At 37.4% G+C, this 72,089-nt stretch overlaps 1 long non-coding RNA gene across 2 annotated transcripts; it reads left to right on the top strand.

Moving 5' to 3' along the window:
- Window positions 1-24,931: 24,931 nt before the first annotated feature.
- LOC146406189 (uncharacterized) lies at window positions 24,932-45,418 on the top strand. Of its 2 annotated transcripts, none has more exons than XR_014831692.1 (3): window positions 24,932-25,382; window positions 26,285-26,375; window positions 33,282-35,211. It is a non-coding gene; the product is annotated as an uncharacterized LOC146406189 (long non-coding RNA). The 2 variants fall into 2 exon arrangements; XR_014831691.1 differs by lacking the exon at window positions 33,282-35,211 and adding an exon at window positions 45,154-45,418 and having other exon boundaries at window positions 25,165-25,382.
- Window positions 45,419-72,089: the final 26,671 nt, after the last annotated feature.

The raw sequence follows: 72,089 nt of genomic DNA, 5'->3' as shown, positions 1-72,089 counted from the left end.
AAAGCTTTACCAGTCAAGGTTTTTCTGGGCTCAGCTGGGCTGCAAGAAGAATGAGGACCCTGTGGATTCCAGATGCTGACTATTGTTAACAGTACTGTATTGCATATTTGGAAGTTGCTAAGAGAGTAGATCTTAAACATCCTCATCATAAGAAAAAAAAAATAGCTCTAATGTCATGGATGTTGCCTAGACTTGGGAAGATCATCTCTCAGTGTGTACATTCAGCAGTCCCTTGTCATCTGCAGTTTCACTCTCTGTGATTTCAATTACCCATGGTCACACTCACTCTGAAAATATTAGATAGGAATTTTTTTGATAAAAAAATCATGTTTTAAAAAATAAATAAAATTCATACATTCTAAGAAATAAATAAAATGAAAATATTAAATGGGAAATTCTGTAATAAAAATTCCTAAGTTTAAAAAATAAATAAATCATTGATTTTAAAACTATTTTATTTTAAATGAATTCAGCCTAGAAAAAAAAGCTTCCTTTGAAATTATGAAAAATACTTATAATTACACTATTACTCATTATTCACGTACTGTGAAGTGTTATGTCTCATATGGAATCAGTCATAAGTAGAGAGATGGAGTCCCGAGAGCAGCTGAGGAATTTGAAGAATACATGGCAGGAACAGGGTCCAGTGATGCCTGCTGCTGATTTCCTGAGAAGGGAAAGAACCCATTCACAGGAACACTCATGTGACTCAAAATGCCCAAGAGATCAGTTTATTCACAATTTCAGAATAGAGTCTGGACCTCAGTAAGTGGTTTTTAATAAGTGATAATGTTTTGATGAATGTTGTATTTTGTGAAACTTTGAACTATTAATTTTAAAAAGTAAGAGACTGAAGAAATATGGGCTGTGAATTATTTATCACAGATTTTTTTTTTTCCTCAGCCCCTATTAGCCAGTTTCCCCTTTTCAATCATAAATGCATAAGTGTCCATCATGGAAGTAAGTTTTCATGTGATTTCAGAAAAATGTTTAAATTCAATGCCTGTGGATTCATTCATTTAACATTCTGCACTAGAGTGGTGCAGTGGGTTAAGAATCTAACTGCATCGGTTTGGGTGGCTGTGGAGGAAGGGTGAACTCCCCCACTGGCACAGTGGGTTAAAGGATTAGCAGTGTTGCTGCCGCTGTGGTGTAGGTCACAGATGTGGCTTGCATTCAATCCCTAACCTTCTACATGCCATGGGTGCGGCCATTAAAAAAAAAAAGTCTGCACTGAGAGCCTATTTGGTGTCTGACCTTGAGTTTGGCATTGTGACAGAGAAGGAAGAAGCTGACATTATCTTTATCCCTGGAAACCCTGGTTGTTGAAACTTTCAGAGTTAGAGACCATTGTCCCCTAGGATGGACACACACACACACACAGATGATCAACTTCCATATCGATTGGCCAGTGCTCCATTTTGATTCGCTAGTGCTGTGCCATAAAGGGTGCCTAAATATTCTGAACATCTCCACTGATGATAATGTTATGGCAATATTCAGCTTAGATATTCAAATGATATTATTTCACTGATAGATGTGTTTGTGCATACTCTTGGTTTAAATTTACAGTAATATAAAAATGCTCAATATCATCTGACAGATTTCACAACTCCAAAGTAAACAAAATAAGCCAATATGAAGCCAACTGACCCTTTTGTGGGTTGCTTGTATGCCCTACAAAGAGTACTATCTCTTCACAGTACTTAACACACCTGCCTAATTTGAGCAGTATCATTATATATGAAGCAGCCAGTACAACACTAAAGGAGAAACTTAATGCAAGTCTCAGTTCTCAGAAATTCTTGGTGCAAATTACAACCCAAGTGCAAGTCTCCTAATCTCTAAAACTGAATCAAACAATATGATGTCATCATTTCCAAAATGCTACTGTGAGAAGCAGGCAAGAAGATAACACAAATGCAAGACTTAATTTATCTTTTTATTTCCACTGGCTTTAAAAACCCAATCCATGATCTGTCTAATTTTCAGGGACAATGACACTTAAAGCCAGTTCTCTTTGGTTCACCTGGATTCACTATTTACACTGAAAAGGAAGTACCTACAGCAGAATTCTGAAGACCTTGGGCCTGATAAGTTGCTCTTTCCTCATTTTTCTCCTATTAAGTTCAACTTCTGGGACTATCTTCTATATTTAAGAAACTTAGAGTCATTGTCCCTACCTCCACTTATACCTAAGTCTCTTTCAAATATCCTTTCCTCAGCATGTGACATGAAGTGGCTGGAGGCATATCACACTGATTTCATACAATAAAGCAAACATTGGATTTTTTTTTAATTATCACAATTGCTGCACATTTGAGGTAAACATAAAGTGGATCTTATTATAGTCTTTCTGTCAGAGATTTATTTTCCACTTAATTAAAAGCATAGGAGTTCCCATTGTGGCTGAATGGGTTGTCTCTGTGAGGATGTGGGTTCAATCCCTGGGCTTTCTTAATGGCTTAAGGACCCTGTGTTGCTGTGACTGTGGTGTAGGCCGGAAGCTCTAGCTCTGATTCAACTCCAGACCTGGGAATTTGCTGCAGGAAAAGCCATACATAAATACACAAATACATAAATACACAAATGTAGGGTAATCTCATGAGTAGTTTGTAATCTATGGACAGCATAGGTTAGAAACACAGTAGCCACATAAATCACAATTAACGTGAGACGTGGCTGAGTGTGGAAGAGCAGGTAGTGGAGACAAAGTGTAAGAATTCTATGTGATACAACCACTTTTCCTACCTTTAACCTGCATTATTGTAAATTTGTAATTTTTAAAATTAACTGTTTGTCGATCTTCAAAGACACCAAAGTTATCCTTGGTCATGATAAAAAGAGAAATTGATGTCCATCATGATGAATTGGGAATGATGGCCAGGAAAGGGGAATCCAGCTCAGCACTTGAGGATCAGGGGACTCTCGAATCCTGACAACATGGATAGGTGCCTCTAGTGTCCACTAGACAAGTGAGGGAGACAAAATTGTATTATCAGCATTATATTTGCTCATAGATCCAAAGAGGAACAAAGAGACTACACTGAAAATAATGACGTTCTAAAGTTACAGGTGGCTTCAGAAACTCAGAGCAAACTCTATAGTTAGAGCCTTTTGCCAAACTGTCAAGGCTGTGCTTTTATTAAGAGCCCTTCAGAACATCATGTTAGGCTCTAGCTGGTGAACTAGTGTGGGCGATAAAACAGAGAGAAAAACAATATTGAGAAAGCTGACCTAGAAGACACTCCCCCTTCCCCCCTTTCTGGCCACATTCCGTAGAGGACACTAGCGCACACATGCTGATTGCTGCATGGTGTGGGGGAGCGGGGGGGTGGAGACTGGGAAATTTGGTTGCTGGCTGGGCAGTTCTTCCTGGAGACAGCTCTGTAGGAACAAAGAATAAGTGCATGTGTGATGAGCACTGGCCATCTCTGCCACAGCTAAATCTCTGGCTTTCAAATGTTTAAGTAAATAATTTAGACACAGTTTTCAAATTGAGCTCTTTATGAAATTTTAAACAATCTTATTTCCTTGGGTGATTTTTATGATACATTTAAAGTTAATTCAAGATTTCTTTTTTTTTTCAATAATTACCTAGAATTTTAATAATGGTTTGGGTGATTTCCACTCTGTGTCCACGTAAAATATTTGGAGGTTAATTTTTTGAAGAGTTTTATTTTATTTTAATTATTTTTATTTTTAATAGTTATTTCCCCAATACAATTTTTTTCCTACTGTACAGCATGGTGACCCAATTACACATACATGTACATATTCTATTTTCACACATTATTATGCTCCATCATAAGTGACTAGACACAGTTCCCAGTGCTACACAGCAGGATCTCATTGCTAATCCATTCCAAAGGCAACAGTTTGTATCTATTAACCCCAAGCTCCTCAACCATCCCACTCCCTCCCCCTCCCCCTTGGCAACCACAAGTCTGTTCTGCAAGTCCATGATTCATTTTAAATGGTTGAATGGTATAGCCCAGATGCCAATGTAATCTTTGATTATGTAACTAATCAAAGTAAGATGATCAATTGAAGGAATGTGTTAAGAACAGTTTTTGAGGACAAGCTGTATTTGTAAGCCAGTCAAGATTGCTTCATCTTGGGCTTTTCCAGGCCATGTCTTAGGTTTCTGACACTTATTTTGTAGCCAATGAGTTCTCATGACAACCACTGATCTAATTTGTCCAATAATTTTTCTATGTTGAAGTATTTCCTTATGCTATTGAGAAAGATTAAGAAAAGAAGTCTGAGAAAACAAGTCTCCCAGTAGATGACAAATCATAAAATGTATAGAAACTGGGGGGAGTTGGTCGGGAAGGGGGACAGAATCAAGATATTTTAAAATAGTATGCCGGCTTTTGCATGCTTGGTTTAGTTACTATCACCACTAATACCCATATCATCAAACCATGTAAACCTACAAACGTCATTTGGTAAAGTCACTCAGTTTTCACTTAAATGACAAATGGAAGAGTTTATACGCACACTAAAAACCCACAAGTGGTATGGAAGGAGTAAGTCAGAGGAGGATACATACTCATTTTCCTATGCACCCCTTTTTTGGCTAAATAGAATTCTAAATATAAATATAATTTAAATAAGGATTAGAGGGTAAAGCTTATAACTTACTCTCAAGTTAGTCAAAGATCTTCTTTTTAAAAAGGGGTTAATAATCAAGTTTACCAGAAATTGACACAAGATTGTAAATCAATTTACTTTAATTTAAAAAATTGAAAAAAAAAATTCAAGGTTACCGAGGCCAGAGAATGAATATCTGAGTGAGAGCAAGGGCTGGCAGTGAAAAGACATGTTTTTCCTCTTCTATGCAAAGAAAAACACAAAATATTTCTTATCTTCATGATTATTAATGGTTACAAAAAGAAAAAGACATAGCATTTTGCTTATGATATGAATTCAGTTTGTGGGTTCTACTCTGAATGCAGAGGCATAAGCTATCAAACAATAGATTTACTAAGCCAAAAAAATGAGAAAAAAATTTTAAATACTTAATCTTTGTTCAATGTTTCAGATTATACTTCAGTAAAAACAATTATTTTAGTTAAGAACCTTTTGCTTCAACTTTCAATAAGTATCTTGTAATCCATAGATATATTGAATGATTAACTTGAAATTTATTTCATATTTTTTATTCAGTCAAGGAATATATTTTGGCATTTATAAAAATTTTTAATTCAAATTTAAATATTTTTATTGTCAGAAAGGTCAATAAATTTGCTAAATTAAAAAAAGCCTACTCTAATTTTATTAAACCTTCAGTGTTTGGTAAATTCCAAAAAAATCAGAATAAAAGTAGTGTTCACATTTCAGCATTCTACCTTATGACAATATAAAATACACCCCAGATCAAGATCTTTACATGAAAGGATATTTTTAAGGAGACAGCAAGTGGAAATTCAAAAGGATAAACAAATTGGCTTGAAAAATATTTTTATACACAATCACAATAAAATTTTAGAATAAAAATCATGTAAATTTTATTTAGAAAATGCAGTTATGGAAATAAAATTTTCTTATTATTTTCTCTAAGGATATTTTTTAAATTATCTTAAATGCCAGAATTTGTGTCTGATTAACAGCTTAGAAGTGCATATTTGTTTGCAACGATATAGTCATCTTCAACAGAAAATGACCACTAAATATAAAGAGCTATAAAATGAAAGGCATATTTTTTCCCTCAGTTTATTTTGGTGATTGGATTTATTCTGGTACCTGGTGAAACATCCTAAATCATTGCTAGGGAAATTTGTTTTCCAGAGTTGCTGTAACAAAACACTATAAACAGGTGGATGGAACACAAACATTGACTGTCTCTCGGTCTGGAGACTAGACGTCAAAGATGAAGGGGGGAAGTCTGTTCCAGGCACCCCCTCTTGGGCTTCAGATGGTGTTTCCCTGTATGTGAGTCCATCTCCAAATTTCTCTTCTTAAGGAAACCAGACATATAGGATTAGGGAACATAATTTCTTCATTTTAACTTGATAAAGACATTTTCTTCACAAAGAAATTCATTCTGAAGTCCTAGGGTTAGGATTTCAGGATGTGAATTTGGTGGGGACACAATTCAAACCACAACAACCATAAATCTCAGTCATCACGAGTGCAAGTGTTAAAACCCATATGATGGAGGCAGGTACATGGAGAGGCCCTCTTTCCAACATGTGTGGAAGCAAAGGGTCTTTCTATCCAGGGAGAACACTGGCACCCTTCTTGGGTTTCATTAGCACAAAGTAGCCCTACCTCCTGTTTCTCTGGCTTCCCAAAGTGAATGTATTGTTTATTAATAAGTGGTGTATAATATCTGCAATCCAGAACAAGTGCTTTTTGTACATTCGCTGAAGGATTCTAAGGCTACTCTTGAATCAAATGAGTCATTAGCGGTCTGAGAGCTCTCTGATGAATAAATACCTTGACTTTTGTTACATTAACTCCTTGAAAGGAGTTGATCACAAATTTACATTTATTTTTAGTCCTTGAAGTTTATCGAGGCAAATATTGGAAGCAAGCCTTTGAATTTTGATTCTACATTTACCGTGAAACTACTGAAACTACTGTTTTCCTTTTTTGTTTTTGCTGTTTGGTAATTAGAAACAGACCAATTGATTTTTTTCTCATGAATCTTTTTTTCTACTAAGATATGATTGACATATAACATATTAGTTTCAGATGTACAAAATAATAATTCCATATTTGTAATAATTCCATAACAAATAATTCCATAACAATAATAATTCCATAATTATTCCATAATAATTCCATAACAAAAATCTATCACCACACATAATTACCAATATTTTGTGTGTGTGATGAAAATGTTCATATTTACTCTTTTAGGAACTTTCAAATAAATATGCAATATGGTTATTGTCAATTATAGTCGCCATGCTATACATTTCACCCCAGGACTTGTTTTATTTTATAACTAGACAGACCACCTCTACCCATTTCACTCCTACCCTGCCTCTAGCAATCACAAATATACCCTGTGTATCTATCTGGTAGATTTTGTTTTGTTTTAGATTCAGACTCAAACTCATTTCACTCAGCATAATGTATTCAAGGTTTATACATGTCATTGGAAATGGCAAGCTTGCTTATTTTTAATGACAATAATATTGCATCATTTTTATCTATTCATCTGTTAATGGACACTTAGGTTGCTTCTATGTCTTGACTATTGTAAATATTGCTGCGATAAACATGGAGGTACAGATATCTTGTTAGTTATTGTTAATAGATATGCAGAAGTAGAATTTTTGGATAATGATAATTCTATTTTTAATTTTTAGAGGAACCTCCATGTGGTTTTCCTATAGTGGCTGCACCATTTTACATCCCTGTCCACAGATGTAAGAGTTCCCTTTTCTCCATATACTTTTTAGTATTTGTTATTCCTTGTCTTTTGGATAATGGCCATTCCAACAGTTGTTGAATATCTCATTGTGGCTTTAATTTGCATTTCCCTGATGATCAGTGATTTTGAGAACTTTTTTCATGTATCTGCTGGCTATCTTCATGTCTTCTCTAGAGAAATGTTTATTTAGATCCTCTGCTTCTTTTAAAATTGGACTGTTTGTCTTTTTCTTGTGTTTTGTGAGTTCATTATATGTTTGTGTTATTAACCCCTTGTTAGATATACAATTTTCAAATATTTCTCCCATTCAGTAGGTTGCTTTTTCATTTTATTAATGGTTTCCTTTTCTGTGCAGAAGCCTTTTAATTCAATGCAGCCACACTTATTATTGCTTTTATTGCTTTTGCTCTTGGTGTCAAGTAAAAAAAAAATCATAGCTACACTCAACATCAAAGAGCCTAGGAGTTTTAGGGTTTCAAGTCTTACATTCAAGCCCCTAATCCATAACACAAATAGAAATTGAAATTTTTTTTGGTTCCATAACAAACCATCCAGGAAAGGACAACAATAACTACTTTGCAGTAATTGATTTCTTTTGTGGAGCACTTTACTGTTTTCAAAGTATTTTTTCACCTGTTATCTAAACATAGTATATCCATGGACTCAGCGATTTGGATAATCATTTGTTTACAGAATTATTTATTCCTTGAGAAATTTGTAAGCTAGTATAAGGTATAGTAAATACATAAGCGAAATAAGATAAAAAACTTTACAGTGCAAGTCCAAAGCCTGCAAGGAAGTGAAGTGAAAGGCTGGGAAGTGCCTCAAAGAATTTATACTTAAGGTATATTCTTTATGAATGGGTAGTTGTTGCCCAAGCAGGTGGACATAGATAGATTAGAAGAGTGATTCTCAGCCAGCTGCAAACCTGGCATTTCAAAATATATTTGGTATTACGTACAGACGTTCTGGATACCAAGAGTGAATAGCTGTGTTTGTTACTCTCATCTACTGGGTAGAGGCCAGGGATGCTGCTAAATATCCTACAATCCTGAAAACTGTTCCATCTACCCCCCCACACCCAATACCGAAGAATTATTTGAGTTGATTTTTGGATATGGTATAAAGATAGTGGTCCAGTTTCATCCTTTTGCATGTGGCTGTCTAGTTTTCCTAGCACCATTCCTTATGTAGTCTTGGATCATTTTTCATAATTAATAATGTAGGCTTACTACTAGGCTCTGATTTCTCTGTTCATCAATTTAGTTTTTATGCTAGTACCATACGATTTTGACTATGATAGCTTTGTACTCTAGTTTGAAATCAGTAAGGATGAAGGATGATGCCTACTTTTTTCTTCTTTCTCAAGATTGCTTTGGCTGTGCAGGGTCTTTTGTGGTTCCATACAAATATTAGGATTGTTTGTTTCATTTTTGTGAAAAATGCCTTTGGAATTTTAATAAGGATTGCATTGAATCTAAAGATTGTTCTGGATAGTATGAACATTTCAAAAATATTAGTTCTTCTAATTCATAAGCATAAGATAATCTTTCATGTGTTTGTTTTTTCTTTAACTTCTTTTACCAATGTTGTATAGTTTTCAGCATAGAAGTCTGTATTAGTATGTAAAAATGAAAAAAAAATTAATGTGTTGATTTTGTATTCTGCAACTTTACTGAATTCATTTATTGTTCTAATAGTTTTTGGTAGAGTTTTTAGGATTTTCTATATATATTATGTCACCTACAAATAGTGATCATGTTACTTCTTCTTTTCTTATTTGGGTGGTTTTTAATTTCTTTTCGCACCTAATTGGATTTCCAGTACTATGTTGAATAAAAGTGGTGAGAGTGGACATTCCTGATCTCAAAGGAAAAGATTTCAGCTTTACCCACATTTACTGTGGTTACCAGTAGATTTCTTTTTCATAGACATTAAACACTACTGATTTTATGAGATATCTAGAATATTTTATGAAGAGCAGCTTGTTAAGCTTGAGTGAGAATCAATTCTTGCTTCACTCACCAAACATTGTCAATTCAGGGAGTGTTCATTTACTAAATAGATATATTTGATGATGGGGCAGCCCCATATTTGGGATCATTTTATTTTCAGTTTAACAGATCACAAGTTTTCATTAAGGCTAGGGAGTTTGAATAATATCAGTCTGAGAGGTTTGTTATTTAAAAGGCTCTGGAATAGATGATAATATTGCTATAAATCAAAAACGATTTCAGAATAGTATTAAATGAAAAACAAATAATGTCACATGTGCTGAAACAGGAACAACTCCTAATTCATACAAAGACTTCAAATAACATGAGAAATATGTAATTTGGTCCAAATAGAAAGATGATCTTGAAAATATGGTATAGTACAGTGGAAAGTAAAGTAAGAAGTGCCCCTGCTAATCTTCTACAGCATCAGAAAAAGCACTGGAGGTGATACAGATGAGAAAGGGCAGGGATTCCCTAAACCATCAGGGATGTGGAACTGGAGTGGAGAAAGAAGCCTATGCATTCAGTCTCCCTCTAAGCTCACTTCTTAACTGACAGGTGTTAGGTGTGGAGGTAAGAGTGGACTGTGTGAGATGGAAAAGAATATCTCCAAGCCAACTCTGCAATTTCAGCACAAAGGTAACTTTAGAAGAAAAAAAGATATGTGCTGACCTAAGAAACAATAATCCTAATTAAACATTTTTCTAAACTGTATTCTCATCAAAATGCTGGACACCCAGAAGCAAAGATGGAACAATTTGACAACACTGTACCCCAGCACAAGAGTCTCAAAGGATTTAAAGGAAAATCAGGCAAAGAAAGAAACAAAACAAAACTCAGATTGTGACTGCCTGTGGTGTCCTATTAACACTGCTGGCTGATGAAGAAAATATGAATTATCAATATGTCACTCTCAAGCATTAAAGAGAATGTTCATATGATGGGCAAGTAAACAAGCAAAGAAGTCAAGGAAATTACAACTATGTTCTTCTGAAAATAAACAATAAGTGGGGGAGGAAACCATCTGTTCCAAGACATACAGGTATAAAAATAATGTAGCCTAAAACTTTCTCAAAAAAGACTTCAGGTATACATTTTAAAAGGTACAGATGTCAAGAATGAGTGGAAAAAATCTATAAATTGCAGTACATAACAAAGAATTAAATAACATATGTCTGTACATTCAAGGAATATTGAGAATACACTAACTCTATGAAATATGCTTAATAAGACATTAGGATGATATTTATTTTCCAAAATCAAATAGGCACAAAGAAAAATTATGTATGAAAGTCGTATCAATGAGTAATTTACAATTTAATTGAAACTATTATTGTGCAGAAAACACTAATAATGGCATGGAAAAGTAACTTCAGAAAAATTACCCAAAATGAAGAAATTGACAGAGATAAAAATGATTATAGATCAGTACAAAAGCAGGTGTCAGGGATCCAAATATGGTGTTCTTTGAAAAATGACCAGGATAAATGGAACAGGAAGAAAACCCTCACAGATGTAATTGAGGGTTTCCACATAAAAATGACAGACTGGGACAGTTTGTTTCCATCCTCCATTATGTACCAAAATCACATCGCAATAGTGAGAAGTTGGAATGAAAGTCCACCTGAACAAAAGAATTTGAAAGGGGACCTCAGTAACAAAAGATTCCAACAAACGGTGGGAAGCAGGAAATCTGATGGCTTACAGTGTCTGAAAAGTGATGTTGAAAAGAGATTCAGAACTGGGGCAAACCATGAAGTTGGAAAGTGAGATCCTTATTTCAGGTATCTAACACCACCCACACTTTCAGTTACTCAGTAGAAGAAATCATAGGATAAAACTATACTTGCAGTGAAGATGCATTCAGTAATAAAGAGGGGTCATCAGGAAAGATACAGGTGGATCCTGGAGGTATCAATATGCAGAATTCTTACACATCCTCCTCTGTCACACAGAGCACAGGCCCTACCATCGAGGAAATGCAACAACATGCATGAACATTTATGCAATACATCAGACTAACTTGAGAGATATTTTGATGGTGATGTTGCTGCTCAGGGAAACCTGTTTGAGATAAACACTTTAGGGTTTTCACAAGAGCCTGGTCATGGAAGCACTTTTGCTTAGCAACTACCAAAATTTTATACTCCCAGGTGGAAAGCTGGTATTTACCATAAATTACAATGTTTGGAACAAAAAGATGAGGTCTAGCCAACTAATCTTATTGTTTAAGGACAAAGGGAATATTTTTGAAAGCCAAGAACCAGATGCCTGCCAAGGGCCAACCTTTCAAGAAGACCCTTCTAAAGTCAGGAGCCTCAGGAGATGGGATTAAGATGGTGGAATAGAAGGACTGGGGCTCCACTTCTCTCCTAAAAACAACAAAACTTACAATCGAATGCTAAGCAATCTTAAACCAAATGGACTGGAAACTGTCTAAAAGATTCTTACACCAGGAGACAAAGAGGAGGCCACATCAAGAGGTAGGAGGAGTGATTATGTGATATAAGAAAACAAATACGTCCCAGGTGGGAAGACCCACAGACTGGAAGGTAACTGGTTCACAGAGGCTCACCTACAGGAGTGAGAGTTCTGAGCCCCACATCAAACACCCACCCATGGAGAGCTGGCATTGGGAGAAAGAGCCCCTGGAGCATCTGTGATAGAAGGCCAGGGGAGCTTAAGCACAGGGGCTACATGGAACTGGGGGAAGCAGAGACCCCATTCTTGGAAGGCACACACAGACATTCACATGCACTGGGTCCCAGGGCAAAGCAGGTTCTCCATGGGAATATGCATCAGACCTGGCTGTGGTTCTTGGAGGACCTCCTGCAAAAGCAGGGGTGATGTGCCTTGTTGTGGGGGAAGACATTGGAAGCAAAGCTCTTGGGAATATTCATCAGCGTGCATTTCTCTGGAGGTAACCATTTTGGGAAAATCTGGCCCCATCCATCAGTGCTGAGAAGCCCCAGGCCAAACAACAATCCAGGTGGGATCCCAGCCCCATCCATCAATAAAAAGGCTGCCTCAAGACACGCCCAGGCACACAGCTGCCTCTAATCTCACTCAGAGACAAAGCCACACCCACCAGAGGGATAGGAATCAGCTCCACCTACCAGTGGGCAGGCATCAGTCCCTCCCATCAGGAAGCCTACAGCAAGCCCCCCATACCAACTTCAGTCACAAAGGGGGCAGACACCAGAATTAAGAGAGGCTACAACTTTATTATCTGTAAAAAGGTCACCACACCAAAAATCTATAAAAATGAAAAGATAGAGATCTGGAACCGAAAAGAGAAAAAAGATTGAAAACAAATGAAGAGAGTCTCAGAGAACTCTGGGACAATGTTAAATGCACCAACATCCGTATTATAGGGGTACCAGAAGGAGAAGAGAGAGAGAAAAGGACAGAAAAAATATTCCAAGAAATAATAGCCAAAAACTTCCCTAACATGGGAAAGGAACCACTCACTCAAGTCCAAGAAGTACAATGAGTACCATATAAAATAAACCCAAGGAGGAACACCCCAAGACAGATATTAATCGAACTGACCAAAATTAAAGACAAAGAGAAAATTTTGAAAGCAGCTAGGGAAAAGAAACAAATAACATAAAAGGGAATCCAGTATGATTATCAGCAGTTTTTTTAGCATAACCTCTGCAGAACATAAGGGAGTGGCAGGATATACTCTACATGATGAAAGGAAAAAAACTTCCAACCAAGGTTTACTTTACCCAGCAAGGCTCTTATTCATATCTGAAACAGAAATCAAAAGCTTCACAGATAAGCAAAAGCTAAGAGAATTCAGCAACACTAAACCAGCTTTACAACAAATACTAAAGGAACTTCTCTAGGACAAAAGAAAAGACCACAACCAGAAACAATACTACAAATGACAAGGCTCACCAGTAAAGGTAAAGATACAAAAATCATCCATGCACAATTATGCCACCAAAATCAGGAATTGTGACAAGAAGAGGGTACAAATGCAGGACATGGGAGGTACACGTGCAATTAAGAGACCAAGAACTTAAAACAATCTCGTATATATATAGACTCTTATATCAAAACTTCAGAATAATTGCAAACCAAAAATCTACAATTGATACACAAACAAATAAGAAAAATCAACTCAAATACAACACTAAAGATAGTCATCAAAACACAAGAGGAGAGAACAAGAGAAGAAGGGAAGGAAAAAGAGCAACAAAATCAAATACAAATCAATTAAGAAAATGTCAATAAGAACATACATATCAATTATTCCCTTAAATGTTAATGGACCAAACTCCCCAACCAAAAGACATAGACTGGCTGAATAGATACAGAAATAAGACCCATATGTATGCTGTCTTCAAGAGACCCATTTCACTTCTAGGGACACATAAAAACTGAAAGTGAGAGGATGGAAGAAAATATTCCATCCACACGGGAATCAAAAGAAAGCTGGAGTAGCAATACTCATATCAGACAAAATAGACTTTAAAATGAAGAATATTTTAAGGGACAAGGAAGGTCTACATCATGATCAAAGGATCAATCCAAGAAGATGATACAACAATTCTAAATATCTATGCACCCAACAAATGTTTACCACAATCTATAAGGCAACTGCTAACAACTTTTAAAGGACAAATTGACAATAACACAGTAATCATGGGGGACTTTAACACCCCACTTACAGCAATGGACAGATCATTCAGACAGAAGATGAATAAGGAAACACAGGCCCTGAATGAAGCATTGGACCAGATGGACTTAATAGATATTTATAGGACATGCCATTCAAAAGCAACAGAATACACATTCTTCTCAAGCACATGTGGAACATTCTCTAAAACTGATCACATCCCAGGCTACAAATCAATCCTCAGTATCTTTAAGAAAATTGAAATCATACCAAGCACCTTTTCCAACCCCATTGCTACACGACTAGAAATCAACAACAAGAAAAATACTGCAAAAAACAAACACATGCAGAATAAACAACATGATACTAAACCAATGGATCACTGAAGAAATCAAAGAGGAAATTAAAAAATACCTAGAAGCAAATCACAACAAAGATACAACACTCCAAAACCTATGCGATGCAGTAAAAGTCATTCTAAGAGGAAAATTTATAGCAATACAAGCCCACCTCAGGAAACAAGAAAAAGCTCAAATAAACAAGCTAACTTTACATCTAAAGCAGCTAGAGAGAGAACAGACAAGACCTAAAGTTAGTAGAAGGAAAAAAATCATAAACATGAGAGCAGAAATCAATGAAATAGAAACAAAGAAAACCATAAAAAAGATCAATGAAATGAAATGCTGGTTCTTCGAAAAGATCAACAAAATTAATAAACCCTTAGCCAGACTTATCAAGCAAAAAAGAGAGAGGACTAAAATCAATCAAATTAGAAATGCAAAAGGAGAAGTAACAACAGACATCACAGAAATACAAAGGATCATAAGAGACTACTATATGCAACTATATGCCAATAAAACAGAAAACCTAGAAGAAATGGACACATTCTTAGAAAAGTACAATCTTCAAAGACTAAACCAAGATGAAATAGAAAAGATGGGAACAGACCAATCACAAGTACTGAAATGGAAACTGTGATTAAAAACTTCCAACACATAAAAGTCCAGGACCAGATGGCTTCACAATCCAATTCTATCAAACATTTAGAGAAGAGCTAACACCTCTCCTTCTGAAACTATTCCAAAAACTCACAGGGGAAGTGATACTCCGAAACTGATTCTATGAGGCCACCATCACCATCATTCCAAAACCAGACAAAGATACCACAAAAAATGAAAACTACAGGCCAATCTCACTGATGAGCATAGACGCAAAAATCCTCAACAAAATACTAGCAAACCACATCCAACAATACATTAAAAGGATTATACATCATGATCAAGTGGGATTTATCCCAGGGATGCAAGGATTCTTCAGTATCTGCAAATCCATCAGTGTGATACACCACATTAAAAAACTGAAGAATAAAAACCATATGACCCTCTCAATAGATGCAGAAAGAGCCTTTGACAAAATCCAACACTCATTTCTAATAAAAACCCTTCAGAAAGTGGGCATAGAGGGATCCTACCTCAACACGATAAAGGCCATATATGACAAACCCAGAGCGAACATCATTCTCAATGGTGAAAAGCTGAAAGAATTCCTGCTGAGATCAGGAACAAGATAAGGAGGTCCACTCTCACCACTACAATTAAACATAGTCTTGGAAGTCCTAGCCACAGCAATCAAAGAAGAAAAAGAGACAAAAGGAATCCAAATTGGAAAGGAAGAAGTAAAACTACCACTATTTGTAGATGACATGATGACCTAGAAAAACTCTTAGAGCTCATCCATGAATTTGGCCAAGTCACAGGATACAAATTAACACACAGAAATCGATGGCATTTCTGTATACTAACAATGAAAGATCAGAAAGGGAAATTAGGGACACAGTCCCATTTACCATCACATCCAAAAGAATAAAATAGCTAGGAGTAAACCTACCTGAAGAGACAAAAGACCTGTACTCTGAAAACTACAAGACACTGATGAAAAAATTCAAGGATGACACAAATAGATGGAAAGACATACCATGCTCTTGGATTGGAAGAGTCAACATTATCACAATGACTATACTACCCAAGGCAATCTACAGATTCAATGCAATCCCTACCAAATTACCAAGGACATTTTTCACAGAACTCGAAAAAAGTATTTTAAAGTTTGCTTGCAAGTACAAAAGACCCAGAATAGCCAAAGACATCCTGAAAAAGAAAAGTGGAGTTGGAGGAATCAGGCTCCCGGACTTCAGACTCTACTACAAAGCAACAGTCATCAAAACCATATGGTACTGGCACAGAGACAGACATATAGATCAATGGAACAGGATAGAAAGCCCAGATTTAATCCAACACACCTAGAGCCAACTAATATATGACAAAGGAGGCAAGAATGTTCAATGAAGAAAAGACAGCCTGTTCCGTAAGTGGTGCTGGGAAAACTGGACAGCCACATGGAAAAGAATGAAATTAGAACACTCCCTCGCACCATACACAAAAATCAACTCCAAATGGATGAAAGACCCAGATATAAGACCCGACAGTATAAAACTCTTAGAAGAAAACATAAGCCAAACACTCTCTGACATAAACGACAGCAACATCTTCTCAGATCCACCTCCTAGAGTAATGACAGTAAGAACGAAAATAAACAAATGGGACTTCATTAAACTTAAAAGTTTCTGCCCAGCAAAGGAAACCCTCAACAAAACAAAAAGACAACCCACAGAATGGGAGGAAATCTTTGCAAATGAATCAACTGACAAGGGATTCATCTCCAAAATTTATAAATAACTCCTACTGCTCAGCACCAAAAAAAAAAAAAAACAATCCCATCAAATAATGGGCGGAAGATCTAAACAGACAGTTCTCCAAAGAAGACATACAGATGGCCAAAAAACAGAGGAAGAGACTTTCAACATCACTCATTGTTAGAGAAATGCAATCAAAAATCACTCTGAGGTACCACCTTACACCAGCCAGAATGGCCATCATCAAAAAACAATAAGTGCTGGAGAGGGTGTGGAGAAAAAGGAACCCTAGTACACTGTTGGTGGGATTGTAAATTGGTGCAACCACTGTGGAAAACAGTATGGAGATTCCTTAGAAAACTAGACATAGAACTACCATTTGATCCAGCGATCCCACTCCTGGGCATCTATCCAGTGAAAACCATGTCTCTAGGAGACGCATGTACTCCAGTGTTCATTGCAGCACTATTTTCAATAGTCAAGTCATGGAAATGACCTAAATGTCCATCGACAGAGGAGTGGATAAAGAAGATTTGGCACATGTGCACAATGGAATATTACTCAGCCATTAAAGGGAATGAAGTGACAGCATTTTTATCAACATGGATGGAACTAGAGATTATCTTGCTAAGTGAAGTCAGTCAGACAATGAGACACCAACATCAAATGCTTTCACTGACATGTGGAATCTGAAAAAAAGGACACAATGAACTTCTTGGCAGAACAGATACTGACTCGCAGACTTTGAAAAAAACTTATGGTTTCCACATGAGACAGGGTGGGGGGTGGGGGGGTGCACTGGGGGTATGGGATGGAAATCCTATAAAATTGGATTGTGGTGATCATTGTGCAACTATAAATGTAATCAATTCATTGAGAAAAAATAAAAATAAAGACGGGAGGCTCAGGCTGGCTTTGTTAATGTCTGCCCAGTTCCATCTTAGTTTTCACCAAAAGACTTCCTCCTCCTCCTCCTCCTCCACTCCTTTGCCAGGTGAGAGGGACTTATGCCATGGAGAAATTGAATGGGGATTATTTAAACTGGGGAGGCAGACCCCATGTAGCACAAAAATGAGGTACAGGACACTCAATGCAAGGAGAATAGGTCAAAGTCTGTGCACTGATCTATGGAATTCTTGGGCCACCATAGCAAATTCTGAAACTTTCTACTCTAGTGAGACTAAAAGTACCCCCCCCAATTATCTTGTATTTCTATGTAAAGGTTTTCCCATGAAAAAATTTAAAAATTTTTTAAATGCATTTCCCTAAATTAAATGATGGAATAAGTGCTTTTAGTAGGAACCTGAGCTGGTTTCCTAAGTATCTCTTTTCTAAAAACTGCCTCTCCCCCCATCAATACGGTTTGGATGGAAATGCTTCTTTCAGTACAATGTGATCTTGCCCCATAGTCCAATTTGATTTATGTTTTATGCCCAATTCAAGCTGAATCCTTTTCTAGGATATTTTAATTCAGCCCTAGGGAAATATCTGGAGGTCATTCTCTTCTTGGTGTCTTAAATGATGAGGTGTAAAGTTTGGAAATCACTGGCACCCACATGTTCTGCCATGTGGAGAAGTTTGCTCTGCAAGGGAAGAGAATAAAGTTCAACAACAGGAATGGTAGCCCTTGAATACCTGGCATGGAATGTGCTTCATACCCAGCTGCATCCTTGCCCTTCCCATGGTTTGGTCTCCACATTTTCCCAAATTCTATAAGCCACCCATTTGCCTTTATTCATTTGCTATTGGGGGTTGGCTTTCAGTCCTTTGCAAATAAAAGTGTTATTACTAAATATATTACAATAATAAATCATTCCTCTTAGGTGAATTTTTAAGTTTATTTTCAGTTTTATGCATTCCTCTGGAACACAAATGTCATTTTACCAGTATTTTCTCTCACTCAATTATTTCATCTGTAAAATAAAAGTGTTGGACACTGAATTTTCAACCCCAGCTGGGCACCTGGAGAGCTTATGTGTGTGAGAGTGTGTGTGTGTGTGTGTGTGTGTGGTGTGTGTTTAATATCCAGACCCCATTCTACATACTTTCCTTTTTTTCTTTGAATACTAAAATCTATTAGTCTATGATTCAACTTGAACATTTATGCAATATGTTGGACTAACCTGAAAGATATTTTTGTGCTGAAACTTTTATTTTTTTAATTTTTTTTACCTTTTTAGGGCCACACATGCAGCCATACACGTTCCCAGCTAAGAGGTCAAATCAAAGCTGTAGCTTCCAGCCTACACCACAGTCACAGCCACGTCAGATATGGCCACATCTGCAACCTACACTACAGATCATGGCAACGCTGGATCCTTAACCCACTGAGCAAGGCCAGGGATCCAACCTGCATCCTCATGGATGCTAGTCAGATTCGTTTCTGTTGAGCCATGACAGGAACTCCCATGGTGAAAGTTTTAAGAAAAACTCAATTGACAATATATATAGAATATACATCTAATCTAATTTATCCATAGTCCCACTGAAGCTAGTAAGTTAAATGTTAGATTTGTTGTTGTAATTGTTACCTTTTATTATAATAGCAGGAATGGAACAAAAATATTAGAGATGAAGAAAAAATTAATTAGTATATAAATAATGCCAGTGCAGAAATTTAAAAAAAAAAGGTGTTTAAGATTTAAGGAAAATCTCAATATATAAAAGCAAGAATCTTTTAAAGAAAATAATATTAAATCGGGTCATCTGCAAAGAATTCAAGAATTGCTTTCAAATGTCTATTTTGTCTTAGAAAACAGCTATAAAACAAAGATGAACAGCTCTTGCAGCAGGAACTTCCAGACCTCTAGCCTCATATAGATACTCTGCAAAGGTCCTCATAGCCATAGCTCACAGCCTTCTTCCTCCATCCCATGGAAAGTAACAGAAAGATGTCTCTTTCCCATTTTCATTCAAGTCTTAATCATAATCCAAAACCTTTATCATCCATTAGTTTTTTTCATTATTATTCAATATTAAGCCAATTAAATATTAACAAAGCATCTATCTAGACAAAACACAATGTCAACTCCACAGGAAAAATAAAATAATAAAATACAAATTCTACTATACTCTGAATTTGTGGAGATAAAGCAGGGCCATGATGAAAATATGGACACCACAAATCTATAAATGCCAGGTGAGCTATATGTATAATAAGATCAAACATGGGAGCCATTGTACAGTGAAAAGTCTACATTTTGAACCCAGGCTTGTCACTTTACTGTTTTGTGACTTTTAACAGGTTATTTAGTCTCAGATTTTTATTTTCAAAAGAAAGATAGTGATATCTATTTTTAAAATAATTTGTAAGAATTAAATTGGTTAGCATATGCACCACAAATATCACAGTACCAAGAGTAGGATAGTTATAAACCAAAAGAACTGTCTTAGTCAAGGATCTTTTGATGGCAAGTTTCAAAGAAAAAAGGAAACCTCCTTATCTTACACAGGATTATCTTAAGGAAAATTTTTTAAAAAATACTTTCTCAGAGGAGCAAAACGGCAGAAACCAAGAACTGGAAATTTCAGTAGCCATTCTCACAACTGTCTTTCTCTTTTCCTCTTTCTCTCTCATCACATAGCCACAACATAGACAAACACACACTTTATTACCTGCAAAAAACTCCTAGCCCCCTATGAAGGACCAGTTTAAACATGATTTGTCCTACAAGGTGTTCACAAATGCCCCAGAGCAGAATTACTCTCCCAATGGAGTTTGGGAGACACTTGTAAGCTAATGACCACTCAAGAAAAAAACCCAGTGAAGTTCCCATCATGGCTCAGCAGAAACGAATCTGACTAGAATCCATGAGGATGCGGGTTTGATCCCTCACCTTACTCAGTGGGTTAAGGATCTGGCTTTGCCATGAGCTGTGGTGTAAGATCACAAATGCGGCTTGGATCCTGCATTGCTGTGGCTTTGGTGTAGGCTGGCAGCTGCAGCTCCAATTGGACCCCTAGCCTGGGAACCTCCATATGCCATGGGTATGGTCCTAAAAAGCAAAAAGCAAAAAAAAAAAAAGAGGAACCCAGTAACCTGGCAACAATCTACTCTACCTTGAAAGAAGGCCAGGTGTATTCAAGTGCCAGGCACACTCCAGCCACCAAGTCCTGATAGTTAAAACACAAGAGTCTGAATCTTCTTACATGAGTTTTACATGGAGTCTTACATGGAGTCTGAATCTTAACAAGAACTCAGGCGTAATTGTCCTTGAAGAGCAGCTTTTCTATATGTAGCCAAGACAGGAATACAGGTGAAAAGGGAAAGAAACCAGGTGAAGGAGGACATTATACCAAAACCTGAGATGAATTACCATACTTCAGTATTATGTTATCATCCTTCGGCTGATATACCTATGATTTAAACAGCCCCATGACAGTCCCAGTTGGACCATATAGGGTCAAAGAAGGAACTAATGATATGAGCCTTGACATCTGCCCTAAAATGAGGAAGAAGGTGGTCTTCTCCCCTCCCCACTTTTTCTTTGATTGCAGAAATGTAGTCCTCTTTGTTCTGGAACTGCACTCCTTTGCCAGCCCCTTGTGTCTCTCACAGGCATCCTATGCTAATAATCCCACTCTCTTCCTGCCACTTTGCCACACATGCTGAATTCTTTCTTTGATGAGACAAAAGAACCTGGCCTTCAGTAAGTCCTGACACCAGGTGAGCAGTTTTAATTAGAAGACAAGGGGTTTGAGTTCCTTCCTAAATCATGGGTTTAAGTCCCAATCTGAGGTAGAGCTGGGTTCAAGTCCCAGCCCATGGGTACAAGTCCTATCTGAGCAGGAGTGTGGTTTCTTTCCCATACATACATACACACACGCATATATACACATTCATAACATACATGCATACATGCATATACGCCTACATACGCACATGCGTATATACAAACATAACACACATAATACACATACCTAACACATGTGTGTGCACACATGCATACATACACACATACATATATACACACACAGACATGCATATATACATCATACCCACATACACACACATGCACATACATATCACACACAGACATGCATACATATGTTCATGCATGCATACACACACACACACACACACACACACACACACACACACACACATTACAGAATACTCTGCAGGTCTCTTCTCCTTGAGAGTGATCACAGTGAAAGCCTCAGAATCATGACTAAGAGATCACTCAGAACCAGTCTGATCTTCTTTACAAATTGTTTTCACCCAGCTGCTCTCCCGTTTCTTAAGTCCATGGTTCTTCCTTTTGGTTTCTGTGTATCAGGAATTCTGAAAGAGTGAATGGGAGTCCACTCTGAGTCAGTCTCTCTTGTGGTTGCAGCCAAATGCTGGCTCCAGCTGGAACAGGTGAACAGCTGGTGTCTGTTTTTCTAAAGGCAATCTAAGAGCTTCTCCATTACTTCTCTCCTGGTGGCGTAGCTTGAGCTTCCCTGACACAAGGAACTGAACCGATAACAAAGTAGTTTAGGCCTGCATAAGGAACTACCCAAAATTTAGTGACTTAAAACAAAAAGCATTCATTTGCTCATGAATGATTTCAAATTTCATTAATCTGAAATCTGAGCAGGACTAAGCACAGTGTCAGCTAGCCAGTCAACTGGGGACTGGAGAGTTTCTTCAAGATGGTGTATTCACTCAGCTAACACTTTGATAGAGACTATTGGTTGATAACTCAGCTATGATTATGAATGAAGCCCCATGTCAGCCTTTTCATAGGTTTCTTGGCCTTCCTCACAATATGGTATTTGGATTCCATGAGCACAAGACCCCTAAGAACAAGGGCGTTTATGAAATTTTTTAATCCAACATTAGAAATCACATAGCATCAACACCACCACATTCTATTAGTTATTAGTTTGGCCACAAACATGCCAAAATTCAAAAGAAAAAATTAAGCACTGCCTCTTGATGAGCTCATGGGAAGTGTCTAAAAAAGACATGTGGAATAGATAATTTTTCTAAGGACATTTTTGGAAAATTATCTTCTCCAGAATATTCCTAAGAATAAGGAATACCTTATCTGAAAACTATGGGACTAGATACATTTAAAAATAAGAATTTTTATAACTTTTAGAAAGCTAATATGGTATATGTAATGTTTGCTATATAAAATCCCCAGTAGATCCAGGGAAGTAACTATAAATAAGAATATTAATACTTTTCCAATGCAAATTATTCTAAGTAACTACAGATTACCATGACACTATGTCAATTCAGATCATGTTTTGCCACCATATGTTTACACATGTTTACAAATCAAAACCAAACCCTTATTTTCAGAGTTTGTGGGGTTTGGTATTTCTAAATAAGTGATTATACAAAAAAATTATAATGTTTAGGAAAATATTAATATATAATATATATTTATTTAATATATATTTTTAGAAACTACATTTCTTTTTTTTAGTTATTTATTTTTAGGTCATGAATCCTTCAAAGAGTAGTACCAGTTCATAATTTTTATATCTTACTGTGTGATACACTGAAAGCAAAACACTAATTTAACATCTCAAGATTTCTAAGATGTGGGGGGGGGAGTGTCCAAAATCATGTTGACAACATCCACAAAAAAGTGTCTTCTATCTAGAAATAATAAAGAATATGAATAAAAAGCAATGGTGTTAGAGGAAAGTAGAGCTTTTCCATCATCACCAGTTGACTGTTTACTCAGCAACATGAATGCATTTTAGAGGAAGCTCTGAGCCATTTGTTATCAGCAATGCTGAGAGACCATTGTTCCTTCATGATTTAACACATTTGAATATTTACCATGAACAGTTATCAATGAAAATTTAATATTAATTAATTAATGGATAAAATTCCAGATTTCCTCTATTGCCCCAGAGGTTCATTCTCTAACAGTGATCTTCAGTCTTAGCTTAAACTAGGCATTGATGCTAATGCCCAAACTTCTAGCATCTGGCCAAAATGTATATTTGGTTACCTCTTTAAACAGTTCTAATCTATAAAAACTTCGACTCATCCATTAAAAAAAATCTTGACTACAAAAGCAAAATTAAGAATTAATTAAATACTGCTTTAACATTTTTATTTTTTCAAAAGCATGATATTATAGTATCCTTATGTTTTATGTTATCTTATTATTTTTATGTTTAACATGTTTATATCCTTTTATTATGTTTTATACGTGTATATGTTTCCTTTAGATAATTAAGAAGATAACAGAATGAATTTTTAAGGCCTGGAGTATTTTTATGTAGTTAATCCAAACTCATTTTATACATGAGGCAAGCAAAGCATAAAGCCACTTGCTGATTTGCCCACGCAAGTTTCTATCATTGTTATAAAAATTTTCTCTAGTATATTTTTCTCAATAAACCATTCAAAGTAAACTAAGTTAAATGTTTTCACAATAAAAGATAGTAAAAGCTTTGTCCTGTCTTCCACATTTCCAAAAACAAAAAAAAGAGAGAGAGAATTTCTTTCACAACTTTTCAACAAAAACTTTAACACTTTTTGATCAAATAATTAATAATATGCATAGTTTTCCTGAAAAAAAATAAGTTATTTCTCAGGTGATACTGTAATAACAAAGTGAAACTAAGAAAGAAGCATCTGAATAAAATATTGAATGTTTGAACTTTAAAGTGTATTGACTAAATAGTACATAAAAGACTTTTAGTTTCTGTTTTTTTCCCAAAAGGAACCTATAGGATTTGTGCAGTTTGGATCTGACATACAATTCAACAGAGTATGAGTACAAGCCAAATTACATTTATTCTTTCTTTTCTTGAAATCTAATTGTGAAAATTTGTACACACTTAACACCCTGGATGAAAGCTTTTTGGGTGGTGAATACTACTTGACTCTCATTTTGATTACATTTCTAATGTACCTGCTTTCAAAATTTATAATAACCCAATCCAGTTTCAACATTTTTTTCCAGAAAGGCTTTTATACTCTATATTTTTTTATAAACTATAAACTATAAGTCATGTACTCACCTTCCTAAACTTGATTTCCTCTTTTCCCACTACTTCATTTCTCAGAAAGAGAAAATAAAACTGATGTGACACTTTAATATTAACCTCAGCTATGTCGGCAAGAGTGTAGTAATGTGATTTTTGTTTTGAGGTTTCTTTTTTTTCCATTTGGAATGTGGAACGTTAGTTCATGCCTCAATTTTGTCCAGACTTAAATGCCCCTTCTCTATTTTATATGTCTTGTAAGGACCCACAGAGTCTGAGAATGTGACGGAGGAGGCTTCCACGTCTGAGAATGTGACAGGGAACAGATGATATCTATTTTTAAATCTTCAAAATGCTTATAGTAGCCAAAGCCTGGAAACTAGAAGTGAATTATATCATTGTTGGCCTTCACCTAACACCCACTTATCCTTTCCCACTTGTGGCCACTTGGATACTGTCTTGCCATTTCTGTGCTTCCTGCAATGTCGTCAGAGGCCACCATCACTTCCTCATTCATTCTCTGACCACTTGCTAGCACAATACTCTGACTAAATGATAACCTAGTGGCTGGAAAGAGTTATGATAGATTTCTAAAGGCCAAACTAAATTCCATTCAGTAAAGTCACTGAATGGTGTCTTTGTGAGTTAGAATAGTTATACAACAGCCATAGGAATGAAGACTAATGAAATCTAATAGAGTAGAAGACTGGAGCCTCACCCTTTGGAGAGGTAAGCTTTTACCCCTTTAAATGACACTGATGCATGAGAAATAAACTGAATATATTACAACGACTCCTTTTCTAGATGTATTCCCAGTGGATTCCTCATCCAAAATTCAGTCTAACTAAATATGTGTTTACTGAACACTTTTTACACAAAAGACTCTGTGCTTAGCAACTTTTCTCTGTCAGACTCTATAAGAAGAAAGGGATACCATGCATTCTCCTTACTGGGATCTTAGTTTAATAAGGAAAACAGACACAGACAACACTATGAGACACTGACAACACTATGAGAAAAGGGCTGTATTGGGAACATGACCAGAATGAGCTCAGACCCCAAAAGGAGGTGCCAATCCAGGCTGAAGATCAAAGCGGATACTTTCAGGAGTTCCCTCCATGGCTCAGTGGTTTACAGACCCGACTAGTATCCATGAGGACGTGGGTTCAATCCCTGGCCTTGCTCAGTGGATTAATCTGGTGTTGCCATGAGCTGTCGCGTAGGTCACAACGAGGCTCCAATCGCAAGTGGCTGTGGCTGTGGTGTAGGCTGGCTCTGATTTGACCCCTAGCCTGGGAACCTCCATATGCTGCAGGTGCAGCCCTGAAAAATGACAAAAAAAAGTGAATACTTTCAAAAGAAATGCTTGGTAGATAACAATGGGTGGATGACAAAAGGAGCGTGAGATAAGAATATTTTAGGCAAGAGAAACAACACAGATGAAGGTATTTAACAAAGCATGGTACTCTAAGGAACCACAAATTGTTTGGTGTGCTAGGAGTACATAAGAAGGTGTGAGATGAAAGGAGCTAGGGAGATAATATCACAGAATAATATTTTGAAGGATTCTTGTATTACCAGTCTAATAGTAATAGTAATAATACTACTAATAATATTTTTTTTTATTACAGGCAATGAGGAGCCATTGAATTAGTGAATCACTTAACCAGGGAAAAGAAGAGACTTTCATTTAAAAAATAATTTCTGGAAGCAGTATGAGGGGTAAGTTAAAGTTGTAAACTAAAGCAATGGTTGTGGAAATGAGAAAAGTTTAGAAGTTGTTTAGAAGGGCTATATCAGCCTTGATACAATGTAATTGGAAAAAGAAGCAAGTTAGGGAGGAGAATAATAAAGGCAAGTCAGGGAGTGTTTGGGGGGGGGGTTGCTTGCTTTTGAGGGCCACACCCAAGGCATAAGGTTAAGGGTCAGCTTGGAGCTGCAGCTGCCAGCCTACACCACAGCCACAGCAACATCATATCCGAGCCATGTCTGCGACATATACCACAGCTCACTGCAACACCAGATCCTTAACCCATTGAGTGAGGCCAGGGATCAAACCTGCAACCACATGGTTACTGGGCAGATTCCTTTCCACTGCACCCAAATAGGAACTCATAGGGAGGGTTCTGATGAAAGTAACTTTGAGATACCTGAAAGACATCCAGGAGACGGTGACAGTAATTAATTATACATGTATATGCCAATAATGAAGCTCAGGGAAGTGTTGTGGACTAGAAAGTGATATCATGGGCTATTGAACATAACTCGCACTTCATCAAAATATCTGAAAGATAAACAAAGCACCGGTAAGTGAGTAGTTAACCCAAGGATGCTCCTTTCCCGAGACTTTCACTGATGATGACTTTTGTTCAACCACCCCTCTTGGACTCTCTGACTGAGCTTTTAAAGATGAGTAGAGTCCAGCTTCTGTTCTCAAGTGCTCAGAGGTGGGAAAAGTTGAGAACAAACAACAGAATTTGAAGAATAAATAATAGAGGCACACTACAATGGTTGTCTAGAGTGTAATTTATCTTTCCGAAGAGACAGTCATAAGGAGACAATGTGACAGAAAGCTTCACATAAGAAGCAACACATAAGAAAAGTCTGAACTATCTTTCAATGAGAATTTTAAAAAGAAGTATCATATTACAGAGTTGAATGTTTTATGTAGTGAGACTCTAGATAGTTCAATAATCCTAGATCACAGACCAGAGGGTTTTTAAAAAAAAAAAAAAGAAAGAAAAAGGAAGAATGGCTAAAGATGATATGAGGGTTAGTTTTTGTGTTTGCTTATTTTGAGTTTTCATTTTTAAATGATTAAGCCACAGTTTCTCAAATTCAGCATTATTGAATTGTCGGGCTAGATAATTTTTGCTGGGGGAGATGCCCTGTGTGCTATAGAAAGTCCATCCATATCCTTGGCTTCTACACACCAGATACTAGTGGAACCCTAACACCCATTTATGACAATGGAAAATGTCTCCAGACAGTGCAAACATCACAGGGTGGGATTCACAACCCACTAGAGAACCACTGGGTTAAGTTACCCACACTTCCAATTTCCCACATCACATATAAAAGACAATAATTAAAAGGTCCATGTGCCTGTCCTGCATTTTTGTATCCTGAAGTTTTTTCCAACACATTAAAATTATATTAATATCTGAATCAGGGATCACTGGAGTCATCATTTTCTTTAAAATCTGAACTAGAGCCACCTTATGCTTCTCTTCTCTGATTATTACTACCTGATTAAAATTAGCAATATCTATGTCTTACTTCCTTCTTTTTATTTCTATTATTTTCCATTTTTTTCATAATGAAATTATCTAGCATTACACTACCTTATAGTGTTCAGAATTGTTTTGCAAAAGAGAAACAATTAGGCCTGTTCAGTGGTTGTGAAGAAAAGGAATTTAGAAATTTGTGGTTGACAAAAACTTGGACATAAGAAAAGATAAAGAAGTGAACATAGTACCTAAGAAAACAAGCTATACTAGAGAACAGGAGGAAGGGAGAGAAGGAGGGGAGGGGAGGAGAGAGGAAAAGGGCCTCCTTAATAGAAACAATCTTTTTTTCTCTCTCTTTTTCTTTCAAGAAGCCCATTAAGCCTTCAGAAAAAGAATGATTCATTTTTATATACACTTGATATTCTTTAAAAGTCTGTAATTCCATTAGCAATGAAAACATCATAGAATGCACTGGAATGCTGCTACAGTCTCTCAGGCTCAATATCTTGAAATCATTTAACAAAAACAGAGAAATCATGTGCCAGGTTACGAGGTAAACAGGTTCCATCACCATCTTCTCAAACTTTTTGGCACATTTAAACATCAATATCCTTTCGCCCAAGAAATTTTTAGTAAAGTTTTATTTCAAGAAGAGCCAAAGGAAAACCTCTTTGAATTTCAAATACCTTATTTAGACATTGAATAGTAAATGTTTTATTTAGAAAAATGATGAATCATACCACAAGACTTATAAAATACTTATGAAAGAGAAAAAAAGACCTTTACATTGGAAAATTCCTCTCAAAGGAATTCTAAATGTTGCAAAGAACATACTGGACCAATTTTTTTTTTTAATTCCCTTTGCATCACAGTGTATAACTCACATCTGGCTTGCAACAGAGAGGCTGAGACTGTTTACAGATCACCATTATCAGAGACAGAAAAATGTAACCCTGGTGAAGTGGGGTCCAGAGTGGCTGAAATCGCAAGTCCATCTCCCAGGAGGGGGCCCTTGAATCTGGCATCCCATCCAAACCAAAGAAATGGAGCCAGACTGAGAGAGCATTTCTGTGTGGTTGGAGGACTTGCTCCTGCCCAGGCCCCCCTAGTCCCATGTCTCTGTCCCCTCCCACCAATCTGCCTGTGGATGGACTTTAAAGGTTGGACAAGAAAAATGTTTTTCTGCTAACCTCCTTGTGAGCTGGAGAAGGGGCACTCCAACCCTTTCACTGAAATGAAGAATTTATAGCTTCCTACCAGTAGTTTGGGTTTATGCTCTGCACCTCTAGGCAAGATTTCTGAGACAGCCTCACTGATCCCCTACAGCCTGCTTTCTCTACATCTCCTTTAAAGCCAGTCCTGCCTAACAGAGTTCTTCCAAATCCAGTGCCTGGGAAAACTATGGCCAGACTGGGAGGGGCAGGAGGCCTCTGTGGGATACCCTGATGGATTAGAGGCAGAAGAATGAAAAGGGAGCAGGGCGGATGTAGGAGAAGCCCAAAGCATTGTGTCAAACATCCTGTCCTATTGCTTTAAATGTTCTTCCTCTGCTCTCCAGACCTCCAGGAGGACACCCTGCCTTCGCTTGTCACCTTTCCTTTAGATGGAATGCTCTAGAACTCAGCAGCCATGGAGTCAAATGAGTCCATGTCTAGAGTTCTGGCAGAGGGAGGCAGTGCCACAGAGAGGGTGTGGAACCAGAACCCAGGACCACAGCCATGTCACCTGTGGGGAAGCTACGCTTCCCTGGTGAGTCTTCTCCTCCCCAGGTGGGTGCCCCGCTGCTCCGGGAGTTTCAACAACACTTTGATCCCAATCATTGTTATATCTGTGAATAACAAACTGTACAAGGTTTTCCTCTCAAGAAATGAGCTCCCCAACAAGGAATAAAGCAAAATCTTCTCAACGACCCTTCTGCCTAATATCAAGAAGCCAGGGACAGTATTCCATGGATTAAATGGCCAATCCAACAATCAGGTTAGGGATTCGCATGGACACCATCATCTGCTGGCCCAGTGCAGCGATTCTCAGAATATTTGAAAGGACTTAAGCATTTTTTGGGAAAATGAAACGTACACAGAAAATACTTGGTAAAGTCATGAGAGAGTTTCATTTGCTTTTATAGCTTCTGTTTGATTTTTTAAAATCTGGTGTTTGTCCTTTCTTCTCAAATTATAACTTTACCCTATTTGTCAAACACCAGATGTTTAAAATATTATTTCTGCCAGTACTATGGTTTTAAAAATTGTGTCTCATTAAAGTTCTTTGCCGTTCTTTTTTCAGTATTAGCACTGAGATCGTGATTTTTCTTTTCATAGGTTTAAGAGAGTCACCTCTATTTCTTTTTCTCTCTGGACACATTTTCTGTGCATTTTTTTCTGACTTCTTAAATTGATTTGTAAATGCCATTCATATAGCAAGGAAACTAACCAGTTGGCTCTCTTAAGAATTTGAAATTGCTTTTTTGCCTGTCATGTTACCTATTTTCACTTTTTATACTATATTTGCCATATACAATTGTTTTTCTCCTGATACCACTCTTCTTTCTAGAACTACACTTGTATATAACATTGCTGGATTGTGATTACATATTCATATCTTTTTCTTTACAAGTATTTGAAGACAGGAACTACATTCATCTTCACAGCCTCAGCACAATGTCTGTTCTGTACTGGATGCTCAAATCAATGCTTCCCTAATGGCAGAGATTTTTTTTTCTGTTTTTTTTTTTTTTTTTTTTTAACTGACCTGTGCCTACTGCCTAAGCAGATCCTATCTCTAGTTCTCAAAAATATGTGACAAGTGAATGCATGAGTGGATAACTCAAATAATGTTCCAAGAAAAAAAATTAATGCATTATTATTATTTATCTTCAGAAAAGAAATTCAGATTTTCAAATATATAGTGTTATCAATTATAGTTACCATGTTTGACATTGTCTTCAGAACTTATTCATCTCATAGCTGAAAGCTTTTTACCCTTTACCAACCTCTCTCACCATTTGCCCAACCCCGCAGCCCGTGGTAAGCCCTTTTCAACCCCCTGTTTCTCAGAGTTTGACTTTTTTTTTTTTTTTAAGATTCCACATATAATGATACCTTGCAGGATCTGTCCTTCTCTGGTTTAGTTCACTTAGTGCAATGCCCTCAAGTTCCATCCATATTGTCACAAAAGACAGGATCTCCTTCTTTCTCACGGTTGAGCAACAGTACATATCTTTCCCATCCATTCATCTATTAACAGACACTTGTTATTTCCATATCTTGGCTGTTGTGAACAATGCTGCAGTGAACATGAAAGCACAGTTATCACTTCGATATTCTGCTTTCATTTCCTTTGGATGTATGCCCAGAAGTGGGATTTCTGAATTATATGGTAGTACTATTTTTCATTTTTTTGATGAACCTCCATACTTTTTTCCATCATGGCTGCACCCATTTACATTCCTACCAACAACATGCCAGGGTTCCCTTTTCTCCACACCCACTCCAACATTTGTTATTTACTGAAGTGAAAAATGCCCCTTTCACCATATACAAAATTCCCACATGAATGCTCATTTCAGCAGCATGGATCTGTCTTTTCATAGTTTTATTCATTTCTTTAACACACCTTCCTGAGTGCCAACTGGGTGGCAGGCACTGTTCTGTCTTAGGTACTAGAGATATAGACCTTGGGGAGTTTTGAGCCAAGTAATTATATTATAAGCTTTTTTCATTAAAAGTTATGATGAGAAATATGTTGAGAATAATTACAAGTTTAAGTGTAGAAAAAGGGCAACCAATTAGGTGAACAACAACGGTAGTTTAGAGCTAAATGCTAACGGCTGAGATGGAGAGAAGGGATAATATTATGGATATATTTTGAAGGTAAAACCAATAGCATTGGCTATCAGATTTGATGCTGAGTGTGAAAGAAGAAATGTGAAAGATAAGATTTTTGAACAGAAACAACAACAACAAAAATGAGCAAATGGAATTGCTATTAAGTAAATTGGGAAGAATATAAAAAAAAAAACATACTTGAGGGGAGTATCAGGATTGCTGAGATTCTTGTACATTCCACAGCTGCACCACAGATGGGCAAGTTAAACTATCAAAAGCTAAAAGCAATTACTATTTTGCTACAATGATTATAATATTCATTAGGGCTGTTCACAAACATGCCAGTGTTCTTGCCAGGCATCTGGTAGCCTTACTCTTCCCCCTCCAGTTTGAAGTTAGTTGTAGCCATGTAACTAGCTATAGTCAGTGAACACTAGTTACATGGAGCCTCCAACAACCTGAGTTCTTGAACAATCATAGGAGCAATGTTCTTCTATTATTTTGTGTTGGACATGCAACTGGAGCAGGAAACAAACTTTGTTAAGCCGCTAAAGTTTTAGGGTTGTTTTTTACCACAGCGTATTCTAGGTAGTGATACTTAGCATATCCTTAGTGATATAGAAATTAGTATTCAGTGTGAGATGCAGTCATGATATATAACATTAAACCATAACTACATAGCACTGCTTAGTCATCTGGTGATAAACAGCTAGGAAACTGTTAGGAAGCTAAAAGGATGATGATCAATGCTACATACCAGTGATATTTTTGGTAAAACCATTGCCAGAAATAAATTGAAGGAAGAGAATACCAGTAGAATTAATGAAAGAAATCATAAAATATTCCTATTGTGTGCTGGTTGCTGCTAGCTTTATTGGATAAAGTATTATGAGAAATAGATGAGTTCAGAAAAGAATAGCAGTTCCTGTTGTGACTCAGAGGATTAAGAATCTGACACTGTCTCCAAGAGGATGCAGGTTCTATCCCTGGCCTCAATCGATGAGTTAAGGATCCAGTATTGCAACAAGCTGCAGCGTAGGTCACAGATGCAGCTAGGATCCAGTGTTGCTGCGGCATAGGCAGCAACTCTTAGCCTGGGAACATCTATATGCTGCAGGTGCAAATGTAAATAGAAAAAAAGAAAAGAAAAGAATTGGCTAGGGTCAGGCAGAAATAAAAGAAAATAAAATCCACCAATAAAAAAATTCAATAAGCTGCTAATTCTCTTTTCTCAATTTGTAAAAGAAAATTGTAAGGATGATAAAGGCCAATTAGAACTCATCAAAGATAAAAATCAAGAGTGAGATCTGCAAACTCATTGTTAAAACCTCTGCATTGATTAAGGAGATAGAAGAGCAAGATACAACCAAAGGCTTAATTCTTATTTATTTCCTCCAGTTTTAAACAGTGCTTAGGGGAGAAAAAATAAAAGCCTAGAGGGCTCCTAATTAACCCAACTGGAGACAGAAGAACTTCAGAAAAATGAATTAGTGTGTCTAAAAATGAACTGTGTGGTTATTGGCCAATATAACTGAATGAAATCTGATAGATATGGTACTTGCTATTTTCAACAGTTATACTACCAATGAAACCACCTTATATGGACTGAAAGAAGTCAGTGACTGTTCAAGACTTAGAATGATCTTAGGTCTCCACTGTTATGAAGCAGATTGATGAAATGTCTCAGTGCTCAAAGTCAGACTAATTGCCCATATCTATCTGACTAGGTCACAGAATAATGGAAAAGAAAGAATATTCTAGAACAACAGATTCAAAAGCCATGGGGAACAGTGGACCAGGAAACTCCTAGTGAGCAAAGCTAGGGCCTGCATCCAGGACCATCCACACTGTCAGCACATGCCTAGCTGGATTTCAGAATTGCTGTGGACCCGTAGCTGCTTTGTGTCTCCTGTTCCTCCTTCTTTCTAAATAAGAACATTTATTCTGGTTGCCCTATGCTTCCTCCACCACTTCATAATGGGCATGTGGAAGATAGATAGATTGTCTATCATGTTCATGGATCTTCAGACTAAGAATTGCCATGTTCAGACCCAGCAAATTGGCTTCTCAGCCTCACTCAGAGATTCTGGACTGGGGGCAGCATGCAAAGCTTGGATTGAACTTTCAAGTAAGAAGAATAAGTGGTCAATAGGATTGCTCATTTTGGCTGATAAAAACTAACTGGAAGTGAGATGAGTCACTTCCAGGTGCAAGCTTTAAGAATGTAGATTCCCACACATGCCTTTTCCTTTATCTGTCAGTGTAAAAGTCCATGAGGGAGTGGAAAAGTGTAACTCCTCCAAGTGGCAAGACAGAGAACAGAAGCACTACGAGCAGCCCTCATGACCTCCAGAGAGAAGTTTTCCCCGAGACATATTCCACCCTTATCCTCCCTCTCCATAGTGAAAGGAAAATGAAAGAGCAGACCCTGCCCATCCTCATTGCAGATCTCCTGGGAGGGAGGAGGAACCAATATTTCAATCAGAAAGGAGACCAGAATTTTAAAATTGACTCACTTTAAATCAGTAAAAGTGACCCCAGTTTTAATCTGGCCAAGATGTTGTCCAAAATACAATAAAGAGAAATTCCTTTGAGCATGATCTCAGTCAGTGACTGGAGCAAAACAGGATGGTTTAATGTTCATTCCCCACTGAGTTCAGACTGTTCAAGAAACCAGTTACAGCTGTGACCCTGTTGGGCAAAGATAAATGCGGACTCTGAAAAAGATGGATGTGGGAAATACTAATGGATGTGATAGAGCTGAGTTTGAAAGCACGTTCAGAATGCCTGAAATCCAAGAAAGTGTGGAGTGATGTTCAAGAAGTTTAGAAAGGAAAAAAGATGAGTTTGCCCAAGAGATGGATTTCTCCATCATTCCTAGAGAAACACACAAAATAGAGGAGTCTAGACATTGATTTTTAAAGTCTCTGTCTCTGACCTTGAATTTCCAAACAGGAAACCTCTTCATAAATAAGGAGTGTACACGAGGACCTGGTTGCCAGAGTCCTAGGTTATGAAAACACTCCCAAGTTTTCTTCACTTAAACACATCAACAAGACAGCAGCTAATGTGCTGAAAAAGACAGTAAATACAGTGGGAAAGCTGTATTTCTTCTGATGCAAAAGGTAAATTATCAATTAGTGAGTTTCATTTCCAAAAACAGCATTCCTACCCAGTAGGGCTTTGCTGAACATCTCAACTAATCAAAACAGATTTTCAAACGTTCTGAATACCAGAGATCAGAGCATGTCTGTTTTGGGGTTGAAGGCCAGGAGGCCAGTTGAAAATGTGTTTGTGTAGGTACATACTACAACGTGGACAGGCTGGAAGGGGTCTCTCCAGGGTCCCTTTAGACTCAGAACATGTGGATAGTCTTTAAAGCAAATATAGCAGGGCAATTTTCAGCCATTTGCTTTGCTCTGAGACCAGTTTGACTAGACTCTGACACTTCTCTCACCTTTTTTTCAACTACTGATGCTATTAAAAGAAAAAAGCAGAAGGCAATGATGGCTCATACCCATGATTTGAGAAATTAGTGTCAGATGGATGATTTCAGGGGAACTGACCTAATCCATTACCCAGCTAAAATGGACAAGACATTATCAGGGCAACGGAAAGCTCAGTCAGCTGTTTTGTCAGCCTTTGGGAAGCCTGCGGTAAACAGCTTTCCTGATGCCCCTTTCAAAACACATTGACAAGGTAAGAGATCTCATGACTACAAATGGGCAGGCAACAAGGTACAGGGTCTTAAGGAGGACGTCTGTGCCCCCAAGAAGGTCAAGAACAACAGTTCAGAACCCAAGAAGAAGGTGAAGAAGTGCAGTTATTAGCTTCACTTTTGGGCAAGGTAGGCAAGCTGGGGCAGGCTGCACCTACCAACTTGAAGTCAAAGACATGGGCATCAGGTAACCAAGAGCAGTTCTGGTGAATCTTGAAAACCGCAAGCCAGTTAGGGAGTGAGAATGTTCTGGTCCCTGATCTGGTTAGGGAAGAGGGAAAAGAAAAATACTCCTGGTGAGAGACACACATAGGAAAGAGATGAATTGTGAATTGGCAGGACCAGCCTCTCATGCCACTAAGGAAAACAGTACGGAGGTTCCTCAGAAAACTCAAAATAAAACTGTCATATAATCTAGCAATCCCACTCCAGGCATATGTCCAGAGAAAAGCATAATTTGAAAAGATACATGCACTCCAATATTCATTGCAGCACTGTTTACAATAACCAAGACATAGAAGCAACTTAAAATTCATTGACAGAGGAATGGATAAAGAAAATGTGGCATACACACACACACACGATACTATTCATCCACAAAAAGAATGAAGTAACACCATTTGCAGCCAAATGGATGACCTAGAGATTATTATACTAAGGGAAGTAAGTCAAAAAGAGAAAGGCAGATACCACATGATAACACCTACATGTGGAATCTAAAAAAAAAATATACAAATGAACTTATTTGCAGAACAGAAATAGACTCACAGACTTTGAAAACAAACTTATGGTTACCAAAGGAGATAGGTGATGGGGAGGGATAGTCTGGGGGTTTGGGACTGGTATATGCACACTGTGGTATATGGAATGATTGGTCAATGGGGACCTGCTGTATAGCATGAGGAACTCTACCCAACATCATGGGATAATCTATGTGGTAAAAGAATCTGAAAAGGGTGAATGTATGTCTATGTATAATTGTTGTACAGCAGAAATTATCACAATATTGTAAATTAACTATACTTCAATAAAACTTGAAAGAGAGAGAAAGAAAGAAAGAAAGAAAGAAAGAGCGAAAGAAAGAAAGAAAGAACGAAAGAAAGAAAGAAAAGAAAAGAGGGAAAGAAAGGGAAAAGAAACTAGCCTCTCTTGGACACAAGAAGAGCCTGAAACATTCATGCCTGGAGCTACTTTTCCCAGACACTTGCATAGAAATAGGGGATTAAAATATCAAAGAACTTCTTCAGCCAAATTTTTGAGATTCTGAATGAGAGATTCCAGTTGGAAGATCAGTCCAACCTTCAACTCAAAAGTGAATCCTAAGGCAAAGGCATCTTCTCCTTGCCTGATGGAGCTGTGGATCCATGTATCAACCATGGGAAAGTGAAGGGCTCAGAGGGTCCTTGTCCAAGTTCTCTGATCATAAAGCCTCTGGAGTTTTTGACAAGGTCTCTGGAAGAATGGAATCCTCTAAGAAAATCAGAACTGGAGTTCCCGTCGTGGCGCAGTGGTTAACGAATCCGACTAGGAACCATGAGGTTGCGGGTTCGATCCCTGCCCTTGCTCAGTGGGTTAACAATCTGGCGTTGCCGTGAGCTGTGGTGTAGGTTGCAGACGCGGCTCGGATCCCTGCGTTGCTGTGGCTCTGGCGTAGGCCGGTGGCTACAGCTCCAATTGGACCCCTAGCCTGGGAATCTCCATATGCCGCGAGAGCGGCCCAAGAAATAGCAAAAAGACAAAAAAAAAAAAAAAAAAAAAAAGAAAATCAGAACTATGATTAAATTTCCCATCAATAAGCACAGAGCCTGGAAACCAGGTTATATTTGAATAACAAAATATATTAAAACGTGACTCTTTTTCCACCCAACTTTCATGGAAGAAATTTAAATCTACGTATATATATATATATTAGATAATATCTCTAATCAAGGACTTTTTTATATTTTTGTAACATTGGAGAAATATTTTTTATTTGGAAAATGTGGATGGATTAAGAAGAGACTGAAGAGCTGCATGATTTTGCCATTAAAACTCAGGCCATTAATGACTACTGGGTATGCAACTTCAACCATTCTCATGGGTCAGAGAGGATTATGGACCTCTTGGAATCAGCACTGGAGTTGTTCGAGGTTTGGTATATCTGCTGTTATTACTCCAAGTCCCATAATTTAAACACTATGTACTCTGATGACATCAAACTTCATATTTTCGTCCTACTTTGACCTCTAAGTTCCATGCATCCAACTGCCTGCTTGATACCTCACGCAATGTTTACCAACCCAACTTGATATTCATTTCTCCTCCTACACGTGTTCTCCACCTTGGCCAAAGCCACCTCCATCACCCTGCTCAAGCAGGAATTCTGAGAATCATTCTTTTTTTAAATTAATTGTTTCTACTGACGTATAGTTGATTTACAATGTTATGTTAATTTCTGCTATAGCAGAAAGTGATTCAGTCATACATGTATATATATATATGTATATATACGTGTGTGTATGTGTGTATATATGTATATATTCTTTTTCATATCCTTTTCCATTATGGTTTATCCCAGGATATTGAATATAGTTCCCTGTGCTATACAGTAGGACTTTGTGGTTTGTCCATTCTGTATGTAATGTTTATCTGCATATTTTTCATCTTATTTACACATCTTTTTTTTTTTTTGTAAAATCATTATGTTCTCTCTCGGTCTTCTGCTTAGTTTTCAATTGTTAGGTTGCCAATTCAACTGTTCACAAATGTCTCTGGAAAAGATTTTAAAATTTCCTTTTTGGGAGTTCTCATGGTGGCTTAGAAGAATCAAATCTGACTAGCATCCATGAGGACGCAGGTTCTATCCCTGGCTTCGCTCAGTAGGTTAAGCATCCAGCATTGTCGTGAGCTGTGGTGTAGGTCAGACCCAGCTCAGATCCTATGTTGCTGTGGCTGTGGTATAGGCCAGTGGCTATAGCTCTGATTTGACCCCTAGCCTGGCAACCCCCATATGCCATGGGAGCAGACATAAAAAGACAAAAAAAAATTTCCTTTTGCTTACATGCTATCTTACTTTATGATACTTTCCTTTTCTTTAAAGCAAAGTTGTTCTATAGACTTTCCACACAGTTCTTTTTACAAAGGAGTGTTTGTAAAGAAATTGCTATAATAGACTTTTTTTAACTCTTCTCACTCACAAAAGAGCAATATATTCTGAACATTTTCATAATTCTCAATGATTGTTGATTTTATTGAAAAGCAAAATATCTGTTTATTAGATGAATTTAAACAGAATCAAGATTGTGACTATGCGTTCTCAAATATTTTATGTATAAATACATATATACACATTCTATATAATATATACATACATATATGTATATATAAGCACAAGCACACACTACTTGTACATTTAAAGTCTTTTACTAGGAAGAGTTAAGTCTACTAATACCTAATAAAGTTAAATGTTTATTTACAAAAGCACTTTCTTTGAACTGAATCCGAGTCGCTGAAGTGCTTGACGCCAGAAACAGGCAGCATCGATGAGTAGCGGGGGTGGGAAAAAAAACAGGAAGACTTCTCAGTTGATTGAAAAATGTTCATGAGATGGAAGGATTTCCTTGTTTTTGAACGAGAAGAAGAAACGAGGACATGTGAAGTTGGGCAGGGGGCTTAGAGCACTCTGTTTCATTTTCTCATCGGCCCCCAGTGGTCTGCTTTAGCACATGCACTGCAGAAACCCCATGTGGGAGAGTCATGTGAACAACTTACTTAACATCTTTGGTGAGATAATCCCTAAAAGAAGAAAGAAGCACCAAGATTCATGACAGCACTGCTACTGGTGTCACAACATCAAAAGGAGCTCAGACGGGAATCCAGCTGCTAGAATTTGAATTAGAAGAATTGTTTATGGAACCACAGATGGCTGAGGGGAAAACAGCCCTGCTCAGAGCCGCCTTGCCAGGAGAAACACTGGCAGGACACAGTCGTGCTTTGTTAACATCTCCCTCCAATCTGAAAGGGTCCCAATTTCCCTGCCGGACGATGCTATTTGACACTCTTCATATATGACTTGTATGCTATAAAAGTCTGAGGTGGAAAACATCTGGAGAGAGAAAAGAGCGGTCCACCTAGCAGGAGGTCAGGGCACACAGTGACCTTTTGGAGCCCTCAAAAGAATTACAGAAGCTTAGGAATGGCCAAACATGGAATGAACCGCCAAGCATGACAAACACATAATTTAAAAAGCATGGTCTGATTCAGGCTTATAAAAAAATAAAATTGGAGAAAAGGGATCCATTTGTAGACATTTAAGTTAACCATCTATCAAAAGTAAAAGTTCACACCACAGCTTAAATGAATATAATTTTTAAATAATTTCTTCAGGCACAGTTTGAATAAGTTTGCATAATTATTCATAGAGGGATGTACAATTAAATATATAGCATAGTTTTCATAACTTTGTGTTGATTTTAGCTTCTTATATTGTACCCTAAAAAGAGTAATCAACCAAACAGAAGTAACACATTATTAATATAAAATCTGCTTTTTAATGTAGAAAAGGTTTTCAGAGCACACAATGGCCTGGTCAAGACATATCAATGTAGATTGAGGATAGAGAAAAGAGGGGAGATAAAATTCTCAATGCTGTCTATATTTATTTCACTTTCTGACTAGGGTTGTTCCAGAGTCCTAGCCCTCTATTGAAAACACTCATCCCTGAACAAGTGCACATACCATGTCCAGTGGGAGGCCAGGACCATCTCCCAGCCCAGTGTCAGGCACAAGAGGATTTGGTTCTTGAAAGTAATCATTTTTCCCAACTTCAATATGAACAAACCAAATAATGTGGAAAGATATAAACTAGAAAGTAGAACTGAGTCCCCCTGGTGTCAATCCAATTTTTGTGCTTGTTTGTTTTTTTCTTTTTTTTCTTTTTTTTTTTTTTTTTTGCTTTTAGGGCCACACCCGCAGCCTATGGAAGTTCCCAGGCTAGAGGTTGAATCAGAGCTACGGCTACCAGCCTACACCACACCCACAGCCACAGCCACAGCAATGCAGGATCCCCGCCCACAACTGTGACCTACACCACAGCTCATGACTGTGTTGGATCCTTAACCCTTTGAGCAAGGCCAGGAATGGAACCCACATCCTTATGACTCCTAGTTGGGTTCATTACCTCTGAGCCACAAAGGGAACTCCTCAATTCAGTTTTATACTAAGCGAAGATTCAAACCAACTACCAATTACTTACCTATGTTAATACTATGTCACTGAACTCTGCACAACATATATGTTTGACACTCTGGGAAACTAGATACTTCTAAAATAGCTTCAGAGCAGCTACAGCTCCGATTTGACTCCTAGTCTGGGATTCCATATGCCTCAGGTGCGGCCCTAAAAAGGCAAAAAAAAATAGCTTCAGAAAATAGCATGATGTACTCTCCCTCTGTGATTTTCAAGGATTATGCACACCCCTCCTCCTCAGACGTTCTTTTAGTGCACATATAAAACATCTGCAAATACATTTTTTTTACCTTAACCTTTCATTAAGAAATGAGTTTGTTCATTCTCAAGTTTTATTGATGTGATGTCACACATTCAGGAAAATGCAAAATAAGTCATTTGGTTTTCCAGGCATTACCAGGAGTTCTCCAGTTTCTCTGATCCCCACTTCACATGGCTCCATTTTATCTCTGAATTCAGCCAGGATCCTGTAGGTCAGTGACTCGAAACGTGTGTCAGATAGCACCCCCTGACTAAAGGATCTAATAGACATTCAGAAGTCCCAGGAGCCTTCTGGGCTCATCACTTTGACCCCCATCCAAGGAAGGGTGGTCAGGCCCATTAGGAGGCCACAGTAACAACTGAGGGAAATGTCGTGTGGATCTGAATTGGGGTTGTGGTAATAGGGATAGAAACCATGCACAATATTTAGGTGTTTAAAATGGCAGGACTTGTGAAGCACTCTGTCCTCTGGATTGGATTGAGGAGAGAGGCAGTTTTGTTTGCGACTGAGGGCCAGAACTTCCATGACAGAGGGGGTTAGAACCTAGGCTCTGCCCCTGATCAGCTGGCCACACTTGGGCAAGTTATTTTCTCCACTGAGCTCCCAGGGTCTTCATGAGAAATGGTGCTGCCATCCTAGGATGAGGGTTAGAGGAGGTCATCCAGGTTGGGAGTAGCACAGAGCCTGGCACACAGCAGGTACTCCATGCATTCCAGCAGGTTTGAAGCTCACGCCAGGTGTCTGGCCTGATTGGGTTAGAAAGAAAAGGGAAGGGGATGAGAGAGGGGGAAGGAGGAAGAAAAAGAAGGAATTTGGTGTGAACAGGCTTTGGGAAAGTAAATTTTTGTTATATGTTATTTTAAAAATCCATCTCTGTTTATTTCTATTTGGACACTTTTAATGACTTTTTAGATTTTGTACTTACAGTCTTTTTTCTGGGAATCCTTATGTACATTAAAGAGTACATAGTATTCCTCCTGCCGCACACAAGTCCCCAATACATTTCTTGAGTAAAGTTCTTATTCTTTAGCAACTGGCTCCTGGATACCTCCTCCTCTGCCTCCCAAGTCCCCATTCCTGCTTCCTCTGCCAGAAAAAGGCACTGCTTCCTTCCCATCCACTGGTATGTCTGCAGCTCACCGACACCACCCCTTGCTTGTATTATTTACAGTTCCTCTCTTCCAGAGGGCGCTCCTTGAGAAACCACATTGTCAACCTCTCCATCCCCTTTCTTAAGCTCAGTCCTTGGCACAAAGCAAGTGTGCCGCAATGTTACTCTTCTAAGAAATTATGTCCTAGATATGAACACAAGATATTAGGTCAAATATAAATCATAGCCTCCTCAGAGTTCCCTGGTGCTACAGAGGGTTAAGGATCAAGCATTGCCACTGCTGCAGCCAAAAGTTTGATCCCTGGACGAGAAACTTCCGCATGACATGGCCGTGACCAAAAAAAAAAAAAAAAAAAAAAAAAGCTTTGTATTCTCTTAACTAACCCACTATTTAGTCAAATATACTAAGTCCAGATACTATGAGAACACTACAAGGTAAAACACAGGCTCTCTGCCCCTGAGGAGCTAAGAATAAATACGTGTGAAGTAGCAGAACATCTCAGTAAAAGTTCAGAATGACTCTGAAAACCATGTCATAAGGTACAAGGTGATTAACTCCCCAACAATTTAGTTACAGAGTTTTAAAACTATGGGAGTTCAGAGGATGACAGAATTACACCACCTGCCATGGTAATGGGTGACTTTGCAGAGATAATTGGATTTGACCTTATCCTGAAGAGTGGATAGGATATGGGTCAGTAGCAAGAACTTCCAGATTGAAGGTCCTCCAGTGACCAGGGCAGTGTGAGCTAAAGCAAAAGAGCATGGAAGATGGGGAAATGCCAGTTTCTGGTGACTATAAAAACCCAGCAGTGTTTATATGTTCAGAGAAGAGAGAATGGTAACCACGTACTTTGAGGTGCCAGTGAGTACTGGGGAGCCTGAGAGGGTTGGGGGAGAGCATGCTAGAAATGCTTTAGTGAGAGGGACTTGAGGGCAGTGAGCATGGAAGGGAGGGGAACAGCAGGAAGGAAAGAGGCTAATTAATAATCCTACTTTTCATTTATAGAGCCTCATTTATTTTTAACATTGTGCCCAACATTTAAATACATTATCTATCATAGTTACCCCAATACTACCAGATAACCTGCACCAGTTTTGTTTTGTTTTGTTTTGTCTTGTTTTTACATATGCACCTGTGGCATACAGAATTTCCTGAGCTAGGGGTCAACTCGGAGCTGCAGCTACCTGCCTACAGCACAGTCACAGCAACGGGGGATCTGAGCCACATCTGTGAACTTTGCTGCCGCTTATGGCAACACAGGATACTTAACCCACTGAGCGAGGCCACGATTCGAACCTGCATTCTCATGGACACTATGTCAGGTAATTAACCCAGTGAGTCACAACAGGAACTCCTGTTTCATTTATTTATTTGTTTGTTTGTTTAGCTTTTTAAGGCTGCACCTGCAGCATATGGAAATTCCCAGGCTTAGGGGTCGATTCAGAGCTGCACCTGCCAGCCTAACCACAGCACAGCAACACAGGATCCAAGCCACATCTGCAACCTACACCACAGCTCAAGGCAACACTGGATCCTTAACCCACTGAGCGAGGCCAGGGATCGAACCTGCATCTTCATGGATACTAGTCGGGTTCATTTCCACTGGGCCACAACGGGAACTCCCAGGAACTCCAGTATTATTTGCTTAAACTGGTTAAGTGACCTGGTTAGGATTTAATCCCAAATGTCTAATTCCAAAACCCATTCTAGACGAAATGAAAGCTGTAATAAGGCGCTGTGGGGATGGCCAGGAGGAGCCAGATACCTGGAAAAGACAGAGCACAGGAAAAACCAGTAGGACTTGGAGACTCATTGGATTTGAGGCAGAGGAAATCAAATTTAATTTCAAGTTTTCACATGTGAGGGATGGGAAAATGATAATGATATTAGTACAGAGAAGTTAGGAAAGGGGATAGTCTTAGGAGGCAGCAAAAGATAAGTACGGCATTAAATCAGCTTTAGAGGGCAGCAGGATATCTCAGCAGAAATTCCTGGAAGATGGAGATTTTTCAGTTGAGCTCTAGTTGTGCTTTCCTCAGCTGGAATGGTTACTGGCACCATGGAAAAAGAAAATGCCCATGCAAATGCAGCCTCAATCTGGGATCACAAGATCTGTTCCCTCCCAAGGTTTCTTTCAAGTTTGCTTAAAAATGTGAAACATGGAAAAAACATTATGCAGGACGTTGAAAAACTCTGACATTGTGGTTCTATAGAGCAGGAGTTATTTTTTTTTTTTTTTTTCCTACCAACCAAGTCTTTCTTTCCTTCCTTCTAATGCCAATTTATGCTCAAATACCTTTTTTCCCCTAACAAGTTAGAGTGTGAACACATATGTTTTCCTCTGCTGGCACCCTGTCCACAGCATATCCTGTGAAATTTCATCCTTCAGCAGTTAACTTTTAGTTTTAGAATGATATGGGTCTTAAAGTAAAAGTTTGAGGGCTCAAGGAAAACAGTGGGTTCCTAATATAAATATACCATGAGACCAAATGTTTCAGAAAATATTCAAGTTCCATAATTTTGACTTTCTTAAAGGAGTCTTTTGAGAGCCTTTTTTTTTTCCCATTTAAAAATATGAAGTTCATGCAATGATCTTTTCCCCTAGGGTTGCAAATGTAGGCAAGCTGTACTTGGCCCTCCAAGAAAGATCACAAAGTTTAACCTTTCCATATACTCTAGAAAAATGAACTGTTTTTTAAAGCAGGCTCTGCACGGTTGGGATAAATTGTAATAGTGTAATACTGAATTCAGTGTATATGCCAATCTGGAAAAAAAATAGTTTTTAAACCCTCAGTAAACTTTTATGTTTAATACAAATATGATCCAAAAATAGATAAGGTGGCCTTGTTTAGTAGCTAAAACCTAGATGACAAAATGTACTGTAGCCAGGCCATTTGTATGTGTATTCCATAACCTCAGAAAAAGTTCAGTGAATGAAGTGAGTATGAATATTCCATATTCTGTCAAAACTATAGTAAGGAAGGGAATAAGGAGAATGAAACTTGAAGTTTTAGTGCAGGTGGATTCAATTAGGGGAAAATTGATTTTTGGATTCAGAAATTGCAAGGATGTAATAGGCATAATCTTCTGAGTGAAATGAAAGTGTGATATTCTTTTATCAACAGCAATGAATAGAACTTAAAGGTTAACTGGAACAGGAAGACAACAAAAAAAAGATGGCCAGCCTCGGAAATCCATTGTAGCAGAATGGCTGAAACTGTGAGACTTTAAAGGGTGGCTGATCACTGGAAATACATTTCTCCTCCTTGGGATTTCGGTATTGTTCACTCTCCCCTCCATCCACTTCTGAATGTAAAAGATGTGGGATGATGTCCAAGAGCAATGTTCGTGTGAGTGAGCTGTTCCATGTCCCTAAGAAAGAATCACACTTATGCAACCTCCACTAGGGTTGAAAATGCCAGGAAACACTCAGTAGCCTTTCCAAAGGATGGCTACCTTCTGTACCTGGAATCCCAAATCCTGTTTGTTAAAGAAATTCTGAGTTCAGAACCAGCAAATGATATGGATGACTCAGGGGCATTGTTTTGTTTCCTTTTGTTTGCATTAAAAGTAACCCTTGGAGTTCTGGCTATGGCACAGTAGATTAAGAATCCGACTGCATGGGCTCTGGTCCTTGTAGAGGTATGGGTTCAATCCCTGACCCTGTGCCATGGGTTAAAGGATCTAGTATTTCCACAGCTGTGGCTCCAATTGCAGCTGCCACTCGAATTCAGTCCCTGGCCTGGGAACTTCCATATGCCATGGGTGTGGCCATAAGAAAAAAACAAAGTAACTTTTGATTATGCAGAATAACCAGAGGGTTGGGAAAGATCAAAATGCCTAACAAGTAGAAGAATGACTGGACAAACTGTTTTCTTTTCTTATGAAATATTATGCAGCTATTGAAGATGATAAGTATGAAAATGAAACATTAAAATCATCATGATTTAATCCTTTTTTTTTCTTTTTATAACCTAACCTTCAGCACACATAGGTTCCTGGGCTAGAAGTTGAACGAGATCTACAGCTGAGGCCTTGAAGCAAGGCTGGATCCTTAACTCACTGAGGGATCAAACTCTATTCTCACAGAGACTATGCTGAGTCCTTAACCCCCTGAGCCACAATGGAAACCCCATCATTGATAAGAACACAACATTGATCACAATTATGAGAAAAATATATTTTTTGCATAAGGGCTAGAAGAGTAAAACCCATGAAAATTATATTTGGATGATTGTATGATGGATTCTTTTAGATCAATTTTAGTATTGTTTTGTAAATTTTCAAAGAATCCCTGAGTCTCAAATGTATTAAACCCTGTTTACATGTCTAACACAAAAGCAGAAATTTAGCATTTAAAATTAAGAAATTTTTTATCTTTGTTAAAGAGGTAAAGGAGCATAACATATGGCTGGTTAAGAGCCTGGCTCTGCCCCTATATTAGCTGTGTAACTTTGGATAAATTGACCTGTCTGCAGTTCAATTCTCTCCTCCACAAAATGTAATAGAACTAACCTCTCATGACTATTGTCCACTAAATTACATAATTCATAAAAAGCCTTAGCAGAGTAAACTGCACAAAGGAAATGACAACTATTATTGTGAATATACAAAATATAAAGCACATTTATATACACCTGTGTATTACATATATGTTCATGTGTGTAAAGGCACTTAGCACATGCCTGTCACATACAAGCAGTATGAGGGAGCAATCACGATACACACATACCTACATTTATGAGCACACATTTTGTGCCCAGAATTCTGCTAAGAATCTTAAACACAGATATTATGCATTACATGCAATATGTTATTTTTTCTATAGTATAGTATCTCATTCTTATAAAAATTCTGAGGATCGGAAATTGTTATCCTCTTTCTACAGGTGGGGAAATAGAGGCTTAAAGCTTACCTAACTTCCTCAAGACACAGAACTGCTAAATGGCATAGCTAGACAAGAACCAGGTGAGCTGACACCAAATACAAGCTCTTACCTGCTGGCCATCCTGTTTTCAATAAATGAGAAATGTACACTTAGGTCATATTTCTGCCCAATATATGATCTGCAGGTCTGGTGACACTCCACAGATGAGGCTCCCATTTTTCCTTGAGAGTAAAGTCCTGTTGTGAAGACCTCTGCTTTTCTTGTTGCTGAGAGTCCTGGTCCTCCTGACTTCAGCTGCTCCCAACAAAGCCTGTGGACTACTCCAATTTGAAAAATGGGGATGGAGGTTGTGAGGTCATCCCAGAGTGGAATTAAGGGAAAATTATTCCCCATTAGCAAGATGTACAAAAGTCTTCCTCTGAAAATATGCAACTAAGTCATTTTAACTATGAACATTATTAAAGATTTTTTTTATTTGGGTTTTTTGGATTTTGTTTTGTTTTGTTGTTGTTTTGTTTTGTTTGCTACTGAAACTCCTTAATGTTTTTAATGTGCTACTATGACCTTTGGATCCTCAAGAGAAGGACTTAGTATACAATATTTCCAAGACTCTTTTTCTCCCTAGAACCCTTTGTTCTGAGAGCCCCAGTTAACACCTTTTAGAATGAACGTCCCTAGTCACCCATTCTGAGGATGCTAATCTAGTGGAAAAAGCTACTAGCTGTCATCAGGAGATGGAGTTTGGGCCCCAGCCCTGCACACACACAGTGTGATCTTAGGCAATTGCCATGGGCCTTGGTTTCCTCCTATAAAATTAGAAGATGATGTCTAATATGCTATGGGTGGTACAGAATGGCTTTTCTCTGTCAAACATCTGGGAAAATTGACCCACATGATTACCTCCGCATCAGTGTGGCTCTTATTTCCATCCTTCCATTGGTTGAGAACTGGTTGACACAGGAAAAAGTGTTAAACAGATTGTTTGTTCTGTTGTTTGTTCTCAGCATAATACAGGAAAACTATAAGAATTATAAAGCTAATAACAGAAAACTTAGCAACCTAACAGGACTCAGGACTCAGGAAAAAAAAAAAAACCTTATGCCAGGCAACACACTGATGCCATCTCAGAGAGCAATCCTGAGTGTTTTCACTGTAGAATTTCTTTCTGCCTACCCATCCCACTGACCTCGACTATCCAATACTTCCTGTGCTCCAGCCAAGACAATGCCCCACGCAAGCAAAGCTCGCCCATCTGAAACGCTTACCCCCTTCATGTAAGGCTGTTCTTTGGCCCAAAACAGTACCTCTAACCTGATGCATGATGCCTTCCCTGATTCAGGAGATTCTGGAGCTTCTAGAGAATAAAAACCCTGTCCTCTTGTATTTTCATCCCTTACATAATAATAGACGTGCTTTATAAAGACCAAATGATAACACCAGCTCAACATGTTGATTCAAATCTCTAATGCCTTTTCTGCTTCTGTAATCACACAGACTAGCATTTACAACTATAATCTGCCACATAGAATCTTTTTTCTATATTTTTCATGGCTGTACGTGGTAATTCTCTAAGTAGTTATGGAGCTTGTGCCTGTATGTGTGTTAAGCAATTAGAAGGTATCCCTTAAATGTTTGTAGATTGTCTATTTGATTGCAGTCTTTTTAAAGAGTATTATAATATTAATACTATTGCTGGACTGTGATTAGCACTTGACATATATTATTTTGTTTATCTGTCCTACTTATTTTTGATATAAGTAACATCATCCCATTTGTATGTAAGAAAACTAAAGATTAATGCAGTTAAATGATTTTCTTAATGTCATGCAGCTAATAAAATAAAATGTCTATAAAATTAACTCTCAACCAAGGTACATCTAAGCATGAGCAAAACACTAGAAATCATTAAAATTATGACTTTTCGAAATATTTATTAACTGAAAACTGATATGATTTTATCAGTTTATAAAACCAGTATGGTTTTATGATATCAATAAATCTAGTGAATAGTTTTATTAAATTTTTTTCAAAATTATAGTTATTTTAACAGTAAATATAAGTAAAATTGAAACAATTCATGATTAGCTGATCATTAAAAATATGTTAACAGTTATGATACATATTTCAATATCTAAAATTGTTTTATAATATCTTTTGAGAAATTTTATTTTCATGATGGTCTTTTTTCTACATTTTTACATTTTTCATAAAATTTCCTGAAATCTTCAAAATTGCATTTTATGACAAGTATATTTAAAATTTTAACACTTCCAATGGTGTCTTCCCTATGAAACATACTTTTTTATTAATTAAGAAAAATACTTCCTAAAGGTTTTGATGCACTTGAAAAAGTATGTGCTAAAAGAAGTCTATTCTTATTTCTGTGTTCCTTTTCTTCTCTGTTTTGGAACAGATCAGTTTTGCAGCACAAGTAATTTCATTCAGAGTTGTATATTCAGAGGATGTTTCCTTTTAAGGAAATTTCTTAAAATAAGTTGATTTATTACCCCTTGAATACTTTTCCAAAGATAGACTCTGCAAAATTATAGGTAGACATTCTCAATTCCACTCCAATTTCAATTAAAATAGGAGTTCCACCAAAAGATTCTTCCCATGAGTCAACATATTCAAAAATACAATTACAGAATTTATAAATTAAATCTTTTTTTCAGTTTTATTGAGGTATAATATATGAAATTGTGAGATATTTAATGTGTACCTTGTGGTGATTTGATATATGTATTTCACAGCTGCCAGTTTATGAAAGAATTCCTCCATGTAGTTAATTAACATGTCCATCACCTCACATATTTATCTCTTTTTTTTGGTGAATATTTAAGATTTACTTTTTTTTTTCTTTTTTTTGGTCTTTTTAGGGTTGCACCTGAGGCATGTGGAGGTTCCCAGGCTAGAGGTCAAATTGGAGCTACAGCTGCCAGTCTTAGCCACAGCAATTCAGAATCTGAGCCATGTCCATGACCTACACCACATCTCACAGCAAAGCCAGATCCTTAAAGCACTGAGCAAGGCCAGGCATCAAATCTGCGTCCTCATGGATGCTAGTCAGATTTGTTTCCGCTGAGCCATGATAGGAACTCCTAAGCTTTACTCTCTTAGCAAATTATTATTATACAATACGTTATCAAATATACTCGCCATGTTTTATGTGAGCTCCTCTTACCTTATTAATCTTACAGCCGAAAGTCAGTATCCTTTTAACAAACTTCATCCTGTTTCCTCCATTTCCTACCCCCAGCAACCCTTTTCTACTGTTTCTGAGTTTGCCTTTTTTTTTTAATTCCACATATAGGTGATACCATGCATTACACCTCTTTCTCTCTCTGTCTTATTTCACTTAGCATAATACCCTCAAGGTCCATCCATGTTGTCCCAAAGGGCAGGATTTCCTTTTTTGTTATGGCTGAAGGACATCCCACGGAAGATATATAGCTATATATACACCCATACCACCTCTTTACCCATTCATCCTCAGTCATTTACGTATCTCGGCTATCATGAATAATGCTGCAATGAACATGAAAGAGCAGCTTTCTCTTTAATATTCTGCTTTCATTTTCTTTATATATAACCTGGAAGTAGAACTACTAGATCATATGGTAGTTCTATTTTTAATTTTTTGAGGAAACTGCGGTGTTTTACATAGTGGCTATACCAATTTACATCCCCACCAACAGTCTATAAGTGCTCCCTTTTCTCCACAGGTTTCCCAATGCTTGTTGTCTCTTGTCTTTTTGATGAGAGACATTCCAACAGGTGTGAGGTGATAGCTCATTATCTCATTTTGGTTTTTATTTGCATTTCCCTGATGATTAGTGAAGCTGATTATTTTTAGACAATATTCTCTTCATCTGGGCAATAAGTTTCTAAAAGGTAGAAATTTCTAATTATTAAATTTTGTCTTTCTAGTTACTACTTTATAATCTTTTTTACTTTACTTTTTACTTTAAATAATTAAATAGATCCTTTTCTAAAAAGTAGATTTTTTCATTAAAAAATTTTCAACTCAGAGATTGCTATAGATATGAAAACATTTATGCCTTGGAGAAAAATAGATAGTGTTAGTTCAGGTTGTTACAGAATTGGCCATGGCAGACTTTATTAGCCCATGTATTTTTAAACATGTGATTAACTTTTAACTGTTTTCCAAAACTAGTGATGTTATAAGGTCCTGGCACGCATGCTGGAAATATTTGTTGGATAAGTTGATTGATCAGCCAACCAAGCAATAACTAGGAAATATAGTTGGCCAAATTGTGTCTATTTAGAGAATTAGGATCTCAGCATCAATGTCTCTTAAATACTGAAAGGGAAAACTTAAAGGCTGAACTTGATGGATGCTCTACCACCCACAGATTATTACAACCCAGGAATAATTCAGTGGGTTCAAGACCCTTAAAGTCATGAGAAGAAGAGATTGTGTGGCAAGGTAGTGTGGTCTCCAGGCAGTTTCCTGCCTCAATAGTGTAGCAATCTAGGAAAATAATTGATGTTTAAAAAGAAGCCAGAAGAAAATTTGTCAACCAGAATTACAGGACACAAATCAGCAAAGAACATGTATCTATCCTTCCTCACAAGTCCTCATCCCAAGAGGAAAGAGAGTGAGGTCTTAACCTTGCAGGCTAGTGGTATCTCAACATCTTTCAGTATAAGAGACCCCTTTTCTGTGACTCTATCTCTTTTGAATAAAGGCTTAGTCATTCAACTGTCCTCCCCTCTCCATCCTCCCTTCCATATGGATGTGGGTTAAAGCAGAAGGGGTGGGAAATCCATATGGCTTGATTGGGGAGGGAGGGACTAGCAGTAATCCTTGTCCATCTTGTGGGATCTTTTCTCTCCATCATGCTATCATCACCCAGTCAGCCTGGTCAGTGGTACCCTGCCTGCTTCCAGGCCTACATTCTCTTGCTTGAGTATCTTGATGGTTCAGGCCCACTGTAGCTTTCACCTGCACTTGAGTCACCTGTGAGTTCTACCTGTGACTTCTATTCCATCCTACCTCAACAAGCCTGCCTTTGGTCCTGGTGAAATATCCATTTGCTACTACTATTTATAAGTCCCTCTGGCAAGTTCACCAGTCAAACTCTTAAGTACATTCCACTTCCTCCAGGGAGCATGTCAGAATGTCTGGGTTCCTTCCATGATAACAAAATCCAGGATCAGCTTGAGAACTCTCAGGCAGGCTTGTTTATCCAGACACTTTTTTCTGCTGCTGCTACTCTAATGGGCACCACTGCTGTCCGTCTTCATGATGTTTTGAGACTACATACACTAAAGCAGACTCTTTCTAGGGTTCCAAAAGGAGAGTGACCTAATATTCCTCCCCTTTGGGTTTCTCTCTTAATCTAAACAATACAATTCATTCCCTAAGATTTGAGCCAATAGTCAGAAGTCTTGTCACTCATCATCTCCATCTGCCTCTTCCCATAATCCCTGGGAGAAACTGTTGGCTTCCTACTCCCTCTTCCTCTCCGAGTGGGACTTTGTCTACATTTTACCATATTTTTTTCAGAGAAAAGATTACTTGTCATGGTCTTAATGGCAAAATTTTATCCCTTCTTTACAATGGGAAAATGTTATGATCTAAATCAACCAACTAAGATATTCATAAATAAGGGGTTAATATCCAAAATATGCCCGAAAACTCATACCACTCAATATTTAAAAAAAAACTTTAAATACTGGCTAGAGGACTTGAATAGATATTTTTCAGGAAGAAGACATATAAATGGCCACAGGCACATGAAAAGATATTCAGCATCACAAATGATCAGGGAAAAGTGAATCAAAACCACGATGGGATACCACTTTACACCTGCCAGAATGGTTATTATCAGAAAGACAACCAATTACAAGGGCTAAAGGGGAACACTCCTGCATGTTTGTGGGAATGTAAATCAGTGAAACCACTATGGAAAGCAGCATGGAAATTCCTCAAAAAATTAAAAATAGAACTACCATATGTTCCAGCAATTCCACTTTGAATATTTTCCCAAAAAATATGAAAAAACACTAATTCAAAAAGATATATACACCCCTGTGTTCATTGGGCATTATTCACAATAGCCGAGATATGGAAGCAACTCAAGCGCCCATCAATAGGTGAATGGATAACAGAGATGTGAGATATATATACATAAAACATATATAATAGATATATAGAATATGTATTATATATAATAGAATACTGTTTAACCATAAAAACCAATGAAATATTGCCATTTCTGACAATATAGATAGACCATGAGAACATTTAGCTAGGTGAAAACAGAGAAAGACAAATATCATATGATTTCACTTATACCTTATATCTAAAAAACAAAGCAAATGAGCATCCATAATGAAGCAGAAAGACTCATAGACAGGTACAAAGAAACAGCGTCATAGATAGATACAAAGAAAAAGAGTCATAGATAGATATAAAGAGAAAAACAATGATTACCCATTGGGCAGGGAAATGGAGGGATGGGTAAAATAGGTAAGGGAAATTAAGAGGTACAAACTTCCAGTTTCAAAATGAATGAGACATGGAGGTGAACTGTACACTATGAGGAATATAGTCAATAATAATTTAATGTCTTTGAATGATGATGAAGGCAGTCAAAGGTAAAAAATCCCAGTTATAAAATAAATAAATACTAGGGATGTAATATACAAAGTGATTAATATAGTAGTCCTGCTGTATGTTATATACATACAGTATGTTGAAGCTATTACAGTAAATCCTGAGTTGTCGTCACAAGGAAAAAATAGTTTTTTCTTTTTCTTTTATTTTGTGTCTATATAAGATGATAGATGCTCACCAAACTTAATGTGGCCAGGAGTTCCCACTGTGGCTCAGCAGTAAAAAACCCAATCAGTGCCCATGATGATTTGGGTTCCACCTCTGGCCTCATTCAGTGGGTTAAGGATCCAGCATTGCTGTGCGCTGAGATGTAGGTTGCCAGTGTGGCTCGGATCCCAAGTTGCTGTGGCTGTGGTGTAAGCCAGCAGCTGTAGCTCCAATTCGACCCCTAGTCTGGGAGCTTCCATATGCCTTGAGTGAGGCCCTAAAAAGACAATAAATAAATAAATAAATAAACAAACAAACAGTGGTCATTATGTCATGATAAAAGTAAATCAAACCGTTATGTTGTAAACCTTATTATATCTCAATATGACTCCAAAGGGAAAAGAGATATAGTTTATAGGGTTCTTATGAAGATTGAACAAATTGTAGAAAAAGTTTCAAAGCATAGTGTCTGGAGATATTAAATGTTAAATATTAACTACAGTAGTCATTAACAATATTAACAAAAAAATATTAACAACTAAAAAAGACCTTCATAAGGAAATTTTTAAATTACTTGGAGCTGGGAATTACAAATTTATTAGCTAATTATCTTAAAAAATATTATCCCTACTCTTCCAGCTTTAAAAGTAAAGAAAAAAATTACATTCTTACTTGGCACCAAAGCTGTTTTTAGAAGAAGCTTCCTGTAGCCAGGAGGAAATTATTTGTGAGAAACATATAGTAGATATATGAATTATTACAAGTAAAAAGCTTAAGATTTAGAAATAATATATAATCTAAATACTATCCAATTGCCTAATATGACAACACAAAACTACGAAGCTGGCCATCTCTTACTCCTAATAGCCTACAGAAATACCTTCCATTATGTCCTAGGATAAGCTCTATTAGCTAAATATAAAGAAATGAAGAAAATTTCAGAACTGGTGCTATTACATATGCCAATTTTAACGTTCAAACAGAGACGTGTACATACAGCAATAAACTATCACATTTTACAACTTTACAAAATAAATTATTAGTAGCTCAGTGAAGAGTCATGAATTTCTCCACTACTGAGAAATAACTTAAAATAACCAAATTCTTAACTTCTTTCAATACAGAAAAGAGTAAGCCAAATAAGGGAAATTAACCCTAAAGAACTGATTATAACTTTTGTATACACAGAACTATTCATGTCACCTTTACATTTTCAAATGAAAGTTTTCCATGTTTCTCTTTCTGTTTTATTTTCATTGTGTATATTATACTAAGGCATATAATGTATATATAAGATAGTTGTAAACAAAAAAAATAGCCCTTTACTATCTAGGCAATCTCTCTCTCTCTCTGGGATGCCAAAGGAGTACTCTTCAACATCCCATCAGATAAGATCTGTAGCACATCCACTCTGTGTAAAGAGCAGGACTAGAGGATGGAGATAAAAGATGATTAAGACACAATGAGTATTATTATACAGTTTCAGAAATAGGAAATTTAACTTTAAAATATTTTAATACAAACAAGCTAAAGGTAAATGAAACTCCTCACTGATGAATACCCTGATAAATCCAGCCAAGTGTCAAATGCAGACCAGCAGGCATTGGATTATGGACCGAGGACCTGGTCCTTCAGAGCCAAGAGATCTGCATTGCTCCCTGTGCTGCAGTTTACTAGATAGTAGACTTTGGCAGGTCCCCTCATCACTTGTCTGTTTGCTTGTCTACAAAATGGAGTGATAACACTCATCAGAGATTATGTCAGGACTAGATGAGATGTCATTGTTCAAGGCTATCTCACCGACTGGCATAGGCACATCATTTCTCTGCCCAAAGACCCATATGTTATCTATGTTTCCTTCCCTAAGAGCTGTATTTGGTCCTCTGAGTTTGCTCATTCTCTTTGAAAGCAATGTGTAGGTCCTTCTTTCTAGAGTATACTTCTTGTACAGGGAATGAGAAGAAGCAGGAAGGGGACAGAGTAGGCTTTAGAGAATCATTTGCATTATGGTTGAGAACCTATATTCCAACATTATTCACAACATATTGCAGTGTTTTCCTGATACTTAATAACCTAGTAACCACATGCATGATTTTTTTTTTACTTTATCTCATTTGATTGTACATCTATGGGTTAAAAACATTTATCTGTTATTTTGTCCTTTCCTTTGCATGTTTTACATGGAATCTGTTCATTTCTGTTTTTCCCATCTGGAGACTTGGTGAATTCAGCAAGTAAATTTGGTTTCTTGAATTGCCTTGTTCACATTTGGTTTAATCATATAAAAATATCAGAAAAAAAAATGGATCACCACATAAAAATTCCTAAAGTGTTTAAAATAATAATAATCAAATAAGAAATTAAGAAAGTACTCCATTAATTAGTGCTTATAATTTTTCACCAGGCCCCCAAAATGTTCTACTTGTAAAATTGTGGACAAAGAGTGCTTAAATACATTGAACAAAATTCACCTTAATAAAAACCAAATCCAGTGGAAAACAAAAATCCAGAATCTGGAGCCCAGAATAACAGCAACTACTGCCATTTGAGAATGCCACTGTTTTTTCCTCAAAGTGGTGGTTTTACCACCCACTATCTTGCCTTCTACGTACTATTCTAACAAGCTCCCTTAAAGTTATTTAAAAAAAAAAAAAAAAGAAGAAGAAGGAGATGAGATAAATGCATCCATGGCCCACTGAATCGTGATTTTTGAGCATTTGGGCACTTTTTTATTGTGAGAGAAATAAGTTCCTAAGACGTGTGTGTGTCAGGGTATGGAGAGAGACAGACAGAGAGAGGCTGATTTAAGAAAATCTCAAAAGATTCACCATTAGCTGTTAACAGTGATCTACTCTGAGGAGAGAGATTACAAAAGTAGATTTTTTTCATATATTTTATGTTTTTTGCATTTCCCACAAATATTACCCTTAAAATTTTTTACATAAAGAAAGGATATTTCTTTGTGCCCTTAACACAACAGAACACAGCAATCTGTATTCAAGGGTTAGGACAATTCTTTCCTCAAGTTTTCCCATCTCAGAAAATAGAAGCAGGAACTCCCTGGTGGCCTAATGGTTAAGGATCTAATCTGATGCTGTCCCTGCTGGGGCTCTGGTTGGATCCCTGGTCTGGGAACTTCCACATGCCAAGGGCATGGCCAAAAAAATAAAAAGGAAAAGGAAAATAGAAGTAGCATTAGCCATTTTACTTACGGGCAAATATAGGATTCGTTTGCTTCTCTTTTACAGACACAGTACTTCAAGCAAGATCTGAGGGCTTTACCCTCAGAACACACCTTGAAACTGATCAGTTCTCACCTCCTCCACCAGCTGCAGCCAGGTCCAAGTTGAGTCCTCATCCATGTGGTCCACAAGCACATGCCTGGTAACTGATGTTCTGCTTATTCCCTCCAATATCAGCTTTCCAGGCTGCAATCAGATTGTTCTTCTTTAGATGTTAATCACTCATATAAGTCCCCTGTTCACATTGACTAAGAACCAAACCCAGCCTCCTTTCCACCACATGACCCAGTCCTTGTCTTCCTCCCCAGTCCCACCTCCCACCTTCATTCTCCCCTTCTCTAACTCTGACCGGCTCTTCTCTAACTCTAACTCTAACTCTGACCGGCTGTTCACAAAATGTATCAAGCTCTTGCCAGTGGTCATACCTGTATTAGCTTCCACTGACAGAACAAAAAACACTCAAATCCAGGTGGCTTATGCACGGGAAACTGATTTCTCACAGTTCTGGAGCCTGGAAGTACAGGATCAAGATATTGGTGGGTTTGGTTTGTTCTGAGACCCCCCTCCTTGGCTCACAGACCTTACCTTTCTAGTACCCCTTTGTGGGCCATCACTGTCTGTGTTTCTGTCTGTGTCTCAATCCCCTCTTCTCACAAAGACAACAGTGACACTGGGTTAGAGACCACCCCTGTGATCTCATTTTAACTGAATCGCCTCTTGAAAGTTTCAGTCTCCAAATATAGTCACATTCCAAGATGACTGGGTTTAGAACTTCAACACTGGAATCTGGAAAGGATACCATTCAGCCCTACCAATGCCCTTTCTTCACCTAAAACGTTCTTTCCAAGGACTTGCATGATCCATTCTTTCATATCATTCCACCCTCTGCCTAAATATCATCTCTTCATTCATCATATATCTGTGTGCTACACAAATGGACAGTAGCATGCAGGACCTCTTCTTTTGACACCCTACCCTACTTTAGTTTTCTTCATAGCACCTCAACAGCTTAGTAGCACTACATGATTATTTTTAATTTTCATTTCTTCACCCCCACTTGCAGCGCATGTGCACACCCTCACACACAGACACACACACATTAGTGTGTGTTTTATGAAGATAGGGATTTGTAGCTGTCTTATTTATTGCTATAACTCAGTGTGCATAATTCTACCCAAGACATATTCTCAGCTCAGCCAATATTTACTTAATAAATTAATAATATTTTAAAGATATTGTAAAGAAATATCCACAAGGTCTTTTAAGAGCATAAAGGCACTGGGTAAAAAAATAAACAATTCCTTATATAGACCATGTACAAAAATGAGTATTGGAACATGTTGTTGTTGGTCATGATACCTACAATTAATGTTTTCTGTTGGCTTTTTAACAACAGATTTAACAGAATATGTTTACCATGATCGATGTAGTTTATTAATTATGTACTCAATTAGACCAGCTGCTCTCAACCGAGGTCAATTGTATCCTTCCAGAAAACACTCAGCAGCATCATATACGTTTTTGGTTGTCTAACTGCAGTAGGAGTGCTACTTATAGGTAGAGGCCAGGGATGCTTTTAACATTATGCAATTCAATGGACATCTTCCCATGACAAAAAATTATCTGGCCCAATATGTCAATAGTGCAGAGGTTGAAAAACCCTGATTTCAAGAAATTTAAATCAGAATAATAGAAATTCTGGAGTTCCCATCATGGCTCAGTGGTTAACGAATCCTACTAGGAACCATGAATTTGCGGGTTTGATCCCGGGCCTCGCTCAGTGTGTTAAGGATCTGGCATTGCCATAGGTTATTGCCATATAGGTCACAGATGCAGTTACAGCTCCAATTAGACCCCTAGCCTGGCAACCTCCATATGCCGAGGTGCGGCAGTGGAAAAGACAAAAAGACAAAAAAAAAAAAAAAAAAAGAAAAGAAAAGAATAAGAGAGATTCTTTCACTAACTTACCCCTATTTTTTGCATGATGATATTGTTAAAATGCCAATATCTTTTTTAAGTGCCTTATTCCTAGCCAGCTCCAGACAAAATTCCCTATTAGCAAACTTTGTCTTAGGAAGATTTTCACTTTTTCCCTTTTGCCTTACTCCCCTTTTAACACCTTTTTATCCTTATCAGTGTGGTCACTTAAAAAGGGTAGGATGTTCTCCCAAAAAGCCCTTTCCTTAGGGGCCAGCTTTTTCTTAATGAGGGTAAGCCTCTGATGCCCACCAAGCTTTGTCACTTATCAATGTCAGTTCAAAATATTGGAACACGGGGAACAAATCATAAAAAAAAAATTAATTCGAAGGGCGAAGTATAAAGCTCTGCATTTACATTTCATGGATCAAATTTCACCAAGACTGGATCAGGGAGATGATTCAGCTGAGGTTCATGTTGAAAATATCTGGGATATTTTATTGACCCCCAAGTCAACAGGAGCCAGGACTATACTGGAAGCTTACTGTCCTGATCCAAGAACATAATAAACCAACCATACTTGAGCTAGTATTGCACAAGAAAGTGTTGGGAAACTACAATCACTATATAATGAGTGCCTGTTTCTAGAGGTACATTGACAAGTCACTCCATTCAGCAGCCCTACTGAAATATCTGGGAATCTCAAAGTCATGCTTTATATGGAGCAACTAAAGAAACTTGAAATGGTGCGGCAAAGGAGAACACTTAGAATAGATAGAATAACAATCTCCAAATATTTGTGCAATGACTACCAAAAAAAGAAATAAATAAACTTTTCTTCCTCTTGCTTTAGAGGGAAGAACTAATACTATTGAGTTGAAATTATAAGGATAAAGAGGCTGACTTATGCTCAATATGGAAGAGTTTTATGGTATTTTGGTAGAAAGTGCTGCTTCACAAATTTTGTGTTTCTTATTACTGAAAACATACAAGCAGAGACCACAGGACTGCTTCTCTGAGACACTGCAAGAAGGGATTCCTATTTTGGGTAGAAGGTTAGACTAGAAATCTTTATGTGCCCTTCCAACTCTAGGATTCCATGAGCCTAACCATTTATTTATTAAAAACAAAATATTTAACTATTTTCTCCCAAAAGGAAATATATTTGAAATAAGCTTTTCTTCTTATTCTCAAATTTGGAAAGAAATTTATTATCTGCCATCTCTCAAACACTAGAAGATTGTGTCATGAAATAAGTACTTTAATTTAAAGCTATAATAAAATTATAATAGATATCATTTTTCTGACATATAATTATCATTTACTTTGGGCATTTTAGTAAGAATATATATAATTTTTAGTAGCATAAGTCTGTCCTATTGATCCCTTTTGAATTTTATTTAAATGCTTTCTTAGATACATTTTTCAAGTAGGTATAAAAATTTTGGAGTTCCTGCCATGGCTCAGTGGAAATGAATCTGACTAGTATCTATGAGGATGCAGGTTCCATCCCTGGCCTTGATCAGTGGGTAGGGGATAGGGCATTGCTGTGAGCTGTGGTATAGGTTTCAGACTCAACTCAGATCTGGCATTGCTGTGGTTGTGGCGTAGGCCAGCAGCTGTAGCTCCAATTCGACCCCTAGCCTGGGAACCTTCACATGCTAAGGGTGCGGCCCTAAAAAAACAAAAAACAAAACAAAAAAAATTGTTTCACTTTTCTTTAAGAGTCATTATGAAATAATCAAAAAAGCTATTAATTAGATACAGAGAGACAGATTTCTAGTTCTGCTTTGTTCCCAGTGTTCTAAGATTTTGGTGACTTCTGGAATTCTGACCAGTAATGACTGTGTTACCCATTCAATTAATAAGTCTCTGGATCTCATTTTCCTCATCCTTAAAATTAGAGTTTGTGCTAGATTACTCTTGCGATTTCTGTCATCATTTACTTATTATTCTGTCACTTGGCATCATAGCTTAAATGACTACCAAAGTACCAGTATAAGTCTCGAAGCCGTCAGAAAATTACAAAAAGGAGACAGGCCAGGAAATCAAAGGAATAGGACAGAGCCCAGCCTCCTCCTGACATATAAAAGTACATAGAACTGTGGGGCCCCAATCAACTAATCATAGAAATCATGGAGTTCCCATAAGGGCTCAGGGGAAATGAATCTGGCTAGCATCCATGAGGATGCAGGGTTTGATCCCAGGCCTTGCTCAGGGTTTGATCAGACGTTGCTGTGAGCTGTGGTGGAGGTTGAAGATTAGGCTCAGATCTGACATTGCTGTGGCTGTGGTGTAGGCTAGTGGCTACAACTCCGATTTGATGCCTAGCCTGGGAACCTCCACATCCATGGGTGTGGCCCTAAAAAGCAAAAAAAAAAAAAAAAAAAAAAAAAAAAAAAAGAAATCACAGTTTTTAGAGGAAAATCATTCACACAGTCCTGTTTGATATGATGAAATCAAAAAGAAGGATGCGATGCACATTGGGAATACAGCAAGGGAGAGAAGCCTACACCATGTTTGTTCTTTTCCTTTCATTCGATTCTACGCAAAGAGCCAGTACCCACAGCAGTTGAGAAAAACTGATTTTCTTTGGCAAGGGTGAGGAAGCCATTCTGAAATGTCTATAGCAGCATAGAATGTCAAGCCACAGTGCTGATGAACATGGGTTAGGGCATGCTTCACACTTTGGTTTTTTCAATGCCGCATCAGTGTGACTGTAAAACCTCATGGCAGCCAGCTAGCTGAACTCTCCACTCTTCTCCACTGTACTCTGTAGCCCAGGATGCTGACCTGTAGGGACCAGATTAGTGAATTGCAGGGCCCTCTACTGGGTTCACCAATGGAGAATTCCATCAGGAGAAAGGAAGGAGCGAGGAGGGACAAGCTGTGGTTTATACCTCCCTGCCCCTCCCTGCAAGGTCATTGCAGACTGGCTTCAACTCCCTACTGTAACCATGGAAGGCGGCTGCTCATACAAGTCTCTCCTTCCAAATCTTTCTTATAGCTTCCTCTCCATGTGCCCTCCAGTGTGACTGGTGGTAACAACTCTACTGCTACCACCTGAAAATACTCTGCTACTTTCTGCATTTTTCCTATCACATACCCTTGTCTTAGTGAACAGTATCTTTTTTTCAGGTCACCCTGAAATTATCCTAATTCAAGTGAACTATTTATTTGTTTATTTATTTATTTTGCTGGAGCCTGTTCTTGTCAGATACTTAGGGAAAGCTTAATGGAAACACATAGTTTTCTTTCAAAAAACCTTTTGGACTCATTTATCTTTTTAATAACTTTTATTTTCTATTTCAATAAGTTTAAATCTTTTATTTATTTGGTTGTGCCCTCAGGACACAGAAGTTCCTGGGCCAGGGATCTAACCTATGCCACCATAGTGACAACACCAAAACTTTAACCACCAGGTCATCAGGGAATTCCTATGTTTAAATCTTATATCAGTTAATTCCCTCTTCTCAGTTCATTTTGGTTTACACTGACTTCCATTTTTAAATTCCGTTAGAAAAGTAGCTAGTTATTTTGTTTCATCTTTACTTTTTAATGATGGTATATCATTAAAATAATATACCTTTTTTTTCCTGAAAACTACTGGTTACTAAGTTTCTATGAACTTAAATAAAATACCCACTGCTTTTTAGAAAATGATTTTCCTTTTAATTTCCTTTTTGGCCCAAATGTTATCTAACACTATTTCTTAATTTTGAAGTGTTTTAAGTTTTTGATGGAAGTCTCCTTTTTTATGAAATGACTCACCGTTTATTTTTTCAGGTTTTTTTATTTATCACTTTTATTTATTTTTTAAATGATTATTATTTTTTCCATTATAGTTGGTTTATAGTGTTCTGTCAATTTTCTACTATAGAGCAAAGTGACCCAGGCATACATACACACATACATTCTTTTTCTCACATTATCCTCCATCATGCTCCATCATAAGTGACTAGATATAGTTCCCAGTGCTATACAGTAGGATCTCATTGCTTATTCATTCCAAAGGCAATAGTTTGCATCATTTAACTCCAGATTCCCAGTCCACCTCACTCCCTTCCCCTCCCCCTTGGCAACCACAAGTTTGTTCTCCAAGTCCATGAGTTATTTTCTGTGGAAAATTTTATTTATGCCATATATTAGATTCCAGATATAAGTGATATCATATGGTATTTGTCTTTCTCTTTCTGACCTACTTCACTTAGTATGAGAGTCCCTAGTTCCATCCATGTTGCTGCAAATGGCATCATTTTGCATCATTTTGTTGTTTTTTATGGCTGAGTAATATTCCATTGTATATATATACCACATCTTCTTAATCCATTCTTCTGTCAATGAACCTTTTGGTTGTTTCCCTGTCTTGCTATTGTGAATAGTGCTGCAGTGAACATACAGGTACATGCGTCTTTTTCAAGGGAAGTTTTGTCCAGCTATATGCCCAAGAGTGGGATTACTGGGTCATATGGTAGTTCTATATTTAGTTTTCTGAGGAATCTCCATACTGTGGGGGGGTCTCCATTTTATTATTTACTTCTAATTTCAGCCATTGTATATATCCTATAAAGTCCCCCCACTTTTGAATTTAGTAAGAACTTCTGTTTGGCCACAGACATAGCTTTGTACTTAGATACTTGAAAAAAGTATATACTCTATTTGAAGAATGAAGATCCATACATCAAATACATTGAATTTTGTAGAGAAATTCTTACTTTTCTGCCTAATAAATTGATCAACTTCTGAGAGACATATAATAAAAAATATGTCACTATCATTGTACTTGTATGAGGTTTTCCTTGCATTTCTAATAGTTTTGCTTTGTATATTTTGTCACTGTGTAGTTTGAAGCATGTCATTTTATGACAAATCTTCATCAATTTAGATTTATATCATTACAAAATATTCCTGTTTATTCTACCTGCCTTCTTTTTAGAGCTGAACCCATGGCATCTGGAGGTTCCCAGGTTAGGGGTCTAATCTGAGCTGTAGCCACTGGCCTACACTCCAGCCACAGCAACGTGAGGTCCGAGCTGCATCTGCAACCTACACCACAGCTCACAGCTTTTATTTATTTATTTATTTATTTATTTATTTATTTTTGGTATTCTACCTGCTTTTAATCTTAAGTTTCATCTTGTGTGATGTTAATACACACATTCCAATTTTCTTTTGGTTTTCTTTTCCTTGTGTAGCCCTATGCCTTTATCAGAAGGAAGAAAGGAAGGAAGAAAAAGAGAGATACAAAATTATTTTTTGCTCTTAATATGCATTTCATTTTAAACTCAATATCTGGAAATTGTTTTTTAGCCCAAAGTAGCAGTTTCTAGCTTTTAATGGATGACCTTGAATTTGGCACAATGTCTAATGTTAATTCAATTCCTTTCACTTTACTCTATTGTTTTTCATTATTTACATTTCTATTTTCCTACTTTTTTCCCCTTGGTTTTGTTGATGAATTGCTGCTCACTCCTATTTCCCCCATGTTAATTTAAAGGTTCTGGTGGATTTTTCCATTTCCTTAACGGTTACGTTTCTTTCCCTACTCTCTTAATCAGAGACATATGTGTCTATGATGGCTTTAAAAACAAGGTACTGATTGCATTCCTGTTTTCCCCACTATGACATTCTAATTCTACATACTGTCCTGACTCTCAAGTAGAAAAAGCATTTTAAGTTCTTGATTATCCTTACACTCTCCTTCCCTGTTGACATATGCCCCCAATCTTTAGGGGTACTTGTATTTTGCTTGTATTTTGACATTTTTGTCCCCAGAAACCAAAGATTTGCTGGAATACCTTGCTGCTCACTGTATCAAACCTTCCATTATGGAATGTCTCCTCTATTTCAAGAGTCCTTATCCAGCACTCATATTATCTATTTTTAGTGTCTTAAATTATTGGAGAGAATAATAATGAGATAACATTTACTGAGCATATATTATGTGCCAGATTTTCTTCTAAATGTTTTATACTTATTAACTCACTTATTCTTTGTAATCACACTATGGGATAAACTCTACCATTATTCTCATTCTTTATTTCACGGATGAAGAAACTGAGGCAAAGAGATGCTCAATACATGCTTAATGTCACACAGCAAATGAGTGACACAGTCAAAAACTGAATCCAGGCATGTCACTCAGAGCTTGTACATACAAGTCCTGGGCCACAATGTCTCACCACCACTGTTGTCTCTTTTCATTGTCAAACATGTTGAAGTCCCTCTTTTGGTTAATTTATTGTTTAGTGATAGTGTTTTCTCATGCATTTTCCTAATATGGGGAACATGGCTGTCATTTAGCCTGAGTTCTTGCCTATCCCTGAGTTCATGTATTTCACCCTGATACATGAGTGGGTCTTGGCTACATATAGGATCTTTGGACTGTGAATATTTTTCCTATATGGGCTGTTTCCTAGTTCCAGAGACTGCAAATGAGAAGGCTTTCATACCTCCAAAGGAAGGTAGAGAGTAAAGGGATATACTTTTTCCAGGAACCCCAGGAGGGTGTTGTCATTCTGGCTGTAGCCTGTAGGCTAATGGATGGTCAGAGCAGGTTTCCAAACCACATTTTAATTTCCACTGTACTGGCAAGGAAAAAATAATGACTGATCCATGGAGCCCCAACAGCCTAAAAGAAAATGATCAGAGTAAAAATTTGAACCCATTCAATGAGATTGAACTGCTGGATGAGACAGATGATCATCTGAACAAAAAATAATCATGACTGCTGAAGGAGAATCAAATACAATAGGAAAAAAATTTTTTCTTTATTTAAATTACTCCTGAAATGACATCTTATCAGAGACTCTTTTCATGAACTGCTGAGTTACTCACTCCCTTACCCTGCCCACTAGTCTTTTTTAAAAATTTTTCAATTGTTATTTCCCCAATACAATATTTTTCTACTATGCAGCATGGTGACCCAGTTACACATACATGTATACATTATTTTTTCTCTCATTATCATGCTCCATCATAAGTGACTAGACATAGTTCTCAGTGCTACACAACAGGATCTCATTGCAACCACTATGGAGAACAGTATGGAGGTACCTTAGAAAACTATGCATAGAACTACCATATGACCCAGAAATCCCACTCTCTTGGGCACATATCCAGATGAAACTTTCCTTAAAAAAGACACATGCACCTGCATGTTCATTGCAACACTATTCACAATAGCCAAGACAAGGAAACAACCTAAATATCTATTGACAGATGATTGGATTAGGAAGATGTAGTATATATACACAATGGAATACTACTCAGCCATAGAAAAGAATGAAATAATGCCATTTGCAGCAACATGGATGGAACTAGAGACTCTCATACTGAGTGAAGTAAGTTAGAAGGAGAAAGACAAATACCATATGATATCACTTATATCTGGAATCTAATATATGACACAAATGAATGTTTCCACACAAAAGAAAATCATGGACTTGGAGAATAGAGTTGTGGTTGCCAAGGGGGGGGGGGAAGGGGAGGGAGTGGGATGGATTAGGAGCTTGGGCTTAATAAATGCAAACTATTGCTTTTGGAATGGATTAGCAATGAGATCCTCTTATAGAGCACTGAGAACTATGTCTAGTAAATTTTTTTTAAAAAATTAAAATAAGGAGATAAATAAAGGAGCAGATCAGTAGTCTAATTTTAAGAACTATTAAAGCAGGAGTTACCATCGTGGCTCAGCGGAAATGAATCCGACTAGGAACCATGAGGTTGAGGGTTCCACCCCTGGCCTCATTCAGTAGGTTAAGGATCCAGCATTGCCATGAGCTGTGGGGTAGGTTGCAGACATGGCTCAGATCTGGCATTGTTGTGGCTCTCGTGTAGGCCAGCAGCAACAGCTCCGATTAGACCCCTAGCCTTGGAACCTCCATAAGCCACAGGTATGGCCCTAAAAACACACAAAAAAAAGATGAAAAAAAAGAAGAACTATTAAAGCATAAGAATTAAAGCAGGAGAGGTCATATGGGAAATGTGAAAAAAGGTAGAAAATCTAGCAAACAAATCATAGGTGTTTGGAGAGAAAAATGTAGACTAGATACATGAAAAAAAGATAGTATTACTGGGGCTGAAAAAATATCTTATTCTGGGCACTAAGATCTAGTTGGTTTTCATGAAAAAAAAATACCCCACACCTTGGCAGTTTCTGAAGGATAAGAAAATATATCAAAAGCTTCTAGATAGGAAGAAAAATTTACCTATCCATGGGTATACTAACCTATTATAGACAAAGTATTGTCAATGTTGAGAACAAACTTGGTCCCACCCCAAAATAATCCACAAAGTTTTTCCTCCTGTGGTTGTCAGGTAATATACTCAAGAGAAGTAGACTGAGAAAATCAGGTTAGATAGCAACAAACCACACACATACATATATGCATATATTTTTATGTATGTATGTATATACAGAAAACATAAAAATGTGTATGCATTACCTACAACTATATGTATATAAGAAAACCATGTATGTATAGTATATGCGTTCTATATAGACATGAGAAATGAAGGGACAGAGGTTAAAGTTTAAAATGGTGCTCTATGGTTGTAAGTCTATGATGTAGCAGGGACATCCTTTGTCCTTGAACCTCCACCGTCCTTTTACCTGGAGGACCTTGGATTTTCTTTCACATCTTCTCTTCCTGCTTCTCCTCTTCGTCCGATTTTTCTCCTCCTATTCTCACCTCTCCCACTGTCCTCCTCTCTCCACTCTTTTTCCTTCTTCTATAGATTTAGACAAAAAGATATAAAATTCATGGTAGCAGTATTTTGCATGGTTAAAAATTAGAAAATAAGATGAATAAACATCATACTGCCACCAACCATAGATCATATATTTCTCTTACAAAAATGTCTAAAATTGTCCAAAATGAACTTTGACTTTGTTTTGTTATATCCATAGTCTCAATATCTTTAAATATTGTTAATTTAGACCTCACAATTTTGAATTGTATGAAAGTTGAAGCCAACACAAAGCAATATTTACATGAAAAGAGACTTGTGGACAAGTTCATCCTGTAAATAAAATTGCACGAAGCATGTTTAATTTTCATAAATTAATTTTATTAAAGAATTTATAACACTCTATACAAATTGAAGATGCTAAATTCAATTAAATCTTAACATACATCAGCAGTAGCTGGTCAAGTTCATCAGAGTTTTTTTTTCCCTGATTTTCACAGACTAGGCCAGCTTGACAAAATAAGCTTAGTTCTGGATTAAGGTTCCTGGCAATTAGTCCAGATTAGAGAATCTCAAATGTTCTAATAGCTAGATATAGTTAAAATAAATTCCAATTTAGTTTCTCTTGGTTTCATAAGAAATGGCTTTAGGACGTTGATACTGCTCCATGGAGTCATACACAGCCCAGTCCTGCATATGCTGTGATAACATCCCTTATCAACCTGTGGCTAAGACTGTATACTATTTTAAAGTCAAATGGTTTGATGGATTTCTGTCCATCAAATAAAGGATTGACCCTAGATAAAATTTCCCTCCTTTTTGGTTCATTTTGCGGGGTTCCTAGGAACAAACAAACAGCCACAAAAACAACTTAGGAATACAAATTATTTGTGTCGATAAACAATGCATGTGAGGTACATAAAAAGGTGTTGCTGAAGCCGAACTCTTACCACCAATGTTTGACCCTGTAACAGAAAGGGATCCCATTTCTTGCTGCCTTTGAGACTCTTTCTTCTTGTGCCTTTAAATTCTGTCTATGAGGCAGCCTGTAAACCAAACATTCAGTCAATCTATTGGTTTCTATTTTTTGGCAACACAATTATTTTTAGTTTGTTATATAGGTAAATACTGAATCAACAACAACAACAAAAAAATGTTACCTTCAAAGAACTTTGGTTCTCTTTCAAGTTAATTATTGAGTGTCAGAATACATCAACATATAAAGAATTAGTTCATGGTCCATTTTTTTTATATAAAATTCTTATGAAGGTATTCAACTAAATATGGTTCTAATGAAATGCTGGAAGTAATGTCATAAAGTAGCAAAAGCTTCCAAGCAGTTGAGCTGTTGTTTTCCAGGAAGCATGTATCTTGTGATGAGGAATACCCGTGGCATGCTCATACGAACAGAGATCACTTTACCAATTCGCTAATATAATAGATCCATAGAGCACATGGACACAGTTGGCCCCATATCATACTATCTTATTCCCTGTCTATTCCCTGTGTGCTGAATGGGATGCATTGTGTCCTGTCCTAAATTATCAACTCTTTCCCATTCATGGTTAGTCTGAATACTTTCACCTAGCCACAGAGCCACAGCTGCCAAGAATGCAGGCAACACACCCTTGTATTCTTAAAATGGATGCGCTTACAAATTTTAGGAGCTCCATAGTTTAATGTCTAGAGATTTTCTGCTGTCAGCTTGTCTTTTCAACTTTAAAATAATCTTGCTTAGGTAATCGTTCAGAATTTAAATGTGTTGGTGTGCCTAACGATCTGGGTCGTGGTTGACAAGCAACTTCAGTAATTCATTTTCACATTAACTTACTGTCATTTGTTCTACTTTAATTGGTATTCTCCCCATCTGGATGAAAGAAGAAATTTCCCAAAAGGAAGAAGCATGTGGAGAGAGAGAAGCTTAACCCTCAAGGTTTGCAAAACCTGATCTTTTCTCTTTGCACATTCATTCTTTACCTCCTTTTGGCTTTGGCTGGTTAACACTTTTACACAAGGCCAGAAGTGTGGTCCTTCCTACTGAAGGTGATGAAACCAGTCTCTTTGATCAGGTCCCTTGGCTTTTAGAACAGGGCCACCATGATGGCTGACAGGTAAGGTCAAATGTGACAGCTGGTTGTCGGGGACAAACAGAGGCTCCCTCAGTCCACTAAAGACACTTAGGAGGAGCTAGGACTGTGATTCTCCCTAAAGGCCCACTTATACTTCTGTGTGTGTGTCTACTCAGTTCTCATTTCACTTTTGTCCTTCTCTTCTTAATTAACTAGCTGCTCCTTCAGTTGAACAGTGCTTCATGCCAAACCACCTCATTAGACACCAGCCAAGCCTCAACTGAGTGCTATTGAGTTAGTAGCCCAAGTCTGATACAACTCGACTCTGCCTCTGAGCCTGGGGCTGAGGGCAGTCATCCCAAGTTGATAGAAAACAGCACAGGCTGAGCACCCCATCTGGCAGATGCAGCCCAGGTTACCAGGCTCCAAAGCTTGATAAAAGCTTTTACAATGAAGGGTGCCCCAGGTGACAGTATGCTCCATTCAAGTTTTGAGCCACATCTTGTTGGTTACTTGTGATTTTTATCCAACTGATTTTCAAAAACTCAAGATGCTGGTTTTCATTGTTAAAGTCCTAACTTTATTTTCCTATTTTAGCTTGAATTTTAAGTAGCCAGCCTGAATTCCTTTATATGACTCTAAGATTCAGTTCTTCTGGGACATAAGGGGAACTCCAGATTTTTTAGAGGAAGAAGAAATTACACAGATTCAAGACTGTATTTTTTGTTAGCTTCCACAAAAAAAAAAAAAAAAAAAAAAAAACTCCCAGACCTGAAGAAGGTAATACTAAGATAGAAATTCATTAAATGCATGGCAGGAAGGGACATCAAGAGCTTTCAATAAAGATGATGGAAGTTAAGCTCACATTATGCCAGGGCACTTGTCTGGAATAACTACCCTTCCTCAGTTCTTTCAGATATTGTATGAGTGAGAATGCAAGTGAAAACTGATGTTTTACTAAATTGACTCTCAGAGTTGAAATCAGGTCCTTAACCAAAATCACACCTCTCCCAAGGTGGCCAATATCCAATGACTAGTAGATTGGGATACAAATGTTTGTTCCTCTCCTCCGCTTCAAGATAGCTCTGAAAGGCCATCCCATCATAAGAATTACCCTCACTGTCAGCTGTGGTCTCCAGTGAGGCTGCATCAAAACTCAATTTCTTCCTCCCTCCTAACCCTAATCTGAACCCTTTTTTCCCTCCCTTCTGTGGGTGTTGATCTCAAGAGCACTCCCCTGTAAACCTCCTACACATCAATCTTCATCAAAGATTCTGTTTCTGGAGGAACTCAAGTTGAGGTATCCTTGAATTCCAAACCCTATGCTCTCTGTAGACATTCATACTTGGCAACCTCATGAAATCTGTTGATTTCAGAACAACCCAATCATGCACCAAACAGAGAGTTAAACCCTTTTCTGTTCCCATCTCCTTAATTTTTCTCATCTGCAAACATCCCTTTCTCAACATCCATTCCTGAAATCCCTTTAATGATGCAGACTTGTCCATTCTACAGAGTTTATTTTAATGACAATACCCACAAAGGTAAAAAGTGATTATAATGCACAATATGCAGTCCAAAGGGCTGGGATTCAATTACTGAGAGAGTATGGGGATAAAGTGAATTATAATGCAATCTACCCAACAAATCCATATATAATTTGGGTCCCTGTTGGCTCTGCATTGCATGTACACACTCAGTTGACATTGGTGTCTAAGTGTTAGTGTTTCAGAGACTTAACTTCCTCCGCCTACTTTCATGCTCCAGCTTCCTGGACAACAGATTTAATGTCTCTATCTTTGGGGAAGATTTGGTTATGCCTCTTATTTAGATTAACAGATGACAACATAAAGTCATAAGTTAGACAGATCAGCAAAAGCAACCAGATTCAATTCTTTCCTAATTATTAAACAAAAACAAAACAAGTAGTAAATGCAAACTATTGCATTTGGAGTGGATAAGCAATGAGATCCTGCTGCATAGCACAGGGAACCATATCTAATTATATGTAATGGAATGTGATGGAGGATATTGTGAGGAAAAATAATGTATATATATGTCTATGACTGGGTCACTTTGCTGTAAAGCAGAAATTGACAGAACTTTGTAAATAGACTATAATAGAAAAAATAAAAATAAAAAAACAAAATTCTCCATTTCCTCCTCATCCAAGGAGAATGGATGAAAGAAGCTCTAGAAGGGGAGGGAGTGCAATGGACAGGGAGTTTGGGGTTAGCAGATGCAAACTATTGCATTTGGAGTGTAAAAGCAATGAGGTCCTGCTGTATAGCACAGGGAACTATATGCAATCACTTGTGATGGGACATGATGAGAAAAAGAGTGTGTGTGTGTATATATATGTGTGTATATGTATTTCCTATATGTATACGTATTTACACACACACACACACATATATATATGTGTGTGTGTGTGTGTGTGACTGGGTCACTAGGCTGTATGGCA

This window comes from Sus scrofa, chromosome 1 (genome assembly GCF_054392235.1).
Source record: "Sus scrofa isolate SSC_HxYL_T2T_F1_AM1 chromosome 1, Sscrofa_HxYL_maternal_Yorkshire_Landrace_v2.0, whole genome shotgun sequence".
NCBI lineage: Eukaryota > Metazoa > Chordata > Mammalia > Artiodactyla > Suidae > Sus > Sus scrofa.
This window is presented reverse-complemented; position numbering and strand designations above follow the sequence as displayed.